The following is a 72,089-nucleotide window of genomic DNA, read 5'->3' on the forward strand; positions in this document are numbered from 1 at the left end:
ATGGCAGGAAGTATTCAAACCAGATGAAGACATGAGTCACATGGTGATTTTTCCAATTGTAATTTGCCTTGTATGGCAAAGGTATAGTTGGGACTAAAGCAAGGGTTTTCTCTTTCATACCCGATTTGGTAACGAAGACAAAGGCTCATGCATGCAAGTACTTCGAGCCAATAAAACGTCGACAACCACCATTGAGTCACTATCATTGTAAGGTTGTGTTGCCCTAATTCTCTTCTATAAAAGGCAACACAACCGCAACATAAAATGTGTGTTAGTCACCTAGAAAAAATGTGTGTCACTTTGTAATTGTTCAAGTTTGTAGTGTGTCTAGACTTAGCAATTACTTTGTTCAATTGTATTCTTGTAAATCAAGTTTGTAATATCAACCATGTATTCATCGTTTAATCAATGATACATATGATTATGCTTGCATAGATTTGTTACATTTGAACTTGTTACTGTTCTTATTGATTACTTTCTTATTTACATTCTTGTCTAGTTTAATTACAATACAAGTTGTGCTATCCGTGGACTATCAAATTTATCTTTTGTTGGTGTTATGAGTCAAATAAATATGAGATATTATATTGGTTAATGTAACCAACTTAAAACTTTTAAAACATTTTCCTATCAATGAACTTATAAAGATGAATCTGTACAACTAAATGATAAATAAAAACTACTAAAAGTGTAAAAAAAAAAAAAAAAAAATTATAACTCATAGAATTTACTTATTTGGTCAATGAATCCCTAACACCTAACTTATTTAGTAAGAAATAAAAACACTCAATAATACCTTAAAGTATCATTCTAATAAACTTATCTTTATTGATAGTGTTCATCTTCTTCCGTGAATGGACACTTAAACCTATTTAAAATGTTAAATATTTAGGTGACACAAACTTAATGAAGGCCTAATCGCTTTAGGTGAATTTAAGCACCATTTTTACAAATTTAACAAGTTGTGTAATGGCCTAATCGGTTTTTGGTATTTTCTATTAGGGTTTCACAATACTCACCATTTGCACGGCTTAAACAATATAATTATAGATTCAACTTTCAAGTTTAATAAATATTCATAAGTATCCCCGAAAATAACTATGCAATACCCAATTGTATATATCCCCATTTCCTATTACTTCAAAATGGGATACATAAAATGTGTCTGAGGGATAGAATGTAAAGTATGTGCATCCTTTACACTCGTGTTCATGATCTTATCATTAACCCATTTTTTATTTAAGCGACTTCCACAATTCAACATCATACAAAAAAAAAAAGAGTTTCAACGACAATGAATCCTATCAAATTGACTAACCATGATTCATAATTCAACCTACAAGAGAAATCACATTAAGTCAACAAATCTTTTATTCCAAACTATTTAGGTAAGGCTTAACAAGTTTTGGACTCGTATTTGGCATGACATTATTGGGTTTTTTGTTTTAATTGGTAAAAATTCATTGATCATAAAAATAAAAAACCTTTTGTAGGTTTTTAAAATGAATATATAAACCAAAACACAAGACGCGTTCGAAATCGGATGGGGCACGCGAATTAAGGGAGCAAAACGTCCCCGGGACTGAGGTGGGACATTCGAAAGGCGTTTCGGGATGTTCCGGGCAAAACTCAAGCACGGAACGGGCTACTCTTCACCGTCTTATGTAACTTTCTTTTAAAAGTAGCCAAAAGAATTTCTAAAAAATGGTTAAAAATCTCGAGAATTTAATCATTATTGTTGTTATCATTATCTTCTACCGATACAAAGTCAGTGAGAAAAAATTGTGCTACACGCTATTTTTAATTATGTTCTGATACAAAGTCAGTGGAAAAAAAAATTATGCCACACTGTCATTTTCAATTTTAATTTTGGTTCCACCCCTGTGATCGAGATTGCTATTTCGGTTCCAAGTCGGATTGAAACAGTCAAAACCCAAAAGAAAAGATCATCAATCAACCAAATAGATCGAAAGAGAGTTTTAGGATAATACAAAATAATAATAGATCTAATCGAGAGCTGCTGCTAATCGTCTTCCAAGTAAGTAAGATTTGGATTTGATTGCAATAGTTACTTTCTTATTATATTCATCGAGATCAGTTGGTAATTATATTCTATATATAAATAGATAGATATGTGGCCTATCTTCTTCCCACTACTCCACCTGCAACCTATATATATATATATATATATATATATATATATAAGTAAATATATGTATATATATGGCGGCTTAGTTAAAAAGAAAAGGAAAAAAAAAAAAGAAAAGTGAAAACAGAGCCAACGGTCGGTCACAAAATCGGCACCACAACCGGCACAACCCTCCCCAAAACGCTCCCCACCCTACCGGTCTCGGGGGTCAGCCCGGTGTGCCAACCGGTACCGGACCACCTCCCCTCCCCAGGGCGCTCCGTCCAACCTAAGCTGTTGTAATCAATATATCTATCTTTTTTAACAGATTGTAGGCACCATGGGTTATATTGATCCAATTTATATGGCAACCGGGGTATTGTCAAAAGAATCAGACGTGTATTCATTTGGTGTGGTGTTATTCGAAGTTCTTTGTGGAAGAATTTGCATACAAGATATCCAAGATAATCGTTTACTCAATAATCTGATTACATTGGTACGAATGCGGTATGAAAATAATAAACTAGATACTCTAGTAAAAACTAGTATAAAGGAACAAATCTCGCCAAATTGTTTGGAAAAATTCTCAAACATCGCATATCAATGTTTGGGGCCAGAGAGAGAAGATTGCCCATCAATGACTCAAGTTCTTTCCGAGCATGAAATTGCACTACGATATCAAGTAAGTTCATTGTTTTTAGTGTGACATATTTTTCAAGACTACAAGAGAAATTGTCTTACAACAATAATGTCTTTGTTTAGTATAAATATCATGTGTTAGAGTTACATATATTCATTTGATAGGAGACATGTGAGAAGAAAAAATTTGGGGTATTCGAGAAGGATGAATTTGACTCGGATGACGAAGGTGATTTCTGGGAGACAAGGCTACCTTCGGTGTGGAAAGTGTGGAAAGGGCTGATCATCAAGTTCAACATTCCACATGCCATCTACACTATCAAAAGGGAACTCTTCTCACTTATTCACAATGGAATTCTTTTTGATGAAGGCAACAAGGTTAATTCCATTTCCTTTTTTGATTTACATTTCATTTCACTAACATTTGCCACATCTAAAGAGAAGATATAACAATTTGGTTTTTAAGTATACGATGTTCTAAGTTTTTTAACATCTATAAAACTTCATCATCATTTATTGCCCGTTCATTGAATGCTTCTATTTGTACAAGATAATATCATCTTTAACAGTTCTATATATGTCATGACATGTTTTCTTTACATTCATGAATATTGTTTATGTCGAATATCTATTTTGCTTTATTTCTGAGCAGTTCTTATGGATAAACAATGATGGAACGAAATGTGTACCTATATCAACAAGAAGATTTGTAGAGCTCAACGAGGAGAAGGATCATTGTTGGGTGTTCCAACATTGCTCTTCGAGTCATTTTATTTCTAGGTTTCCCATTGTAGTGGAATATCTCTATGGGAAGTGGCATGAAATTAGATGTGAAATAAAAACTAGCATTTTATCACTTGATACCATGTATGCAGCTAATTTGGTGTTCAAATACTCTAGAAAACCCAATGAGGATCTAAAACATTTAAGGTTTATTACTCTTAGATGGAAGGTTGAAGAGTCGAGTGTGTATTCTGCAAATTATGCAGAACTGGTCCATGACAACTGGTATAAGATCAAAATGTGGACTTTCGTTAATCAAGGGCCGAATGCTGATTTTGAGATTGAGATAGAGGAGCTTCTGTATTACGACAATCCTCTAGAATCTGGTCTCTTGACACAAGGAATAGAATTTCAGCTTATAGAGATGGCAAGTTTTATAACTTTTATCTATCTGAACATTTAAGATTTAGTTTATTTTGTCTATTTGCAATTTAAAATCATACTATATTGCATTTTAATCTAAATTTGCAGCATAAAGAGATCAAAAGAATAAAGAGTGACTTGATACAAGATGAAGAAGATATAGACAATGATTTGGACTGGGAGAAAAAGTTGCCAAATGACTATCACCAATATATTGGGATATCAGATGTTTATTATCTGCATTACACCAGCAAAAAGGAACTTTATCTCCTTTGCTTGGGTTTCCTTGCATATGGTGGCAAATTGGTAATTCATACCTTCTTTAAATTGTGTTGAAACATAGAATAGTTAAGTACTACTGTATAATCTATAATCTACTAATATTTTTGAATTTATTTGGTTGTTAGTGGCTTTTACTGTGCAAATCAAATGGCGGGATATGTTCGATACTACCAGCAAAGCATATCTTATGCAAAGATACAAGCTATGGAAATCTGGAAACTCTGTCTCTATCCAAATCAAGGTAAGCTTTTATATGATACTACAGTTACTATCTTTGTTTCAAGAATTCCAACTAATAGGAACTTTATACCGCAACAGGTTGAGAGAGGTGAAAGAACTTGCAACTGATGATTGGTATCTTTTCGCATGTAGACTTCGGCCATTCATGTTTTTACCTAATTGTATCTATTCATGCTATCTTGTGTTCATATTTGGAGACAACCATGTTTTATCAACTTTGCAAATGCGGTCCTGGGAATTCTTTAAAGTAGAATACAAGTTGGGTGACATAATTGAAGGTACTGTTTTAGCTCATATGTATTCCACTCCACCGATTAATATACCAACAAGGCAACAATCAAATGTACCAAGTATTGAAGGATTTATGATGCCAAAAGGTCACATAGATCTTCAAAATAGTTGGATGGAGGAAAGAAATGATGGTTGGATGGAGGTTAGAGCGAGTAAGTCTTGAGTTTGTGACTGCTCATCTCCCCCTTTTCCAGGAGTCCTGCTATGATTACCAATGCTAGTGGAAGTCCTTGACACTTTCTAGCGATATGCTTCCCTGCATCAATCAAACTTTTGGGGCATTCATCTCCTCTAAAAATCTTCCTCCCAACTTACTTCTTCCTTAGATATCGTTGATGGTGAGTGAAACCGTTATGGCTAGCATGCAAAGCAACTTCTGTAAGACGAGTGGTTAGCACAATTCTACTAGCTCTTTTATCATCTGGAAAGTAGCATCTGAGATCGTCCCATGCCTCGGTACTCCATATATCATCAATGATGATTTAATACTTTCTGCCCTTTAGGCTCCGGTACAACATTTCAGAGAGTTTCTGTTTACTGAACTCTTTGTAATCTGATTTTCCTAGTGAAGTTAATAGTCCCATTAAGAAATCTCTTTCTGAATATGCTTAGAGAAACAGTTATCCACCCTCGCACATCAAAATAATATACAAATCAGAGAGTAGTCAAGAACATTAGGACCGCATTCCGAAAACTGTAAGACTTTCCTTACAGTTTTTGATATCCACCTGCTGATTGAGTTGTTCTTCATCTTTGAAACATGATTCAATCAGGTAGCCAGGTTCCTCATAAAACAGTATAGTTTAGGTGTTTTTGCTCGTACAAATGGATTAATATATACTATACTAGTCATAATATACGTACTATGTACGGCATTCATATAAAAAAAGAATATGCCTCATACATGTGTCGTGCATGTGTCGTGCGTATAAAATAAATTGTGGTTAAAGTAAACCAATTATTGAAACTAAATTATAATAAACACTAATTATAAATATAATATAGGTTTAGTTAAAGTTTGGATTTACATTAAATCTTTACAATCACATCAAAATCGGAACTTATAAGCATTTGATTCCGGATCATAAACTTAAATTTTTGAAAATTTTTGTTAGTAATTTATTATAATTAATATAACTAATAGGATTTAAAAATTGAGAAAGATTAAGAGACAATTTTATTAATGGGATCACGATCAATCAAATAAGGTTATAATGTGTATTCTATTCTTAAGCCAAAAGTTAGAGTTTAATTTCAAGTCTAATAAGGAAATTGAATCTATATACAACTGAAAAAACAAATTTAATAAAATACATAAATTAAAATGACACGTGTCGTTTCAAAAACATCCTCAATCCTATTTTAGTATATTGGTAGATTTTATAAAGCAAATAGTCTTTGTTTAACATTTTAAGTTTCAACATTTCATTAAAATCAAATTACATCGATAACCAGCTACTCGTCGCCTCCGCACCGACGCCACCACCACCCACCTCCGCCGCCACCACTGCCACAGCCACAACCACAGCCACAGCTGCTGCTCTCACCATACCACCCATCGCCGTCATCACCGTCATATCACCACCACCGTCGCAACGTGAGGGTACCATTCTCATTGTAATCAATTGACTATGTTTGCAGTCAATTAGACGTTTCAAGTAGTTCTCCATTAACATTCCCAAATCTGTGCTTGTCATTTCTGAGTGGAAATTGAAATTGAAATTTGTTGAGAAGGTATCAAAAATTAAGACAAGCTCAAAAAGACTTATCTTATCAATGATTATGAACACAAGTATCCAAGTTACTTATATTAACTAACCGGGTGCAAATACATATTTGTCGTTGTATTCGTTTTAGTTTTTATAAATAAAAAAATGTCATTGCTGTATGTCAAGTGGTTGTTAACTTCATGTTTACATATATCTAATATAAATAAAACATAAAAACTTAAAAGGGTAAAAAAAAACAAAACTAATAGTTTGTATAACCCTTTGTGTTAACTTTTTCACACATTTGTCGTATATATCTATCTATCAATTACTAAAATAGAATTGAGATGTTCTTGAAACGGCACGTGGCGTAATCCTCCATCCATGTGTCTTTTTAGTTTATTTATTTTTATTAAATTAGATTTTTTTAATTGTATATAGATTCAATTTTCTAGTTAATCTTAGAATTAAGCTCTAACTTTTGGCGTATAAATACAAAACACATTATGACCTTATTCGATTGATCATTTTCTCATTAATAAAATTGTCTCTTTTTCTTTCTCAATTCTTCAACTCTGATATGTCATGTTTTATACCCATTTCCCAAGGCTTAATTAGTTGTTTTTATATGGTTCAAGAGTCATTTTCGTATATATTTCGTACGTTTATGGTATTTGTTAGTGTTGCAGGGTGTTGACAGGTACTTAGGCGTTAATCGGGAGAAAACGATATTTCTGGAGTAAAACGAGTGCTTACAGACGTTTTACGAGGCACGAGACTGAATATCGGAAGCTGGTCAAAGCAAGTCAAAGATGGTCAACGAAAGTCAACAGATAGTTCGACGCATCAACGTACTGCGACGCAACCATATGTTTCGAGGAATAAACTGCTTCGCAGTGTTGTGAGACTGCGACGCAGTGGGACCAGACACAGCCAAGAGAAAGTCAACGATTGTTAAAGTCAAAGAAAGACTGCGACGCAGTCTGTAACTGCGACGCAATCTGTAACTGTGATGCAGTCTGGCTTCGATTTTGATATTATTTTTCGAAAATATAAATAGCTTGCAAGAACATTCATAAAAACCTACCTCACTTTCTCCAGTCGTTTTTTAGCATCTTTTAAGGGTTTTTCATCTAAAGAATCATATTGGAAGATTAAGATCGCGATTGGAGTAATTTCATCATTCCGTATTTGATTATTCATCTTTCTTGGAACGATTTCTACATTCGGTACAATATGTTTTCATATATTATTGTGTGTTTTATCTTTTCAATATGAGTGGCTAATCGTCCTTTCATCCATATTGATGGAGTAAAACGATATGTAAGGATTACATACTTTTTAATAATTCAAAGTTGATTATATTTAACGTTATATCGTGATCTTAGTATATTTATTCCTTTTCATTTATCTTGAATTGGTTGCTGATTTATATGTGTCTTTAATGGTAATTATTGTTCGCATATATATTATTTCAATTTTTTGGGTACAAACGTGTTGGATCTATGACGGGTACGGTAGATAACCATTCAATGATAATAGGAGTAAATGTGTTAACGGTTTGGTACAATCGGTAGATGTAATTGTTATCTTAATAACCAAAACCATTGTTGAACTAGCTAAGTTATAGAAGATGTTTTGGGGTACCGGTCTTTGTAATGGAACTAATTTACACAAGAGAGTCAAAGAAGTTATTAACTTGACGGGTACGAGGTTGTTGCTTAATTTGAGGCTCGGTTATTTAATCAACTAAATTGAGTTTGAACTTCATTTCATATGCAATCCGAACATGTTGTTGAGCAAAATCAAGATGAGTGACCTTTAAATTATCTACCAATATATATATAACAAGGTCCTAAATTATCTAATGAAGAAACAATGACCGTTAGATGAGCTCAAACTTTTAATCACAACCCTTAGATCAATATAATTGTACTATTACCAAATTGATTATTAGGTTAACACGATATTAGTCCTTATAATTTATAAATTTATACAAAATATAACCTTATGTGTTAAATTAAATATTAAATAAATAAAAACATGTGTGTGTTTTTGTTTTTCTCCCTACAATCTATTATAAGTTATGTTTCCTTTAATACTACCATAATATTTTATTAATCTAATATTATCAGTTAATTAATATTGTATACTACGTATAAAGTTTCTTCCAAAAACTTTTCTTATTCTAATTTATTGATAAAACTAAACTAATTTATGACTTATGAAAATACCAACAAAAAAGAAATTATTAGTTTATTGATAAAATTAGTTTATATATAACCTGATACATTTTCCGGTATTTTTAATGTTCATTACCGCCGGTATTTTCTGTTACTTACGGTATTGTAAAACCGATTTTTTCATGTTTTTGTTTCTAAACCTTTTTTATGATACTTCAATTTTTTTTGTTTATAAACTTTAAATTTTATATTTTATTATGTAATAGCTATTTGGTATTGTTTTTAATGGATTGTAATTATGTCTTAGTTATTTTCGTTGAATTGTAATAAGTTTTGTAGCATTTTTATAAAAAAATAAATTAGTTAAAATTAGTCTTGACGGTAACATCAAGTACTACACCAATATCTACCTATATATCTATATAATTATTAAAACAGTAAGAATCCGAACGATTCTAAGACATCTTCAACTAAAAGTTATCTTATAACATTGCCACATAGGATAAATCTTATGTGGCATCTCCATATATTTTTTGATAATATTTCTTTATTCTTAAAATAAATTTATTTTAAATATTAAAAAGTAATGACTTACCTAATTTCTAATGCCATATAGGTATTAAAATCTATTTATTTTAGCTAAAATTTGGTTTTTTTTCTAACCAAAATTGAAGATCACGTGTAATTAAATGCATCATCGATAGCTACTTTGATTATTGAAACATGGACCTACGTATAATACAGTGTATATTAGAATTAGAAATTTTATTTATCTAACTTTATAAAATAAGTATTGGGTTGTTTTTAGATTTTTATGTATGTAATTGGTTGTTTTTTTGTTGATTTATAATCATTTATAAAAATCGATTACCATTTTGACATACATACAATAAGACATATTGAGATATTTTTTGAGTTCATTGTTGCTATGTATTTTATTGAAAATATGTTATAATCTTTCTTTATAACGTATGTAGTCGAGTCCAGATTCAACTCATGTTGTTTAATGTTTGTATTGACCGGTTTTACGATATTTTAATTAACGCACATCGTGCGGGTAAAAGACCTAGTGTATATATATATATAATGACAAAGTCTTAAATTTTTTTGTGGATAAGCAAGAACCGATTTCAAGCTTTTATTTATAACCCTTGGATCAAAATAATGACATTACCAAATTTATTATTAAGTAAGCACAACATTAGTCTTTTTACTTTAAATAATTAAACTTTATATTCATATAAATATATCATAGAATTATAGATAGATGCTAACCGACTTAAAAAAAATTAGATTTATAGTCAATATGGTTTTGTGCGGTATAGCAAATCTAATTGAATTTATGTTTTGTAGATAAAAAAAATTCCTTTTGCTATAGGAATATTTGTGGCTAATGCAATTTATCTACCAATAAACTAAAACATGATTAAGGCTTTTATAAATCGACATGTGGCGTATTACGTGTATTTATTACTATTTTTGATACTCAAACGATGTACATAATGACTATACAGTAAAACCTCTATAAATTAATAATGTTGGGACTGTGGTTTTTTATTAATTTGTCGAGATATTATTATATCGATAAATTAATAAAAATTAATTTAAAGAGGTTCATGTATGACCATCAAAATTATTTTATTGATTGAGGTCTAATTTTGTACTGATCCCAAGTTAGGATCGAACAAATTATTAGTTTTATCAAGGTTATTAATTTATCAAATATTAACTTATAGAGGTTTTACTGTATATATTTTTTTGTAAAAAAAATACACTATGAACATTCTTTATCATATGCATTAAATTTTTCTAATGATATATAACTAATATTTAAAGTTATTTTGTGAACCCATATTTTACACGATATTAATTAATAAGAATCGTATAAAATATGGGCTAAAAAAAACTTTAAATATTAATTATATATCATTAGAAAAATTTAATGCATATGATAAAGAATATTCATAATGTATCTTTGTTGTATACTACGTATAAAGTTTCTTCCAAAAACTTTTCATATTCTAATTTATTGATAAAAATAAAACTAATTTATGACTTTTGAAAATACCAAAAAAAAAATTATTATTTTATTGATAAAATTAGTTTATATATAACCTGATACTTTTTTCGGTATTTTTACTGTTCATTACCCGCCGGTATTTTCCGTTACTTACGGTACTGTAAAACCGATTTTTTCATGTTTTTGTTTTAAAATTTTTTTTATGATACTTCAAATTTTTTTTATAAACTTTAAAATTTATATTTTATTATGTAATAGCTATTTTGTATTATTTTTCAATGGATTGTAATTATGTTTTAGTTATTTTCGTTGAATTGTAATAAGTTTTGTAGCACTTTTATAAAAGAATAAATTAGTTAAAATTAGTCTTGACGGTAACATCTGGTACCACACCAGTATCTATATATATATATATATATATCATAACAAGATCCTAAATTCTTTTGTGGAGAAGCAAGAACCGATTTCAAACTTTTATTTATAACACTTGGATCAAAATAATGACATTACCAAATTTATTATTAAATAAGCACAACATTAGTCCTTTTACTTTAAATAATTAAATTTTATATTCATATAAATATATCATAGAATTATAAAAAGATGTTCACCGACTTAAAAAAAATAGATTTATAGTAAAACATGGTTTTGTGTGGTATAGCAAATCTAATTTGAATTTATGTTTTGTTGGGCGAGTGAGGATGAACTGCTTGCTTTATCGTATAGGTCTTCTTTGCAAACTGTAACTGTTGCTAAGGATGCGATAAAAAAAATTCCTTTTGCTATAGGAATATTTGTGGCTAATGCAATCTATCTAACAATAAACTAAAACAGGATTAAAGCTTTTATAAATTGACATGTGCCGTATTACGTGTATTTATTACTATTTTTGATACTTAAACGATGTACGGAATGACTATATATATTATACCGTTGATTTTTTTTTTTTGTAAAAAAGATACACTATGAACATTCTTTATCATATGCATTAAAGTTTAAAGTTTTTTTGTAACGATTAATGTTGTAAAACTCACTGAGTGGAGTCGAGTACTCTCCGAGTACTCGCTACAAGGTACGGTGTCGAGTAGGCCGATTACTCCGAGTACTCCCCGACTTGGCCACTTTGACCCCGAGTACTTACCGTACCTCTCAAATCGCTTATCAACCGACCTAGGAACGATTAGAGACTTACTCAACCTTGGTAACGATATATAATTAATATTTAAAGTTTTTTTGTGAGCCTATATTTTATACGATTCTTATTAATATTAGTTTTTCTTTTTAATTTAGTTTGATTTATAAACTCTTACTATTATTATTATTTAAAGTTTAAAAAAGTAATAGGATGTAAGTTAGAAATTTGACATTTACAGGAAAAAAAAAATTGTTCGAATAATACAAAAGAACATATATCTTCAGTTCTTTATATAATAAATCAAACCTTTATGTAATTGATAGATAATTAAAAATTTTATTTTTTTCGATAACAAGCAGTCAACCCTGGTTCATATTTATTAAATATTAAATAATAAATATATATGAAAGTTTGTTTTAATATAGAAGTTGACAAGTTATTTTGATATATTGGTGATATACTGAGTAATATATTCTTTAAAATGTGAATATGAATTATTATATGGGTTAAATTAATATCATCAACTGAAACATTTAAAAGTTTTAAAAAAATTTTCCGTGAAGATTTATTTTAATAATCTACTTATTAATAATCATTAGAAGCTATAAAGCGTTAATTATATTTAAATGAAGTATGTAGTAATATTTATTTTTATATGAAAATTTAAAAAGCGTAATGTTAAATATATGGATTGTTTATGATATTTACAAAGTAAGATAAATTTTAAATATGTAAATTTAAATTATGGTTGTTGATATTCTTTTAAACAACATAAAATGTTTCAAATTTTAAAACACTCATAGAAACATTGTGTTTTATATATTTATTATATTTTTATCTATTGTGCTGATTGATTATATATTTAATTTTTATAACATTGAAGTTTGTATGAGTATCTAACATATTGATTTGAGTCACACTATTGCAAGTTTTAGTCTAACCAACTCGATGATTACTATGAAAGCGATTGAGGTGGTACACTTTCATTTAGTTTTTACTATTGTTTACAAACTAAGCTCATGAAGTTGAAAATGGAATGAACTTAAAAATTGAGAGTACTATGAAAGTAAATAATGGTAAGACTTTATAAAGGTTAATAATATTTTAAACCATTTTATGTAATAATAACGTAAATTTTATGGTGACTTACATAATTAACAAAAAAATTGTTGTTATCATAACGAGAGCAAGTACCCGCACGTTGCGGCGGTGAGATGGTGGAGTGATACCTAGGTCATAGAGTATGATAGGTTATAGGAGTTGATATGTCATAGAGTATGATAGTCAAATGTCTTAGCCGTACGGGCTCCGCCCTCGGATTTAAAAATTTGTCGAAAGTATATCGAATGACATATCTAATGAAAGAGTATGAAATTTTAAGAACACCCATACAATTTTTATAATTTATCGATGTACGGTTTTTGAGATAAAAGATTTTGAATGAATTGAAGGAATAAATGATTTATGGAGGAGAGAAAAAAAAAAGATGATTGGTTGCGATTTGAAGAGAGGGAAAGAGTATTATAGTTATTTTAGATAAATATAGAATAGATAGTAGAGACATTTTGGGAAAGTACTTAAAATCAATATTGAAAATTTCAAGTTCAATGTTGAAAATTTAGGGAAAATCTGCTTTATAATATAGTATAGATATACATTTTTTTTTACAACATGTAGTATATGAGTGTTAACGTATGTTTTTTTTTATAATGCAGTAATATTATATAAATTATATATATTCACTCGCGTATTACGCGAGACAATAATCTAAGTATTTAAATATTATCGTATATTTTGTTTAGTTAATTTAAGTATCGAGGACCATTGAATGAAAATGTATTATACTTTGGTGACAAATTTTAATAGTACAATGACTTAAACGACTAAAAATAAAGTAGATTATATAAAGTGACCATTTTTTGAAAGTAGGTTATACTTTATGTTAAATTTAAAATGTATAGTGACCTAAATGACCTAAAAAAATGTAGGTTACATTAAATGACTATTTTGTAAAAGTATGTTACACTTTGATGACTTTATCCCTTTTCATTTTTATTTTCCACCCTTAAATCATATTGCTTACATCATCTTTGGTTAAATTTTTAAAAAATTATGATATCAGTCCTGCAACTTCAGATAATTTGATTAAATTAAAACACAATATTAATTACACTTTTTTTTTATCTATCTAACTTTTTATTTATCAAACTTTTCTTCAGAATAATAATATCCAAAAATTTCTAAAAAAAATATATTCACATATGAGAATTTTTATAGTTTGGAGAATGATATTATAAAAGAATATATTTTTGTGTATGATGATATAATAGTTGTCACTAGAACCATGATTTCGTGTTATATACTATATTTGTTACTTGGTGTAATTTATCCCAAGAATTGACTAATATATATTTACTTTCTAACATAATAATACTAATATTCATAGATTTTTTTATAACTATGTTATATATATACTTAAAGGTGATCAAATAAAAAATAAAATGTCTGATTTATAGTTTCTTTTAAGCAAATAAAGATATAGAAAGGTATTTATGTTTTCATTGTTAGTTTGTGTAATTGTTTTTTTTGTTTTTTATTCTTCCGATTTTTTAAACCTTTAATGTTTTTTTCTATTATGTTAGCTTTAAATATGTATAAATATATTATTTCTTATATGATTTTTCCGCGTTTTACGCGGGTTATAATCTAGTTGTTTAATACAACAACTCCTCTTTTCGATTAATCCTGAGAGATTATTAACTCTTTTACTAACTATTTGCAACGTGGTAATTCGACCACAACCCCCCCCCCCTTTATTTGAATCATTTCATTTGAACAATTGCTTACAAAAGTCCTTGTGTTCGACTACGGGTTTACCGAATTTACTATACTGCATGCGATCAGGTTCATTTCCTGTAAGTGTGTTGTAGTCAGCCTTTTCGAAATTCGTGTTTATAAATTTTATTACTCGATTTAACACATCAAACTCCTATCACTATAACATGATGACTCCAAAAATCTGAGTTTACGATCCGAAATCATAAGGCTATGCTATCATCCACTATGTTTACAAGTTCCCATTTTGATGTTATTGTAATAAATTAAGGTAAATCCAAATTATAAACTAAACATATAACTTAGCTTTGATGATCAGTTTACTTCTACCACAATTTATTTCATACTCACGACTAATATATAAGACATATTTGAATTTATTTATGGTACAATATATATAAGTAACGTACATCGTACGAGTAGTAGGACTAGATTAGAAAATATACTGAATGTATTGACTTTATAATATCAATTATAATGTTTTAAAAACTGGTTTTTAGGCTGCATATGTTGTGGTTCAACCAGGAGAGACATTTCAGGAACCAAAATAAACGAGCATTTTTATAGATAACTTTTCTACGCTTGCTAAAAGAGCTTATTTGTTGAAGAATATTTCCTTTGAGTGACTAATCATATGCCTGTTGGAATAAACATGATTCGATTCGAGTGATAAAACATCCCCAATCGTCCTGTGGAACCTGTAAGAACATTAAAGCATAATTGCTATTGATTTCGGGTTCCCATAACAAGGTGATTGAGTTAGGATGAGATGGGTAATTCGGCTGGAACATGATGCACGAATTAGAGAGGAGTAAACACACGAATTTGTGGGGAATTATGTGTGTGATTAACCTTAACTTAGGGTTAATTACCCTCTATTTATAATGAGAGTAATTACACATTTAACCCTTTAGTATTTACACATTCAACCCTTCTGGTGTTTAATGTGTGTATCATTAGTCCTCTTAGTTACAATCACCTAATGGGAAACCCTATTCTACGTCTCTAAGAGTAAATACGCTCGTCATATATTTACCTAGACATAGGGATTTCATTTTCATCAATTATCATATCAAGAATGATACATGATCAGTGACGGTCACACTAACGTGGTTCCAACATTCTCCCACTTGACCGAGCGATCATTTATCTATGAGTATTTAAATAAGTTCCGGAATAATACTCATTTTGTTTTAAACCGAAATCATAGCCAATAAGTACAGTCGTAGAGAAGAACATCAACTCAGGACCCCCACTAGTCAAACTATGACTCAAATTTAAAACTAATAAGCAATGATCAATTGACTAAGACAAATTTTGTTACATAATGTCTTTACACTATTATGAGCTCGAAGTGTAACTAATAGACAAACAAAATCTGAATAAGGAGGAAAATTTTAATTAACATAATAATAATGACCAATAAGTACAACATGCTATCATAATATGTCTTTAAGTAAGCCTATCTTCGATACGTATCCTACGAAGATTTTAGGAGGAAGACCTTCGGTCATTGGATCCATTAGCATATTATGTGTACTTATGTACTCAATACAAATAACATTTTCCTCAATCTGTTCACAAACAGATACTTTGTATCAAGATACATCTCAGCGCCAGTTGAACTGTTATTGTTCAAAAATTATGGTAGCTGAGTTATCACAGTAAAACTTCAATGGTCTAATAATAAAGTTGACAACTTTCGAGTCCACTGACCAGGTTCTTTAACAACATCTCATGACATGAAATTATGAACGTTCAGACATCATTGTAGACGTTGCAGTCAGTTTCTACTTATGACTCCGTCAAAAGATAGGTTTGCCAGCTAACCATAAATATACATCCAGAAGTAGATTTCTTATTGGAATTAGAACATCCCACTACTTCTAAGTTGTCACCTCTTCTATAAGTTAATATGTAGTCTTTGGTCCTTTGCAGATATCTTAGAACCTTTTTAGCCATTTTTCAGTGTGCTATTATGGGATTGAATAGTTAACTCCCAAGCATACCGGTAATGTAAGCGATATCTGAACGAGTACAGACCTAAGCGTACGTAATGCTCTTAACTACTTACGAGTAAGGTATCATCCTCATTTACCCTTTCTTTAATCTCAATGTTCAAACTTTGGGAACAATCACATACGTTTCCTTTTTACTAATAGATCTATAGTGGGTGTGTAGTGTTGCAAGTTATTGTGTTCTAAGATGTGTTCAATATAAGTCTTTTGAGAAAAAACTAGAACATCATTACGCCTATCCCGATGTATTTCGATACCTTTGACATTAAAGGCATCACCGAGATCTTTTATGTCGACATTCTGCGAAAAGTAAATGCTTCGACTCATGCAACATATCCAAGTAGTTACTTGCAAGTCTAACATTCACATGCAAAACAAGGATTGTAAATTTACTCCCACTGATCTTGAGATAGGTGCATTAATCCACTTGATTTTCTTAGGAAGTCGTGTCTTCTTATGATTTCATTAAACTTAACGTACCATTTTAGTGATGCTTGCTTCAACCTATATATGGACTTATTCAACTTGCAGATCATGTGCTCTTTACTTTATGGAACTTCAGGTTCACATGTATACGTCCTATTACAAGTTTTCATTCAGGAAAGTGGTCTTGACATTCATCTAATGTAACTCTAAATCATAATGAGATACGAATGCCATGATGATCCTTAAGGAATCTTTATGAGACAGGAGATAAAGTCTCTTGGTAATCGATTCCTTCCTTTTGAGTAAAGCCCTTCGCAAATGGTTATGGCCTTATAGCGTGTGACGTTTCCATTCGGGTCTAATTCGGTTTTGAAGATCCACTTACAACTTATAGATTTGGATTCTTCAAGAAATTCAACCAAGTTCCAAACGTCATTATGCTATATGGAATTAAGCTCTCAAATTTTGGCTTCATTCCACTAAGCGGCATGATCGCTATTAATGGCTTCTTAATAAGAGTTAGGATCAGTAAGCTTTCCAATGTCCTCAACTTCAGTTAAATAATGAAATCATCAAAGTTATGGTCATGAGTGACCGAGATGATCTCCTGAGTTGATTTTCAGGTTCAATAAGGAAGATGCTTTAGCATTAGTAGTAAGATGCTTTGCTTTAGCATTATTAATAAGATGCTTTTACATTAGTAGTATTCTAAGTAGGAGGTTTAGAATTCTGATAGAGAAGGTGGATCAGTGATATTAGGAGCAGCGTTGGGTACAAGAGGAGTTATCGGAGGAGTAATAATAACCGACGAGTGGTTCCCCCCGCTTCTTGTACTTCCTGCAAATCTTAAGTTATGATTTGTCGTGCTCCCACTGATCTCTTAGTTCTCATGAAATGTGACATAGTGCGTGTCAATAATGCTAGTAGAGTAGGAAAGACAGTAAGATTAATAACCGATAAAGAAACAGGTAAGGGATTTAGGATCCAGTTTCTTTAAGTTAAGGTTATAGAGTTATGCTTTGGCAGTACAACCTCATACGTTCATATAACTCAGACTCAGTTTCCTTTCTATCCAGGAGTCTTAAGGACAGATTCTAACGGAACTCTTATTGAGTATATAAACAGTTGTGCGTAAGACCTCAGTCCAAAGGAAAGTAGGTAAGTTAGTGTTGACAAACATACTTTTCTCCATGTCCATTAAAGTTCTATTTCTCCTTTTAGCAACATAAATTCGTTGAGGAGAACCAAACATGGTATATTGGTTACTTATGTCTTATTCCTTTCAAAAGTTATGGAAAGGATTAAGAGCTTAACCAATATCAATATGTCAACCATAATACTCACCTCCTCTATCTGATCTCACAACTTTTATTTTATGATCAAGTTGGTTTAAAACCAAAATTTTAATATCAATAAAAGTCTCCAAAGGTTCAGATCAAATATAGGTGCATATAATGTGAATAATCGTTAATGATTCTAATAAATGATGCATGGATGCTGGATAAGGGACACTAACATCATAGTGAATTATTTCCAACAAGTTGGAACTTCTAGTGGCTCCTTTCTTAATCCCTTAAGCCATTGAATACATGTTTCAAAATCATAAAAGTCAAGAGAATGTAATATTCCATCCTTTATGAGTCGTATCATGCAAACTCGTGAAATGTGACCAATATGTTTATGCCACATTATGGAGGAATTCTCTAATTATTTAGGTGATTTTGTCTTTGTTTTAGTTATGTCATCAATATTAGGAGACAACAAAGACTGTGAGAAATTATGATCTAATTCTAACTTATACAACAATCCATTCAATAAACTAGGTTCAAGGAATTCATTATTATGAGTAATGGCAATCTCGTCGTAACCATGAATTAATACATAACTTTCAAGGTGTTAGACTAGAAAAAATAGACACAATGTTCCGATAAATTCTCGGTACACATAAAGTATCCACTTGTCTAATACACTTTCAAGTGTTTATATGTAAATAATAAGTCTCCATGGTTTCAACATATAAGAGATCAACGCTTCCAACTCTAAGCTTTCTTTGGTCATTTGATAGCTTCTAAATTGTGTGGAATGCTTATGTTGAGTTAATCACATGAACCATAGAACTAGAATCACTCACACATGTATTGGAAGATACATTAAACATACAGGAATCAAATATTACACGAAAGAAGTAACCTTTCTAGCTAGCAGTTCCTTGAAATTAAGGCAATCTAGGCACAATGAGAATTTGCAGTTAGGATTGCTAGTCAAGGACTTAAAGCTAGAGGCAATAGCACCATGATTATCCTTTTGAACTTTATTTGCAGTATTATTATTATCATATCTTTCCTCTTAATGTAATTAGCAGTGGTAGTAAGGTGAACACTTTAGGTTGGCCCAACTTAAGACGAACATTTTCTTGCACACACATTGCATTTAGTTCACTCATCGACCATTTATCCTTCATAGCGCTAAAGTTAATTTTGAAGATGTCAAAATGAGCATGCAATGAGGTCATTAAAAAATGCACAAGAAAGTTATCAAAGACTTTCAATTTTAAGACTCTTAAACTTATGAGTCATGTCAGTCATATTCATTATGTGTTCACAAATATTGGTATTTCCTTTGTATTTAAGCTACTTGCATACGCCTTATACATTCCCTCAGATACTATGATTGATGAAGTTCTTGACCATCATTAGTAACAAGTGATTCGCCCTATTCCACTTTCTTAAAATTCGCTTTCTGAGTTGCGAAAAAGTTAGCAGTAATAGCAGTGGGTTCATTATGCCGAATGACATAGTCAAGGTCTAGCATCTTTAAAGTTAGAGGTGATTAATCCTTTCATGAAGCAAAGTTTTCATCAATAAGTGGCTTAATGCCTAAGTTAGGTACTATAGTGGAAATAAGGAGGATATCAATTTATGATACAGGTAACAGAAGATTAATAAAGTAATGCCTAAAACTAAGGGCAATAAGATTATAGTGACATAATTAGCTATCTAAGGCAGACTAAGCAATATCTATAAAACTAATAGAACTAAAGTAATGCCTAAACTTAAGTAAGGGCTAATAATAATGTTCCTCATAATTAGATATCTAAGGCTTATTAAGCAATGTCTCTAAAAGTAATGGAACTAACGTAATGTCTAATTACGTAAGAGGCTATAGTAATGTTCCTAAAAGTAATGAGACTAAGACCATTATACTAATGAAGCCAGTGATAGGTAACCTACTGTAAACACCAAAACATAAAGTTGACATAAGGCTCTACTTAGATTTACATCACCTTTGGGCAGAAGTAACTAATATCTAAGTACACATGAGCATTAGGGTCATGCGGCACAACGCTTATCTTTTGACCTTTGGGCACAAAATTAAGAATCGTGTATCTTATGCATGAAAAAATATTCCTTTTAGCACACAAAGTATATTAAATCACCTTTGGGCAGAATCAATATACTTAGTGTTCATTATCCAAAAGGAAAAGAACGCACCATGAGAATCATATTTGACCTTTGGGCACAAATGATGAAACCATGTACATTAGTGCGAAGCCCCCACACATTACGGGGGTCCGGGGGCAGCGCTCCTGGGAGCGGGGTGGCGGCAGCCCCTGGCGGGGTCCAAGGGGCAGAGCCCCTGGCTGGGATCGAGTTGTGGTAAAAATGTCTCAGAAAAAATTATTTTTGAAAAATTAGAGACAAATTCAACCACAAAATTATAGGGTAAAATAGTAAGCACGAACACATTCATCAGCTAAGATCGTCTTTAGTATACACAAACTTAAGTAATAACTTGTGATCAAGTAAGCACAAAGTTAGGTAATAGTTCGTGATAACATAAGCACGAAGTCATCTAATAGTTCGTGATAATGTAAGCACGAAGACATCAGTAAGTCGTGATGATATAGGCACGAAAACATCATCTAAGTCGTGAACACGTAAGCACGAAGATATCATAGATTCATGATGATGTCGGCACGAAGGTGTCATTAACTCGTGATGACGTAAACACGAGGTTGTCATTAGTTCGTGTATGAAATTAAGCTGAAGTTCATGGTGACATAAGCATAAGTTCGCGATGACGTAGCGCGAGTTAGAGATGACGTAAGCGCGAAAAGGAGCAGAAGCCATGATGACGTCAGCACGGAGATGATGTCAGCGTGAAGATGACGTCAACGTGAAGTGGTCTTTAGTCCTTGATGACATCAGCACGAGATGACGTCAGCGCGAGGATGACGTCAGCACGAAGTGGGCTTTAGTTCGTGATGACGTCAGCACGAACTCGTGAAGACGTCAGCACGAAGTTCTTATTCTGCAGATTTTTAGTTCGCGAAATTCATCAAATTCGAACCGAATCACGACTTATTGTTCGTAACGAGGCTCTGATACCACATGTTGGAATAAACATGATTCGATTCGAGTGATAAAACATCCTCAATCGTCCTGTGGAACCTGTAAGAACATTAAAGCATAATTGCTATTGATTTCGGGTTCCCATAACAAGGTGATTGAGTTAGGATGAGATGGGTAATTCGGCTGGAACATGATGCACGAATTAGAGAGGAGTAAACACGCGAATTTGTGGGGAATTATGTGTGTGTGATTAACCTTAACTTAGGGTTAATTACCCTCTATTTATAATGAGAGTAATTACACATTCAACCCTTTAGTATTTACACATTCAACCTTTCTGGTGTTTAATGTGTGTATCATTAGTCCTCTTAGTTACAATCACCTAATGGGAAACCCTATTCTACGTCTCTAAGAGTAAATACGCTCATCATATATTTACCTAGACATAGGGATTTCATTATCGTCAATTATCATATCAGGAATGATACATGATCAGTGACGGTCACACTAACGTGGTTCCAACAATGGCCGTATGATGTGAACCAGTGATGGTGGCGGTGACAACAACAGCGACAATGATAGTATCGACATGACCATTAATGTAAATTTAATTGATGTAAAAAAGGGTAATGTAATTATTTAATAGTTAAGGTAAATGTTGTAAATTAAATTTGTTGAAGGTATATTATTACGTTATAACTTATAAGCACTTCATGCATAAATCTTCTAAATAATGAATAAAAAGGGAGATATTTACAAAGATATAGTTAACTAAATACTTTATAATATAGTTTAAATATTTTTATTTTTTTAAAATAATCTAATAATAATAGATAAATCCTACAAATATGACAGGAGAAAATTAAGCAATAATATATAATTAACAAATCAGATTTGTCATGAGTGGAGAGATTGTAATCTTAGAATGATTTATTAAATCAAAATATCACTTCATTTAAGAAGCTTTTCTTATGCTGCATCGTAAAATATATATATATATAAAACCGCATTTATAACCAATAATCCTTTCTTGATCATCCGAGTTTAAGCTGTTCACACTTTGTCGAAGAGAACATTCAAACAAATAAAATTTGAAACATCTCTCCTATGTAGCACCGAAACGGGTACGACAAAGGGGTACGAGAACGATACGGGAACAGAAAACAGTAAAACTAAAAAATCAAGGATACGAGTACGGCAATAAAAACATATACAAATATAAATTATATCAATTTTTATATAGAAATACTTGAGACTCGAGTGATTATGTATAATTGTATATATATAATTGTATAATACATGCTTGATCACTCATTAAATACTCATTGAATGTTTAGTGTTTAATAATTGGTTTTGAAATAGAAAAAAATTAATGTTGATCAAATTGTATATAATATTAACTTGTTTGAGTTTGGGGAATAGAAAAAATCCATTAAAACCTTGATATTAATTAAAAACCGTATAAAAACTTTAAAAAAACGTTTCGGTATCTATTGGAAAATTCAAGAAAACGTTTCATGTGTTTCATACGCGGAAACGTTTCCATGGAGTTTCTGAAACGGGTACGGCTACCTGTTTGGATTTTTGGTGCATCATAGCATCTCTCCACATCCAAAACAAACTTATATCCCCTCTTGGCGATCAACACACGATTTAAAGTAGGACTTCTAGAGTCTAGACATATTAGTTAGACTCACGGAAACTGGAGAATGATCTAACCCCTTAATCAGAACCGGCATATATTGCCTTAGCAAAAGTAACCAAAAACATGTGGTGTTGACGGCAGATAGAGATTTAACAATACGTGTTGCTAGTTATTTACAATTCAAAATCTGTAGAAAACGAGCCGTTTAGTAAGACCATCCTTTAGCATGGGCTGCGATCACAATTTAATCACCACATCACATTTAACTGAAAACAAAGAATCAAAGGAAGATGATCAAAATCACAAAAAAATAAATAAAATAAAGATTAATAAACAGAAAGGGGCACATCAAGCAGAAAATGACATTTAAACAACATTGACCATTTACCGAAAAGCATCCATATTTTTGTGTAACATGATTTTCTTAGATCAAGGCAATAGCTCTAACACTGACCAGAAAACTGGGTTGTACATAAATTTAGCTCAAAAGGAAAAGAGCCAAATGCAACAAGCAAGTGAAAACTCAAAGGACTCCCAAAGTTTTTTTAATAATGATCTCCTAGATAGTTTATCAACAAATTATATTATTATGGTGACATAGTTCTGTTATCACAATAGATAATAAACTAATAATTTATGGAACATAAAATTCAGGGGGAAAGTAAAAGGTCAACGCAATCTGGCCTAAACCCAGCAGCTCCCTTGGCTTCTATAATCTTAAAAAAAGTTTTGACCCACGAATAGCTCTCTCTTTAACATGTTACTCATCCTGCCTGACCCATCTATTTAGTCTATATATTAAATTCAATAAATACAAGCAACAAAAAGAATGCCTTCTAAAAGAAAGTTATCGAGCACAAACATAATGTTATTGAACAAAAGAACTCACCTTAACACTGAACAGTCATGAAAGGAGGCAGGAATGGAGCAGGTAGATGATATACAATGCAACCCCATTTACAGGAGAAGCTTCCAAAAGCATTTTGATATAATGTACAAATTCTGTTTGTTTGAGATCAAAACTCATGATAAATCAAAAGATCCTTGTCCTTCACTGATGGCATAAAGAATTTGCTTGTACATGATTTCCTGTTATAAAAAATATAATCAGTTAAATAACTAAATCGCCAAGGTTTAACAACTTATCCAAATCAAGCGTGAGATATAAATTTAATACTCCCTCCAGTAGATGGAAAAAAAGAGACTTTTCTACGAAGTAGCTTAATGCTTGTATCTGATACCATCTCCGTTGGCATTTGGATATTAACCAACAACAAAAAAAAGAAATGTAAGATTACCACTTATAGTGGTTGATACCCCATTCATATGAAATCTGTGACTCTGCCCATGTTGGGCCATAAATGACTAATTGACAATTGCAGCATCTTCATTTCTGGCAAGTTTTCAAACACGTTAACTTATTTGTACACTGCAAAAGCTTTAATGATCTGGGGGGAAGCCCAAAGTTTTGATTGTTGCTACTTTAAACATTTAAAACATTCCTATTGATCGGTTAACACTAAACCTATGCCAAGCAAATCACTTTAAAGTAAATTCTCAGAGTACTTTAATAAAAGAGGTTTTATTCAACACATAAGCTATTGATAAATATGGACAACTATTGTTGGTGGATTATCCAAACTGAACTATTTCATTTTGAAACTGTTTTGGCCCATTACCCAGCCTGCTCAATTAACCACCACTAGTTCTAGCACCGAGATCTTAAAGGGAAACTAAATTAAACATCGCTGAAACTTTACCAAACTGGATTAGGGCAGACCAACAAGAGATGTTTCTGATGTAATATGAAAGAAAGAACTAAAACGAACAGGAATACATGTTACTGATGGTTAGCCTATAATAGGTTACTCTACCTTGCTGGAGTAAGAAGGAAGCTTCAAGTAATTAGCACATGTCATCACACTTGGCAAGTCATCATCAGCAGGATCCAACAAACCATTCTTATTGGATGTCACACTACTGGCTTTTGAAGAATGCTGAATCAGGAAAATAAATTAAAATTATAAGCACCTTTACAGAAAAGCATTATCAAGACAATAAGACCATCAGTTACCTTTCTAACAATCGTCAACTTAGGATTCAGCACCGCCAAACCACCTGGTGGAAGCCGAGGAGCGCCAGTCACAAACTGACAGAACGCTCTCTGTTGTTCCGGGCTGAATTCTCCCATTATCTCGAGTAGCTAAATAGTAGTCAACAAACTTTAATTATAATTGGTTCTACTGAATGTGCCAATGCAATACTATATTTTTGGAAGAGAAAGAAAAGAGAACTATGTTTAAAAACATTGTCTTCTCGAGTTATTAAGAAAGAAAGGAAATGAAGTGAAAGGAAGGGAAGGCGGAGTTTGATAAAATTCCCTAAATAACTTTCATCCCCATTGTTGGGATACCAGAATGAGTATGATTTCCACCAGACATCATAAGACTTTAGCGACGGAAAAAAGAAAAAAATGTACGACCCATCTCTTCTTTTTCACCTTCATTCCTTACCTTTCCTTTCTTCTATTTTCAACAAAGAGAACTCGAGAACTAGTAAGTAAAGGTTCCAAATTGCATAAGAAATTTACATACATAGACTACTGCAGGGCTCTTTGAAGTATATCCATGATCAAATTTTATGTGTTCCACAAGTTTGTCAGCCTGCAGATTGTAGAAGAATTATAAGAATACATTCTTCCAAGGAACATTGACATTTACCCATTACAAATGAACAATATATACCTCCCAACACTCTTTGTGGCCACATAGTAAATAATCCAGTTCGTCTGGGGAGAATATTTGCAGAGCTGAAATGTCAAATACCTAGTAGTTGACAACATGCAGATTAGTTTAAGTGAACAAGCAAGAAATTTAATCCTTTTGGACTATCTAAGAAACGGGTAAAAGTATCATTTGTCTACAAAAAGATATGTTGCATCTACATTCTGCAGCAATAAGATCTTCAAATAGTATCACCAAACTACATAAACTGAATCATTTTCAGAAAGCAAAGCAAAGAAATCAGAGCATTTTAACAATCATCTTTCTTTTCCATATGAAAACCAACACTAATATAAGACTGATGGGCTAGAAGATAAAAAGTTGAATATGTGGAGATATCGTATACAGAAATTACTGTTCTAGGCATTCACAAGTATGCATTAATATAGGCAGTAGACAAGAAAGTGTAAAAAGTAAAATAAAATATACCATAGCTGAAATAAATAATAACATCTGTTAAACACTGAGCTATATGCATGGATTAAACCAGAGGCGGTGATTTTCAGTTCATTTATTTCTGAATGGGTCAATCGAGTTGCATATATATCTCTAACAGGTTAAATAGGTAAAAATTAAAAGTTACAAAACGGGACAAAACTACCTCAGTAGTCTAGTCCGAGTTTAACCGGGTACCAAAAATTACATGTTTTGACGCATTACAGGAGCTTTAAAACTGTAAGACTAACGATGTTGGTATTTATATAAGACTTGAAGAAGTAAGATAAAACAGAAACTTTACAAAAAAGAGAAACAAAGATGACCTGATTGAAACCGAATCTAAATGCTTCCATTTGGCGTGCAATACCAGTCTTGACAGTAGCAGAAACCACAAGGGAAATGTAATCTTCCAGATTGTCTATATTGACCTGTACTTACAAAAAAAAAAAAAAAAAAATGAAAATCTTCTCAAACAATAGCAAACAAACTTAAAGAAAGGACAGATAATATGCTATCAATCGAAAAAGTAATGTGGTAAACGGGTGCATAAGTACATCTTCGTTGCTTGATTTCAGAACAAAATCTGGATAACCAGGAAGTGTGAAGTCCAAACAAAGATCTTCAACTGAAGCCCCCCGAAATTTTAAGTCAAGAGCTTCATCATGATCATGCACAGGCGTCAACTCTAGGAATTTTTTCCGACAAACAAGAGCTTGCAGCTCTCGCAATGTCTTGCCAAGTTCAGCATCAAATGAAGCAACATCATATAAATCAAGTTCCTGCAAAAAATTGGTACATGTCAGCAAACATAGCAGTATTAATAAGGAATATAACATGATTTGTGATATGTACCCTTTTGGAAAGATAAGAGTGAGATATTAAGGTCGTAAAATGCCGGTGGCAGGCCAGCAGGTTGGGTTACCCAAGTTTTAAATTTTCTATCAGCAGCCATTGTGTCAATATATTTTGAAATACGATAACCATTCATCCAATAAGGAGATTTACGAAAGTTTTCTATAATAAAAAACCTACTTTCACTCCATTTGACCTGTTTCTTGTTGAACCAAGATTCTTTGTTGACTCGCTAGATATAAAACAACTTGAACTAACCAACTAATAATGGGTCGTAGTTTCCACCCATTGACTTACATTAAAAAAACTGTATCAAAAAAAAAAAAACTAAACGAGTAGCTCACCTGTCCAAGCACAAGCTTATAGAACGGTGTTGAAAGTGCCAGATCCAAAAGCCTCCCATCTTGAAGAGCTTTTGCCATCACAGAGCCAAGAAGTCTAAAATACTGGATTACTTTGGCAAATTGGCTACCATCAGAGGTATCAGCAGCAAGAGGCCAAGGACGTGGAAACAGCCCAAGGGGTGCGATGATAATGTCACTTGTTTTCCCCTCTTTCTTCTCTCCAGATTCAACTTCCATTGCTTTGCTTCCATCAAATGAGTTGGATCTCCACATTTTCAGGTCCGCCCTTTGAAGATCATGGCTTAAAAGGGTATAAAACTCCATTGTAGGACCCAGCCCAGTGCCAACTTCACCAAAATATTCTACTTCTAAAACAGCCTTTTGACTTGAATACATCTCCATGACTTTTGCAGCAGAATCCAAAACACGATTTCGAGAAACACGGACTTTCTGTCGACGTAATCGTCCAACTCTTAGCTCTCTCTCATTCATAGATCCATTTCCATCTGCCCCCTGTTGCTGCTGAAGCCGATACAAAGCACGAGACAACCCAAAAGCAGTTGAATAGAAATACTGACGCCTAGTTTCAAACGGAAACAAGAAGGGGCATGCTTTTGTCAGCTGATAACACCATGATGGAATACTACCACTAAATAGTGCAAGCACGTCCTGAATCTGCCTAGACAATTTTGGAGTTAATTTACTATTAATAAACTCATCAGCAGAAACCCTAGAACCAGTTACATTGAGGTCATTTAGACATGAGATTTTTCCTTCGGCAAAGTTATCAATAACTGATTGGACACGTAAACAAGGTGCAAGCTGATTTAGACCCTCTAACAAACGTAGTAGAGCTAAAATATTATAAGTAGGATTAGTCTTCTCCAAATCACAAGGAAGTTCTCCTTGTAAAAGGCTATCAAAAAATGACATTTGGTGCTCGAGTGTATCAGTGTTAGACTGCAAGGTAGACCCCGCTTTTGAAGATTTAGGGCTTGTCGAATCCATATTCATATGATCTTGGCTATCTGCTTTCTGGTAAGTCAGAGTGTAGATATCACTCCATTTGCTACCATCACTAGATATGAAGTCACTGGTCCTTTCGTCATCAGCCTCGTCTAGAGCAATATGTTGATGAATAGCTTGAAAGATGGTTAAATTTCGGCTAAGTTGCTTACCACCTGAAGTAAACATGAGCTTGGGAGAACCACTAGAGTCAGGGATGGGCTGCCCATGACGATCTCCACCTCCTTTGATGCCCCTACTGTTTGCGGATGCAAGCCCAGACATGGCTGCAGCAGCAAATGACATTGCACCCTTACACTCTGTAGACTCTGAGCCCATAGATGGAGTTCCTCTACCGCTTGAATCACCCACCTTTTCATCATGAGCATCTGGCAATGAAACTGGAAGTGCATCATCCCTTAACATCTATTAACACAGAAAAAGATTCATACATTAGAACTCATGAACATGACAGGGGGAATTACTAATTAAGATAATCAAAAGATATCAAATGATGCTATACGGGCCACTAAGAAAAAATTTACTTGCTACATGTGTCATATCATTGAATTTGTAAGAGTTAAAGGCCCGAAATGTCAATGTACTTTTCAGTATGTACACGGTTGCACCATGTACTTTTTAATTGGCCTATATCCCCAATGAACTTTCAAAACTTTTCAGATGTTTCAGGTGTTTAATCCATTATGTAATCATATGATCCCATAAATCACCATCCATTTAAAGATAAAATTATCATTTCGAACCACTTGACAAACACCCTTTGGTTGAGTTATGTGATCAACATACTACAATGGTTGTGGTTCACCTTACCTACGTTCAAGAGAATTACATATATTTTGTTGCACCAACTTCAAACTACAAAAGTCGGTGTAAAATAAAGAAAAGGGCATAACAAGAAGGATATGCAACATACATCATCACGGTCATCACCATCACCATCTTCGGATATATTGTCATCTTCGATCACCAACGCATCATCGATTTCGACAGGCGATATCCCTACATCCTCATCCTGCAGTATACAAATAAATAAACTGAGAACATGAGCAGAAAAAAATGATAGCTGGGGGTGGCAAAAAAAAAGAAGATAAGTACACAGCACGGCAAAGAAAAATTATCTACAGCTACTATGTAATAGACTAACAACACTGGTGCATGTAGAGAGGCATACCTCAGATGTCGTTTCATTGTCCACAGACTTCATCGAAGTGTCCTTATCTGTAGCAGCCTTTCTTCTTGAAGCAATTCTCCCCTCAGCTTGAGTTGGCTTCAAGACGGCCTTTCCCTTCCCCTTTGAAGAACTTGCTTTTTTCTCAGGTTTTGTTTCCTTTTCCAAAGAATTCCCTGTATTAATTGATGACCTGGACCTTGTGGATTGACGACAGGTAGCGGAAGCAAGAGTAGAAGAAGATGTTGGAGCACTACCAGCTACCGGCAAGTTTCCAGATTCTGGGTTCTGAACAGAAGTAGATGTCTTCCGACTAGACTCGCTACGTTGAACCCGTGGCCAAAGAAAGTTTTCAACAGCTGTCAAACTTGCTAGCGGATCAATGAGAATAATATTTGTAGAATAATCAAGAAGAGTTTTTTCACCATCTGCTCTGCAAAGTCGCAGTTTAATTGGCTGAAATGAAGCACCCAAACCAGAAGAGGCACGTCCACTTCCTGTAGATCCAAAGTTGTGACTCAGAACTGTTGCAAAACGTTCTGCTGTAGTCAATGCATTTTGAAGCTTCTGAACTAAAACACTCATAGGGGCTAAATTTGAATCATTAAATCCATAAGGAAGGGCAACTTCTACAAATGACTTGTATCTTTTAATGGCTTGTTCACGTAACTTAGGCAAATTCACCTCTGACACTCTTTCCTCTGAGTAGCACCCACAAGATAAGTAATTGAGCAAAGTATCGACAACACCACTTCCGATAAACTCAAAGGTGGAGACGCCATCCCCTTTGCTTAGCTCTGCCATTATCTCTGCTATCACTCTTAACAAGTTATCTTCTTTGATAGGTGAAAACTCCACAAACTGTTGGGCACAGGCTTTTGATTTTCCCTTTGACTTTAACTTATTAGCATCTGTAGAAGAATTTAGCTTTGAGCAAAGCTTCTTCAAATGTAAAAGATCATCTGTAAACCCAACTTCAGCAGCTCCAGGAACTGAAGGGAAGTATTTATCTCTAAAAGCCTTTGCACGTGTACTCACTGCTACCTGAAGACTGGAATTAACAGCATGACCCTCAACAGAAGTAGCAGGGGAACCAACAGCAGTGGTGCTTTTAGGATCCTCAGTAGGCACATCTACATTTGAGGTGCCATCAAGGTGGCGTCCAGAGTGTCTGGATCGTGAGGATGATCCGCTTGTGGATTCAGCATCCTTCTCAGCCACAATGAGTGTATCCACAGCATGAACGACACCTTCTCTGACAAACAGCTTGGAGAAAGTTTCTGGAAGTTTTTCCATTAGGATCTCTGCAATTTGAAGAGAAGGCAAGAGTACTTGTGGATCTTTCCATGCCATCACACCTGCCAAGAAACTACAAGAATATTGAAGCATGTAAAATTAGAATATCTACTTAATCCGATTAATCCAGTATAAAACAGGCAAAGGACCCATTAGTGATATACCTTGATATATTTGTAGCACCGAATAGACATTGGATCATATCTGGCGAGCTGAAGTATGTCAGCTTCGCAATAACTGAGAGACATTTATGACGCACAGGTGCATTCACACTTGACCCGTACATCTGCAAGACAACAATTGGCTATTTGTCAAGGACTCCAGCAGCTCAATGTTAATTTCCACCTTATCATAAATTTGTCTAAAGTTCATTTCCCTATCTAGAAAGATTAGATAAATTCAATTAAGTTTACCATATTACCCCAGCTATAATTAGTATTACAAATATCAAAGGGAGCATTAACTAGTTGTATGGAGTATAAAAAGGGTAGAAGTCATTTTACAAAAAGGGGACTGCATTAATTACAGTCTTCTTAAACAGTGTATTATCTAAAGGGAAATAATTTGGGGGTGAGAGACTAAAAGCTTGTATGGGACAAGCTACCAGTGTTCTCTAGACTTCTAACCTGAATGAGAACAGGAAGAAGGTCCATCCCGAACTGCTGTAGAATCTCAGGCTGATCAGTCAATAGCTTCTCTCGATTTGAGATTTCCAGTGCACCGCCACTTGTTTCTTCTCGTTTGTCAGAGCTGCCAGCAGATGACTTCTTTGAAAGATGCCCTTTCATAAGTGAATGAGTGCTGGCAGGAAGAGAGATGGTTCCATGAGGCAGTGGAGGAAGCAGCTCGTTTGTCAGATTCACAATCTCAAATATCTGCATAAACAAAGCAAATATTTAGTGTTAAAGTTACTTGTTTGAGTGTTTCTAACATGATTGCAGCTGAATCTTAAACAATTTCAAATCAAAAAAGATTTTAACCGCTTAGAAGTCAATATTGTTCAATCTGTATACCAAGAACGTATTGGTAAATGGATCATATATATACCATCAAAAAAATAGTGCTATAATATGAAGTTCTTGCAAATACATTATTAACCGTGATAAGATCAAAAAAGGAAGAATGTTTTTTAAGATACAGTTATATGTTTAATATAAGATATAAGCTATTAAGAAGCTGCAATCAAGGAAAACAGGGATATTTGCAAATTTTGCCAAATTTATATCTAGTGCAACTTTGCAACCTTCAAAAAACTAAACCAACACCAAAACCAGGGACACTAATGAGATAAACACTACAGATCAGACTCTACCAACCAATCATGATAATGATGGATTAGGATGCTTCGATTAAGTAAATAAGATGAAACACATGATGAAAGGATAAAAAATTATGATTCAGAAGCTAGGCAAGTAGTAGAATAATAGAAAACAAAATTAGCTCATTGACTACCTCAAACTGTATCTGAATGTCTTCCGACATTTAAATTATTTTTCTTTGAACAGCCAATAAACTGATACGAACCAATGGCTTGTATCAAATGATAAGAACAATAAGAAAGATAGGCTGGTATTCGAGAACCAGTAAACTGCCAAATTAAACTAAACAAGAACAATAAACTTCTGATTAATATTCCACACTCCTCATAATACAATCATAAAGCCGTATATATAGATAACCTATAATGTGTTCCCTAAGATTTACCCAATTACATAAGATCATAATAATACTTTCCTAAATAATAATACCCTAATAATAATAAATTTATATTATCTAATTATAAATAATATTGATCTTATCATTACTCCCCGCCGCAAAACACACCTTGTCCTCAAGGTGTGGCTTCAAAGAATGCTTCAAACAATTCCTGGATCCCATACCATTCTGGAACACCCAAAAACATGTCCAACAACAAACAGACCATATTGACTAATAACACTAGGTAAGTTAAGTGCTATAGAGTTGTCTCGACTATCTCCCTGGTCTCCACCACCGAGTTGCTTATTGAAGCTATACAAAATTCTGGTCTTTATGGTCCTGTTTGTTCTATGTTGGCTTTTGCAGCCATCAACGATTATCTCACCTCCCTGCTGCACCCAACTGTTGATTCGTCCATATGGGTCATGTTTACCTACAACTGAATCTGAAACATATTCAATCTCCTTACTAACTGTAACTTGACGAGTATCATTCAGATCTATTACTGCCTTATTCTCTGGTACCTTAGTGGTTCCATCCTCGGGCTCCTTGCTTCTATCTTCATGGTGTGATTGTGTTGTACCAATGTATTCCACGATGTTGATTTTATGATCGGTTTGCTAGGTGGAATGTTGCTCACTAATAACACTTGTCTTCTCAACCACTTTGGTTTCACAACCATTAACAGATTGAGTACCTTCAACACCAGCTGATGAGGGCCAGTCAGACACATCGCAGCCCCTCGAAATCGCAAGCCCCCTTAATAATGTCATGAACTCATTGTGTTTGCCTTGCACGTCGTTCCATATATTCATCGTGTTTCCTACTAAATTCCCCCGTCTTTGCCTTGAATTCCTCCATCTTTGCTCCGAAATCCTCCATCATTGCCATAAAAAAAATAATTTTTGTGTTTCCAGTTGAGCAGCACCGGATGAAAAGTGCATGTAATGAACAGTAAACGATGAACAGTACCGAGTGAACAGTGTTTTCGAAAAGTTTTTTTTTTTTTTCCTTCTGAATATCACAGGTTCAAGATCGATGCTCTAATACCAATTGATACGAACCAATGGCTTGTTGTATCAAATGATAAGAACAATAAGAAAGATAGGCTGGTATTCGAGAACCAGTAAACTCCCAAATTAAACTAAACAAGAACAATAAACTTCTGATTAATATTCCACACTCCTCATAATACAATCATAAAGCCGTATATATAGATAACCTATAACGTGTTCCCTAAGATTTACCTAATTAAATAAGATCAAAATAATACTTTCCTAAATAATAATACGCTAATAATAATAAATTTATATTATCTAATTATAAATAATATTGATCGTATCATAAACCTTTATTATTTCACTAAGAGAGTGCTAGAAAAACGTCAAGTACAACAAATATAGCAATTCTTATAAGAACCAAACTAAGGCATGACAGATACCATGAAAGCTCCTTCAGACATTTATATGAATACCCAGCAGAGGTACTAAGAAAACCAGCATAATACAAATAAACTGCAAATATTAAATTAGCATTACCTGTTCTGGGGGCCTGCTCAGGGCAGGTGATACAGACATCGTTGCAACAAGACCAGAACCTGATAATATATCTTTGAGAATGCCACTGATTCCAAGCACCAGCAATGTTGTTGATCCTAAAGGAGAGCCTCTTGCACATGTGGAAAGCAATCTTATTAAGCCCTGGAAAACTTTGAGTTAAGCAACATGGACACCCAACATCAATTGTATTTAACCAAGCACAGCTATTCCAATACCGTATATGTAGATGGGCTGAGAGATGCCTGTCCACCACCAGAACCACTGATTGAAATAAGTGAGGCTGCTTGTGTAACTAGCCCATAGTTACAAAGCTCATCAAGCTTATCGGGAGATGCTGCAAATGCCTCTACAATTCGAGTCAAACAAACTGATGCATTTTCTGTCACCTAAAAACAGAACATTGTATGCAAAATAAACAATCAGAAGCTGATAGATAAGCAATTAGTTAACAAATCTCATCTTCTTAGACTTTTGTGCTCACATTGGCATCATGATACTGAAGAAGGTTTGTTAACAAAGGAACGGCTTCCATGACAAAATCAGCTGCATCAGATGGAAGTTTCTTGCACATATTTGCAGCAGTAGATAATGCTACACGCTGACAGATAAAATTGTGATAATAATTAGATAAAATTGAGCTATATTCAATTCTTCCATTTGGTTTTTGGTAAGCATGATAAGCAATAGAAGGTACCTGGACCCCGGTAGAGAAGAAGTCCAAATACGAGAGCACTGCCATTAGTGCACCTGCCCGTAAGCATGCAGTAGGGTGCTCTTGAGATATCTTCTTGAGAGCTTGCAAGGACTGTTGCGAGACCAATAAGTATTACTAAAATCACTATTTACTAAGTCACTAAAATCATAAATACATTAAAATTTATAACAAAGATTCTAATTTCCACAATTATAGGGCATTCACACAGTTATACTTAGCACTTAATTTCCACATAGATCAACAGTTCTATTAAGGATGTACACTTCAACTACTTCCTACCATTAATTCACTCATAACTTCTAACATAGACATTATAATTTTGTTACAATGGAGCTCGATCCAACCTCACATAATATTTTTCCATTACCAGCATTCAACACTGGAAACAAGATCTTTCGAGAACCAGGTAGATAGGCCACACAAAATTAAATGTGAGTACCTAATTAGTTAGGTTTTAAGGTTCTGCGAATATACCTCTACTTCACTCCTGATATATCCTTTTTCAATGTGTCCTATTACTAGTTTTAGCATTCAGTCATATAGCTCCTAGATGCACCATCGAAATAAATCACAATAAAATTACTTAAGTATACCAAACAATCTACCAGGATTATATACGAACATAAGTACATAAACATATATATATTCACAAATATATATTTAACTTCAGCTTGAACACATAGCTACAAAGTTACCACACCTGTTCAGCCAAGTCCATATACTCAATGGTAAGCAACCTAGCAACCAAGCAAGGAATCGCTCCATGATCCACAGCCGACATACACGAAGACGGCAACGCATCACACAAATGCGTTATCGCTCTAGTCGCAAGCAACATCATATCAGGGTTAATTTCATAATTCATCAACCCAACAAGCACAGGCACAAAAGACTCAACCGAAAAACCACTCAAAGTATCCTCAGTCCCAACAGCAAGAATATTACACAGCTGTGACAATGCCTCAATCTGCTTCCCCTGTTCCCCATACGCCCGTAAATCCGATAATATATTTTTCAACTGACTATTTCGGGAAGACGACGATGAAGAACCCGACGCCGCCTTCTTAGCGGATGGCGGCATTAACTCGTCTAAACCGGAACCTATTTTTCGCAACAAACCTTGAAGTGCATTTGTAGCAGAAGTTATATTCTGATTTAATGTCCTTACATCTTCACTATCACTATCATCATCCTCATTATATCTATCTGTATCTCTATTATCTATATCCATATCACTAACCCTAACATTAGTTTCAGTTTCTATTTCTTTACCTTTATCTAAACTATTATCCGTGTTCGGGTTAGCGTTAGGGTTAGAGTTAGGGTTTGGGTTGTTACCGCCGCGAGTGGCGGAGGCGGAGGTTGAGGCGGAAGGTTCAGGGGGGTTAGTATTCATGTTAGAAGAAGAAGTGGCGCGTGAGGGAGTGGGGAGGGATGAAACGGCGACGTTTGAAGAAGAAGAAAGACGAGAGCGTTTAGTGGAACGAGTAGCGGTGGTGGGGGTGGTGGTGCCGGAAGTGGAATTCGAGGTGGCTAATGCTCTTTTCCGACTACGAGTTTCCATACAAAAACCCTAACGCCCTATTTTATTATGATGTGTTGTTGCTATCATCGTTTTTATTTTTTATTTTTATATTTATACGTATCCATAATAATATATCGGTTTGGAAAATGGGATGAAAACGGTCCGAATATGGACCGGTTTAGGTAATCCTAGACCCAATCCCAATTAGAAAACCCATCTTAAACTTGGACCAAGCCTGACGGGTCCGCATTTACTTACCATGAGTGGATACGTTATTATTATAGTTTTCTAAATCCATTTACTATTTTTGTTAAAAGAATGGATCATTTGCTCGTGACTAGAAATCCAGCTTACGTTGTCTTAATCGGGTCCGTGCTAGATAGCCCCCTCACCTTCAATACCTAGTAGGAGGAGAAAAATCCCTAACTAAACCGTCCGAATGCACGACATTTAATTGGGATAAAACAATATCCCTAAACATGTTTCACTGGATGACTTTATTTGTGAAATTTCTTGAAATGTCTTTTCCATGTCTCGAACTTAATACCTCTAACATATAAAACTAGTGCTCAACCACTGAGTTAAAATGAGAAGTACTCTAAATCCATCTACAACTATAAATTTTTAAAATAAGGTACATAAGAATTTTATTTATAGCATCTTTCTTTTAATTTTTTCAATATGAATAAATGTAACATAATTTAATTTGTAACACCATGTATTAAAGAAAATAGAGACCTTTTTTTACCATGGTATTAAGGTTAATAAATCGGTTGCGACGGTTTGGAAACATAAGACAAAAAAATTTCAGTGAGCTTGGTTTTGTGAATGCGGCGTTGTATTACTGTTAGTTCCCTATTTTAAACATTTACATCAAGTAGACAATAAGTTTTAAATCTTAATGCAGTAAAGAAAACTATTTGTGTTTTCTGGTAGAGTATAATATTGTACTAGCTAGTATATGTTCAAACTATATTTGTGGGTTCGGGGAGGGTTTTGTGTATAAGGGCTGGGTATGCGGGTTTTCATCTAAAACCATACCGAGACCCGTACCCACACAAAGAACTAAAATCATCCCCATATTCAGGCCTAAACCCGCATCACCCGAACCCAGTCCGCTAAAGTCGAATATCGGGTTTTCCATTGAGTACGGGTTTTTTTGTCATCCCTATTTTGGAACGAAGTTTGTGGCTTTATTTATTTTTATATATTTATTTATTTTATTTATTATTATACGATAGTGATTATAAATCTGAATTTTTCATAGATTTTTATGAATTGTCAAATTTATTAATGGCTAAACCAATTTTAATTGCCAAATTTGTCTATGTTTTTATGATTCTTCACATTGACTTGCTATTGACGATGATTCTTTATCTGTAAACCGTTTAATTAACGTGTCTTCAATTACGTTGAAAATGACTTCTAAAGGTATTTTTCATACATATCTCTATTTGAAAATGATGATGATCTTGTTGATGGGAAAGCAATACTTACAACTATCATCTGTCTAGTTCCTTCTTGTACAATTATGGGCCCTTTTGAATCTTTAGATTGGCCACCTCTGCTAGAGTAGGCTAATCTCGAATATGGAATCATCGAGACATTATCTGTGAATACTCGCGAGTTGAATAATCAGCGAGGGTATTATGTTTCCCTTCTTATATATGATTTCAAAATCAAAAGGAGCTGACTCGTCATATTTGCTTTGCCTGCTTAATATTTTTTTTCCCTATATTTTAGTTAACGTGATGTGTAGATGTCAGTTTGTCTTTTTGAGTTTTTTTTTTATTATTATCTTGATTTATTTCATTATATTTACTATCTAGGGTGGTAACTCGTAACGTTTTAGTGTTTTAGACTTTAATTAGGGGTGTAAACGAGACGATATAGTTTGCGAGCTAACCGAAATCGACTGGTAGATTACTCGAAATCGACTAAGTCTTAGTTGAGCCGAGCTTGATCGAGTTCGAGCTACTCGAGTAAACTTTCGAGTCAAACTCGAGCCTCAATATATCCTACTCGAAAAGCTCGCGAGCTTAATCGAGCTTGTGCTTATTTACACTTTTACCCTTGAATATTATATATTTTTACATAAATACTTTCCTACCGAGTCGAGGTTAATAGAGTCGAGTTTGAAATTATCGAGCTTATTGGACTTATTTGATTTCAAACTTAATTTAATTCTTAATCAAGTCGAGCCGAGTCGAACTCGAAAGTGTCGACACATAAGGCGAGCTCGAGCTTGAAAATAAAGGCTCGGTCGAGCTTTGAGTTTTACAATCGAGTCGAGCTCAAACTTGGCACTGTGTTGGCTCGACTCGGTTCGATTACAACCCTAACTTTAACCACTAAATCCTTAAAAACTAACAATTAGTATGTTAAGGTATCTATGTCTAAGATTATATGACAAACACATACTCGCTTTTTTCTTTCTCCCTCTCTATATACATAGAAAATAATCCACCCAAAAAAAAATTGTATACCTTGCTAACAAAATAGCCTGGAAGTGTCATTCCAATTTTTAATCCACTTGATGAAACCAAATACCATGTATCAAAGAAAAAACTAAAGATTTCATAAATCTAAGAATTTCAAGAAATCAATAATAAAATTTACAATACCCAATAAACAATTTAAAAAATTCAATAAAATACGTACAGATCACAGTGGATGGTTTGTGGAAGAGGAGAAATTGTGGAGAGGTTAACTATGTGGCGATTGTCGATTGGAGAGGAAAATAATATGAAAAGGATATTGTAGTAAATGAGAAGAGATATTAAGGAGATTATGTAGTGGTTAGTGGAAGAGGGATAGATAATAATGTGTGATAGGTGAGTAGATTAATCATTTTCTGACGGGCTACAAATTCTTTCTTCACAATCAGATCATTTTTGACAAGAAAGTTTTGAATAAAAAAAACCTCAATTTTTCTCTTCTTCCATTTCTATTTTTTACAAAAGAAAACTCAAAATAAAAAAATAAATATTTTCTTATCTTTTTTATTCCTATCGTTTTAAAATAAGGTCGTTCTAACTATGGATATGAAATGGACGTCAATAAATAAACTGTGCCACTTTAACCTTTTGTGAATTGTAGTAAAGATTAAATTCGTAAGAAAAAGTGCTTCAACTTTGACCTTTTGTTTTTGTGTGGCTTCAACAAAAAAATAGTTCTATTTTAGAGATTGAAACCGGTTAAAATTACTTTTGTAGGGTTCCTTGTAAGTAGTCGGTTAAAAAAAATTAAAACTCATTTTTTGTTTTTTTTTTTTTAAATCTATTGATTATATGATATTACATATCATTTATATTAACAAATACCTATTCCACATGGATATTCCACCAAGTCAACATCTTCTCCTTTCCCATGATATTTTCCGATGACCCTTTTTCCCGGTAATACACGTCGTTTTCCGGCAAAAAATTTAAATTTCACTTGGCGATATCTTTCTTTCCAAAATTTTGAACGTACAAAAATATTGAAAAAATCTATATCTGTACGTAGAGTTTAGAGATCCGGTCAAAAATTCAAAGATTAAAAAAAAAACAAAAAACATTGGTGTTAAAATCATAAAATTGATTTGAACCAATAGCCAGATCCAGCAAAAAACAATACAAATATTTTTCCATTTTGTCCAATTATAGAACTTCATGTTTGTTTGTGAAATTCTCTCTGTCATGGAAATAGTACCACAACCATGGTTTTGCAATCATAAAACTCCAATTTTTTCCAATTCGTGTAGCCTTCGTAGTCGCCGCCATTTAATTGCAATTATGCCAACGAAATTAAATCCACCTCCACCCATCATAATTTTGATCCGATAATAGCACTATAAATCTATGACCATAAAGCTTAAATTTATATATATGGATCTACAACAACATCAGCAAGGAAAGTGGATTTTATCGACATCAAAACTCATCCATTAAGATCTAGAATATATATATATATATATATATATATACTATATTTTGCAGGGAAAGGGAAGAAATTAGATGATTTGATTAAAAATAAAATTGATGTTTGGTTTGTGCGTAGATGATGATTTTGGGATATGGTGGTGGTATTTGGGGTTGGGTTTAACTAATAATTCATCATCATATATTCATATTATATAAATTGTATAATAATTAAAATATATACATGACTCCAAGGTGGCAGAAGTAGATTAAAAATAAAAAAAGATGTAACCGGTTAATTAGAGTTCATGTTATCAGCAACATGTCATGACCCCACAAAAGTTATTTTAACCGGTTTCAATTCTTAAAATAGAACCTTTTTTTTGTTGGAGTCCCACAAAAACAAAAGTGACAAAGTTGAAGCACTTTTCAAATAATTAGCCCTTTAAAATAGTAACACTAACACACACATCCATTTATGTGAATCAGCAAATAACTCAGCACACATCCATATATGGGTTCGATCCTCATTGATGTAAAAGTTTGAAGGTCTTTTCACCATTTAGGTAAAAAATGAAAGCAGCCGCTCTACTTTGGTAGTGGTAAGGTTTACGTATATTTTAACCTCTCTCATATACCATCGAGGTATTCGGGCTCAAAACTCATGAAAGACGACACTGAACATTTTTTTTTTTACTTTAAAATTATGTGCACATTTATGGACTTCAACTTACGATACCACATTATAAACCATACATATTAAATGTTGAGCATCATAATTCTTTTTGGATAACAATTAATCCAAAAGAACAGCAAGTTGGGCGATCGAGTCTTACCGTGCAAAAATTAAGCGAAAACCATTACTTGGCTTGTCAGTACGTAGCTCTTTGGTCCTTAAGAAACTTCAGAAGTATGTGACAATTAACTTGACCTGACCGACCCGATACAATGTTTCAATGTCGACCTGCATCAACAATCTAAATTCTCATTGAAATATTCAATGTTCCATTTTCATATGATTCGATAATAACAAACCACACAGAGAGAAGATGTCGTATCAACGAACCATTTTCATCAGATTTCTCATCTTCATGCGACAAAATCAACATCATTCAACAAAATGCAAATCACAACCTGTTCCATGAATTACATATGAGACTAGATATTTAACGTCATCAAACAGTAGCTTCTTTACAGTGTTAGCATTGCCAGCCATGAGGTTTCATTCAAGCCACAGTTTCAACCAATTCCCTTGTGCCACATCACTTTTACCTTTTTCAACCCATAAACCTTCATTTTGTTGGCATTGCAAGCTACACTACTTCACTCAACGCTCACCACACACACACACATATATATATATATGTATATATATATGTATATATGTATATCTACAATAAACACACACATACACATACACATACACACCCATACAAAGAATGCAGTATGTAACATCGCTTGTGAAACCACAAAACATCAAATCACACCCAAGCCATGACCGCAGCGGCGGTGTATGCCTTGGAGCTATGGGCAATGCCAACACCCTTAGGTTTTAGAGTTGGACAAGCTCGACTGAGAAGCTGCAGCTTTTGCTGAGGTGGTAGATTCAATGACACCCATTGGGAACATAGCTTTCATCTGTATCTTGAACACCGCTCAGGCCTTCCCTACCGCAACTCCTGCTGAATCCATAGCTGCATCTTTACCAAGCCTGCCATCAACAACAAGCAAGCAATTAACAACCCCATTGATTCACCATTTACAAATCCTATAATACCTCTTGAAATGTTATACATTTAATACCTATCTAAGTAGAAGTTTCTGAGACATCCAGTTCTAAAAGATCATTCAAGTCAATAAGTCATAATTTTAATATCTGACGGGTCAAAATATAAAGATAGAAAATGAAAGTGCCAGTCAATCGGGTTAAAAGTTTCCCAAAGTGCGTTATTCTAAGCTCCTAAATAACTCAATAGAAAAAACAAATCGGGCAGGTGTATGATGTAATATAAATTTGATACAACATTTGATAAACAGACAGCTAAAAAAAGGCACTTTTATGAACACGGAATCTTACAATCCAAGCCAACCTAGCCCACATTGGCACTTCATTTTTACATTCTGACTCATCGTGCAAGAAGCCTGACTCGTTAACTTTTTACCTCAAACCCAACTAAAGAATTATACGAGTAGAATAATTTACTTGTGTGATACGAGAACGGTAGTGACGGTTGATGCTGTTGACATAACGTTCCTTTCTGTCTCTTCAACGGCATCAAACAACTTATCTATAACCAAAGGGTAGTAAACCGCAAGAGTCATTTCACCATTCCAAATCACATGATTAAAGTAGGAGCGACTCATGAATTTAATCTCAATTAAATTTCATAAGTAATTCAACTACAATATGGACAAGAAAGATTTGAGAAACAAAGACATACTCAACCTGATACGTACAGAATTCACAATTGAGCCAGTAAAAAATCGTGATACCTTCACAGCCCCGGAAAGCAGCCCTATTGCAAGATTCTGTGACATTCCGGTCATTTTTTTCATCCTGTACAATAGAAAAACAAAACTCTGAATTTAACAAGAATACTCTTCATTTCAATAGTACTTGAAACTGTTGGGTTATATAAATATTATCAAATCAAATCGCAAAGCACGCAGCGGAATATAAAATCTATATAGTTAATTAATTAACCAAGATAAAAAACGTGTACCTTAAATTGGAGAGAATAAAGCAAGAAACCTTTATAATAAGGTTTAAATTAAACCTCTCTACGATTGCATACACAACGTTGGAATGTATGTATGCTAGTACTTGATCACGAACCGAACAACTGTTGTTGCTACCTCCTTAATTCGAACCAAACAAAAACCCCGGAACCCTTTGTTTTGTTGATGTCGATCGAACCAAGAGAGAGAGAGAGAGAAGAAGAAGAGATTTTTAGGGTTTTAGAAAACCTAATGAACTGTGTGTTGAAAACAATTAGATTAGGCCTCTATTTATAGTGTTTAGGAAACTTAATGACCAAGTTTAGGGTTTTGGAACCCCTTGGTCGACCGTCCCCCCTAGAACATTCTAGAGGGGTTTTCCTAATTGTTTCATAATTCCAACTCTTCTTCGTTAAGTCCATTAGTTAAGTACCATTAACTATTAACTCTTTTAACGGACTATCGTTAGTTTTTCGTGATCAAATTAATCAATAAATTACATTTAATATATTAATTAATTATAGTTACATTCACGTTGAGGTGTGACCCCGTAGGCTTAAATACTTTCCGGACATACGTTCATTTTACGTGATCATATTCTAACAGCTCCCACTTGAGCTCGTAATGAATGAAGGTAATAACATTGGTTAACGTCTAGCAACACGCCAATGCTCCCGAAAAAATTTAAGTATAGTTTCTTAAAGTATATTTAAACGGTTAAGGCATTTATTATCCCTTTGTTCAGATATCTTGTTAAATATGAATATGGATCGAAGTCATTTCATAATTTAACGATTATGTTTCTCATCCAATAACTAATTAATGATTACCAAATATAATCGAGAACCATCTGGATTTATTTGGGCACGGCCATGCAAACATCTTAATTAGTCAAATGAGGGCGCCAATGGTATCATGCTTCAACTTTTAAATTGAAGGAACAAATCCTGTATTGACTACATGTGCCAGTTTTCATACTTCACGACACTTTATGAAAATAGCCCTTTATGTACCCCCTTATTCAGGTGAGCTAGAACTACATCTAGTAAGTGCGATTCATACATGCTGACCTACTTGCATCTCAAGTCAAAGGATCAATAAAAGTAACCATTTACGAATTTCACTTGATGACGTCGATCCATAAAGTGATAGTTCGTTAGTGGGGTAGTCCAATATGCATCAACTATGGATATTATGTGAGTTTGGTGGGACCATCCATTATATATTCTAAGAATATAACAAATCACTCAGATTTGTCTTAGTTTAATTATATTCCCATATAATTAATCGACAATGGACAATTTAGAATATTTGATAAAATATTAAAATATTAAATAAAATATTCAAGGATTAAACATGCAAATATAGGACACAATTTAATATTGAATGAAATCAAACATATCAAGTACTTTATTTCATTATAGAAAATATAAATTGTTTAACATCCCTTATCCAAATACCGAACAAAATATTTACATGAAATAACTAGCTAATTTAAGTCCTATGCCCTCGGCATGCCTTTCAAGCACAAAGCTTTTGTGAAAGGATCAGCTAAGTTAAAATCTGTGTGAACTTTGAGTAAATTGATCTTCCCTAGTTCGATCTGCTCACGAACATAGTGATATCGTCTAGCATAATGTCTGGCACCTTTCTGAACTCCGGGTTCATTGGCAATGATTAATGCACCAGTATTATCACAGTACAAATTAGTGGGTAAGTCATTTGAAAGGACCACGTTTAGCCCGCTAATGAACTTCCTTATCCAGGCTGCTTCCATCGCGGCTTCTGAGGCGACAATGTACTCAGACTCTATTGCAGACATGGCGACTGTGGTTGCTTCTTGCTTTTCCAGTCCACAGCTCCTCCGTTAAGAACGAAGACGAATCTTGATTGAGACTTCGTGTCATCTTTATCATTTTGAAATCCAACATCACAGTATCCGGTCACTTTGAGCTCTAAATCTGGATTTCCTCCATACACCAAAAATATATCTTTAGTAGCTCGTAGGTACTTCAGAATATTTTTAACAGCAATCCAATGGCTTTCACCAGGATTCTGTTGATATCGGCTAACGATGTTTTGCGCGAACGCCACATCGGGTCTAGTGCATCTAACCGCATACATAATAGATCCCACAGCTGAAGCATAAGGAATTCTACTCATACGCTCCACCTCACTAGGCGTAGTAGCACCTTGTTTGACTGATAAACTAAGTCCTTCTTGCATAGGTATAGACCCACGCTTAGAATTCTCCATCTTGAATCGCTTCAAGATCTTATCAATATAAGCACTTTGACTTAGTCCAATTAATCGCCTTGATCTATCTCTGTAGATCTTGATTCCAAGAATAAATGCTGCTTCACCTAAATCTTTCATGGCAAAACATTTTCCAAGATGGGATTTAACATCTTGCAACATTGGAATGTGTTTTCCTATGATTAATATGTCATCGACATATAAGACAAGGAAAGTAACATTACTCCCACTAGCTTTGCGATATACATATGGCTCATCGGGATTTTGAACAAAACCAAACTTTTTGATTTCTTCATCAAACCGTTTATTCCAACTTCTTGATGCTTGCTTTAGTCCATAAATGGACCTTTGCATACTTTGTTGGGATGTTTTGGATTAATAAAACCTTCCGGTTGATCCATATAGACTTCTTCATCCAAGTAACCATTTAAGAAGGCAGTCTTAACATCCATTTGCCATATCTCAAAGTCATAGTACGCTGCTATGGCTAAGAGAATCCTAATAGCTCTAATGTTCGCGAGTGGAGAAAAAGGTTTCATCATAATCAACATCGAAACGTTGAGTATAACCTTTCGCCATGAGACGAGCTTTATAGGTGTGTACATTTCCATCCATGTCCATCTCCTTTTTGAAGATCCACTTACACCCAACAGTTTAGGCATTTTGTGGAAGATCAACCAAGCTCCAGACTTGATTGTCTTTCATGGATTTCATTTCAACCTTCGTAGCTTCAAGCCATTTGTCAGATTCCGGATCTGATAATGCAGCTTTGAAATTCGGAGGCTCATCGAGATCTCCAACAACGTCTTCTTCTACCATCAGACATAGTCTTTCGGTAGGACGTCTTGTCCTTTCGGACCTACGAAGTGGAATCTCTTCATTATCATCAATTTGAGGTTCATCACTTTGAACATTCCCCCCCCCCCCCAGTTGATGATTGCTAGGAGTTTCAGAAGGTGACATATCTTCCTTTTGAGTCTCATCAAGTTCTACAACCCTCCCACTGTTCTCTTGAACTAATTTCTTTTCAAAGAATTCAGCATATCGAGCAACACGAACAGTGTTTTTGGCGGGATCATAGAAGTCGTAACCCATCGTTTCCTTAGGGTATCCAACAAAGATGCACTTAGTAGTTCTGGGTTCAAGTTTGTCAGGCGTATCATGATTCACAAGTGCCTCACATCCCTAGACTCTTAAGTAAGACAATTTAAGGACATCACCATGCCATAATTCGTACGGTGTCTTGTCAACCTTCTTGGTTGGAACCATATTGAGAATGCGTACAGCAGTCTCTAGAGCATAATCCCAAAACGAAAATGGGAGAGTTGTACAGGTCATCATTGATCTTACCATGTCTAGCAAGGTTCAATTTCTCCTTTTAGACACTCCATTATGTTGAGGAGTATATGGAGGAGTAAGCTGTTGGACAATTCCACATGCTTTAAGATAATCCTTAAACTCTTGGCTTAAGTATTCACCACCTTGATCCGAACGAAGAATCTTGATGGTTTTACCGAGTTGATTTTCTACTTCATTTTTAAACTCTTTGAATGTTTCAAAGACTTCATGTTTATGTTTAAGCAAGTAAACATAACCATAACGACTGAAATCATCCGTAAAGGTTATGAAGTAGCTAGCACCTTTCCTTCACACATGTCTAAATGGGCCGTAAGAATCGGTATGAATGAGTCCAAGAAGATCTTTGGCCCTTTCTGGCGTATACTTAAAGGGTTTTCGTGTCGTCTTACCGGAAACATATGACTCGCATTTATCAAATGATTCATCATTTAATTGTAAATTTCCTTCACGTTGAAGTCTTTCAATGCGATTTTTGCCAATGTGTGCAAGACGACGGTGCCAAAGATAGGTAGAGTCCAAGTCAGTATTGGCTCTTTTGCTAACATTATACATTGAATTATTTGAAACACAATCACGCATATCAAATTCATAAATACCATCATAAGCAATAGCATCAAAATAATGAACATTATTTTTAGAAAATGAAATACCAATATCATTAAAAACATTAATGAATCAGTTGTCTTTGAACAAAGAAACTGAAATAACACCTCTAGTAATAGAAGGTGCATAATGACAATTGTCTAAAACAATGATTAAACCGAAAGGAAAAACTAAATGAAATTCTCCAATTGCTTCAACAGGTGCTGGTAGACCATTGCCCACGATCAACTGCAAAGCTCCGGGCTTCAGTTTCCTCCTTTTCCTAAGCCCATGTAGTTCATTACAGATATGAGTTCCACAACCAGTGTCATAAACCCACGATTTACGCTTAGTTAAGGAAAATAATTCAGTAGTGAAGATACCTGAAGTACTAGCGCCGCTAGTATTCTTCTTCTTCGCATTCAACTCGGCAAGATACTTAGGACAGTTCCTCTTCCAGTGCCTGACTTCATTACATTGATGACAACTCTGGTCTTTAGCCGGATGCTCTTTCTTAGCCGGAGGAGTCTTCTTTGGTTTGGAAGGATTCGCAACTTGCTTACCCTTGTCTTTACCATCAAACTTCCCTTTAGCTTGGTGCGATCTTTTAGCTTTCTGGATTCGACCCCCTTTGATCATAAGAACGTTTGAGTCATTGGCCTTCTTCGGAATCGTTTTCTCAAATTCATTGAGCATAGCATGGAGTTCATTTACAGTCTTTTTCATAGAGTGCATGTTATAGTTTTGCACAAAACTCTCAAACTCATTAGGAAGGGATTTGAGAATCATGCCAACTTTAATATCTTTATGATAAGCATACTCCATTGATTCCATTTTGTCAAAAATGCTCTTCATCTTGAGCACATGACTACTAACCGACTTTCTGGATTCAAGTTTCATGTCATGGAGTTCCACAACAAGGTCGAAAAGTTCCACTCCAGATTGTTTTTCATACAAGGATTTTAGCTCTCTGATCATATCATATGGAGTGTAAAGGTTGAATTGTTTTTGCAGCTCGGGAGACATGCTCGCAAGCATCGAACAACAAACTTCATTGAATCTAGTGTACTGAACTCTATAGTCAGCTTTTTCAGCTGCTGAAGCTATAGCAGTCGGTTCATTAGGCCATTGTCTTTCAATGACATCCATGCGTTCCTCAACTCATAGAATAATTCGTAGTTGACGGTACCAATCGTTGAAATTCGATCCATTAAGCTTTTCTCTTTCAAACATTTGCCGAAAAGCATTGGTGTTTGTGGAGGGATTCATTGCTATCTACAAAACATATTAAGTTCAAAAATCAGTATTTTCAATAATAAATCCTTAAGAAATTAATTACCCAATGTTTATAAAATAAACAATTAATTTCATTAAGGCTAGGATCCAATTGACATACAACCATTTCATCAGTTGATCTGCTAGAAATAATTGCACTCAAAAGGTAAGTGACGAGCAATAATTGCATTACAAGTGCAATTCCTAGAAAGTCTGGGACCTACGTAAGACACTCGATTCATCAAGTGATCTTTTGTAGTCATGTTTTGTCCCATCTTTTACCACGAGTCAAGGTCTCACCGCTTAACTCGCTTTAAGTCGTCAAACTAAGAACACGCAAAATTGACCACCACTGTGTACCAGTGAATGGGTTTCGCCATGCAACCGCCATTTAACTACTGTGTACCAGTGAATAAAACAACGACCCCATGTTTCCTTGACAAATTGGATGGCAAATGACTTAAGTTTATTGGGTCATTCAATTTGATATGTGATCAAAAAGTTATGTTTCGAAGATTCATGCATATCTTCTAAACACAACATTTAATAAAATCATTTTTATAGTCTTAGCAACACAAGAGAGCTCGGTAGCTCCATTTGAATGCACAAAGAAGCGCAAGGGCAAAGGTTTGCGATGAACGCAATTAAAAACCCGTCCTTTTAGAAGGCTAGCGCACTCCGACTTATACCTCTCTTAGAGTTTGTTCAAATGGGTGAGCCGGTGTATCTCAAGGTTGTAAGACTCCAATTTTATTAAAAAATCTCTATTTTGATATTGCTTAGTCAAGTTTATTTTTCTCAAAAACAATTTTACATCACAATTTATATCACAATAAATATGCAAAATCATAAACTATTAACTATTAAGCATGCAACGAGTTATGGTAGGCCACCTAAACATGTCACTATGGTTTTATTATGTCTAACTTGGCTCCCCCTTCAAAGAAGAGGACCACATACATCAAGTTTCCTTGATTGCGTAAGCCTTAAACATATACAAAACAAACAATTATCATATAAGCATATAGTTGCTCACTGGAAATTCCAGTAGCTTCACGACCTGTTTAGACCTGTTTCTGGTCCGATTCAGACTTCTACCAGAACTACAAAGTTTTAGCCCTATGTGTTGAGCATCTAAAGTTCAAAGCACAACCTCTAACTCATTACGGATTAAAGGATATGAGTTTTTTAGTAACCTATCGCAAAGCAGAAAATTTACACAAAAAATTCACAGTCACACAATTAATTATCCAATTATCTAGCATAATTAACCCTAATGATCAAGATTTCATATCAATATATCTAAGTAAGAATCATGAATGATTTGCATGAAAAATTCATGATTTTTACTTCTTTTTAACCATTAAAAAATAAAGGTACACATATAAACACATGCAATTTATCACATAAACATGCAATTAATCAAAACTTGGATTAGGAACCTAAAAAGACAAAAAAAATTTTTTATTTTTCTGGAAAAATTTTCGAACCATATATATATATATATATATATATTAAATAAAACCTTTTTCTTATTTAAATAATGTAATTAAATTACAAAATCAATTTAAATATATATATATATATATATGTATAGCCAAAAATTTTGAAGATCAAGAACCCTAACCCCCCTTCAAGTTTTGATTTATTGGTAATAAAAAACATACATAGTAGGCTCGTGATACCACTGTTGGGTTATATAACTATTATCAAATCAAATCACAAAGCACGCAGCGGAATATAAAATCTATGTAGTTAATTAATTAACCAAGATAAAAAACGTGTACCTTAAATTAGAGAGAATAAAGCAAGAAACCTTTATAATAAGGTTTAAATTAAACCTCTCTACGATTGCACACACAACGTTGGAATGTATGTATGCTAGTACTTGATCACGAACCGAACAATCCTTGTTGCTACCTCCTTAATTCGAACCAAACAAAAACCCCGGAACCCTTTGTTTTGTTGATGTCGATCGAACCAAGAGAGAGAGAGAGAGAGGGAGAAGAAGAGATTTTTAGGGTTTTAGAAAACCTAATGAATTGTGTGTTGAAAACAATTAGATTAGGCCTCTATTTATAGTGTTTAGGAAACTTAATGACCAAGTTTAGGGTTTTGGAACCCCTTGGTCGACCGTCCCTACCTAGAACATTCTAGAGGGGTTTTCCTAATTGTTTCCTAGTTCCAACTCTTCTTCGTTAAGTCTGATAGTTAAGTACCGTTAACTATTTACTCTTTTAACGGACCATTATTAGTTTTTCGTGATCAAATTAATCAATAAATTACATTTAATATATTAATTAATTATAGTTACATTCACGTTGAGGTGTGACCCCGTAGGCTTAAATACTTTCCGGACATACGTTCATTTTACGTGATCATATTCATTTTACGTGATCATATTCTAACAGAAACACTATAGCAAGTATACAAACATTAAGTTAACACTAACTATTAGATTTGAAATATCATAGAGTTAGCACTTGAGTTTCAACTATATTGTGGTCACAAAGATCTTAGACTTGACTTGTTAAGTCAAACTTAATACTTTATTTTTGCCAAGGCTAAGGCTAAGGCTAAGGCTAAGGCTAAGGCTGCAAGATTAGCATACTAGGGGAACTCGGTATGATCCGGGCATAGTCACATGGGTCGCGCTACGTCTCAGTATGTGGAACAAAATCCGTTATGCGGTTCGTGCATTTCTATCCGGTATGCAGGATGGTAGGTTCATTTCGGAACACCAATTCGGTACGCAGTACTGCGTACCATAATCGGTATGTCAATTCAGTACAAAACATTTTAATAATCAAAATTTACATGCATAAAAATAATCTACATATAAAAAAAATAACATAACAAATTCATTATATAAAAACTGTTCATGTGCTCGCGCGATGTGGCAGTGTTATGGTGGTGTAGGCGACGGGTGGTGGCGGCGGTGTATGTTATTTTAAGGGTCGAGGGGTGTATGTTGTAGATAATTTCATTAAGGGTATTACACGCTATACTAGGTGGAGATTTTCAAATTAGTGAATAAGTGAGCTGAGTAGTTTGGGTAGATCAAGTTCTTTTTTGAGAAAGTGAGAGAGGTCAAATGCTTTATAAGATAGTATAGGTAAAGACCTCGTTAATGTCTCCAAACATTAGGGTGGCCGGCCTTGGTTTTCAAAGGGGAGAATATTGCTTTACTTACAAATGGCGTTGGCAGCTAAAACATGAAACTGATAAATTATAGAGACGGGTGGTAATTCCTAAACATGAGAACCGAGATGTGAATTCTGAGCTGCCCTTAAATACGAAAATTGGGAAAATTTGGAAATTTATATTTAAAGCTAAAACTACATCTATAAAAATAAAGACCTGGTTATTGTCTTCAAATATCAGGGTGGCCTTGGTTAGGATCTTTGAAAGAGGGGAATATTGCTGTACTTACAAATGGTGGTGGCGGCTAAAACATGAAACTGATAGATTATAGAGACGGGTGGTGATTGCTTAATATGGGAACCGAGTTGTGAATTCTGAATTGTCCTTAAATACCAGTAATTTGGAAATCTATATTTAAAGCTAAAACTACATTGGTAAACAAAGGAATTATGACTAGGTCGGCTATCAAGGCTAACGAGTTCAACGTCACGGACTTTATGGGTAAAGTTTGATGATGGTCGGGTAGCAAAAAGGTTAACATAAGCAATTGGAGGGCGAGTCAGGACAAATTAGTAACACTTTAATCACCTATATACTCACTCACTCAGATTAACAAGAAGGGGATCGCCCCTTCCTACCTGTTGCTTGCCTTTGCTATGAAGAGGGGCGGATGTAGGCTTTGAAGAATGGAGGGTAGTGCCCTCTATGATTGTTCAAGTAAAAAAACCCGTCGTCCGGCTCAAGCCGTATTTTTAAACAGTAACACACATCCAAATACGTCAATCAACAAAGAACTCAACACACTTAAACATTTATGTGCACATCTAAGCAGCTTTTCTTACGGGATGTGTAGATGCTGACCAACATCAACAATTTAGATTCTCACTATAGTATTAGTATACTAGATAATTGCTCATTTGAATATTTAAATAACAAGCCACACAGATATATGCTGTCCGCAACGACAAATGAACCTGTTTAACTACAACGCCAACAAAGGATATGATCTTCATTACAATTCATTAGTTTCTCTGGTTTTCATGCAAAACAATCAAACACATTAACAAGATGCATATCACAATCTGTTCCACAAATTACATACTAGACTAGATATATCTAACGTCATCAAACACATTAAAGCAAGCTTCTTTAGGTTTTAGACTTGGATAAGCTGGACTGAGAAGCTGCAACTTTTACCAAGTTGGTAGGTTTGATGACACTCTTTGGGTTCAAAGCTTTCCGTATCTTGAACACTGCCCAGGCCGTCCCTATTGCATGTCCTGCTGCGTCCATCCCTTCACTCGTTACCTTTGCTGCGTCTTCACCATGCCTGCCATCAACAACAAGCAACCAATTAACGACCCCATTTGTCACTGTTTAAAGATCCTAAAAAGACTCTTGGAATGTTCTATATCGTATACGCCATCTAGGTAGAACTTTCAGACACATCCACTAAGAAACGATCACTCAAGTCATGCTATAAATATCTAATGGGTGAAAAGAGAAAAAATAGAAGATTGAAGGGCCAGTCAATTGGTAACCAATCGGGCAGGTGTATGATGTAATTCTACATTGATATGGCATTTGACAAACGGACAGCCAACATAAAGTCAATTTTATGAACAAGAATCTTCCAATCTAAACCCAACCCACTTTTGCACTGCATCCAATAGCAAAATTTCATCCTGACTCATCATGCAGGAGGCCTTACCCGGTTAAATTTTCTACCTCTAGCCCAAGTAAAATATTATGAAATAACTTACTTGTGTGATACAAGATCGGTCGTGACGGTTGATGTTGTTGACATAACATTCCTTCCTGCTACTTCAACCGCATCAAACACCTTATCTATAACCAAATAGTAAAAAATGCCAAAAGTCATTTCATAAAACCAAAATACAAGATTAAAACGAGAGCAATGGATTAATTTAATCTCATAAAAATATATATAAGTAATTCAACTACAATGTGGACAAAAAAGATTTGAGAACCAGAGACATACTGAATCCATCCAAGGAAGCGAGAATGATCTCCCCGGGAAGAAGTTTGAAGAACTTCTTTCCTGGTACGGAGTTCACAATAGCGCCAGTGAAGAATCCAGATACCTTCACAACCCCAGAAAGCAGCCCCGTTGCCAGATTCTCCGACATTTTGGTCATCTTTTTCACCCTGTCCAATAGAAAAGCATAAATCTGAACTTAACAAGAAAACTCTTCACTTCAATAGTACTTTAAATACAATTAGAAGTATACAAACATCAAGTTCGCAGTAATAATTAGATTTAAAAGTTCTTGTAGTTGGCGTTTAAGTTTTCACTATGGTGGTCGCAAAGATCTTAGATTCTTAAAGTTGACTTTTTAAGTCAAACTTTCTACTTTCTCATTTTGCCAAAGGCCCAAGGCTGCAAATCTTGCATCATAAGGTCATTGGGTAAGGTTGGGTTTCAAGAGTCACTGATGTGTCAGGTTGGCTCCAAACCCCTCCCCAACCCCCTTTTGCTCCCAATATTCGACCAATCAGTGGTTCAACGGAGTTGACCGCCATCGTTTTCTTTCCTTTTTGCTATTTTGTATTGTGTATGTGCTTGCGGCTCAAAATGTTGGATATATTAGTGTAATTAGATTAATTTGACAATCTAGTCATAATAATACATTATATAAGTTTGGTGGTGCGGAATGCACGCTTATATAAATTTATTATGATCTTAGGGGCGACGGGGGACAAAGGCAGCACCCCTGGGAGCGGAGTCCAAGGGGCGGCAGCCCCTGGCGGGGTCCAAGAGGCAAAACCCCTGGCTTAGAAAATTTATTTTCGAAACTTGAGGTGCTGAATTTGGCAATTTGAAAACCTTAAGAAAACTATCTACAAATATATTTACAAGTTACAATTGATCCCATTCATTCTCTTACATACGAATTCTTATAGATATCTCTCTTATAAATATCTCTCTGATTCATCATACGCTCTCAAACACAAAAACATACAGAAAATTCTCGAATCTCTGATTGTATCCGAATATTTTAAGGTAAATTACCGAATTGATTCAATCCGAAAGTGTTACACGCCTTCGGTGATTGAATTTATATATCCTGTTTTGTTGGTTTTTCTGTATATCCCCAACACAAAAATGATTTGAAATGGTAAAGCTAATTTGAGAATGAGGTTGCTTTTTTTGAATCCCATGCCTCATGTTTAACTAATATTAACTAATTTAAGTTGTATAGGAAAGTAGTATATCGAAGAAAAAAATTTACTATTGCCACTCAAGAGAACTCGTATATAATTAATGGATTTTGCTAATCATAGCGGCCTATAATTAAATACGTAACAAAGTGTTACACATAAACACAATCACCCTAAATACCATTTTTAACCGCCAACAACAACAAAGTTAACCATAGCTTTAAAGGTATTTTGACTAGCAAACTCAAAAGTTTTTAAAAAATAATCTTCTTTAATCCCCAAAAGCTTAGAACACAAATATACAAGCATAAACAGATAAAAGAACAAAAATTTGACATTCAAAGTCAAAGTCAGAGTAAAACATTTTTTACCTTTTCATCCTCTTCAAAGCTTGAGGACTAACATCAGATTTCCCACCAGATTTCATCCTCAATTTCAAAAACTCATTCCCCCATTTCAACCTATCCACAGTCACATCCCCACACCACAATATCCCTTTTATCAACTGACCCGACCCGGATGCAATCAACCTCGCAACACTACCACTATAATCCTCCACATTAGGCGCCAAAGTCGTCCAATACGTCGCCGCCTTATCCTCCGCCGTCCCACCACCACCCTCAACCACCGCCTTCACTTCCCCATCAACCCCTTTAACTGTAAAAGCACTGTATTCCCCCAAAACCCTGTCCAACTCATCACTAAATTTTTCAACAATAGTCAAGCCATAATTTATTATATCTTCTTCCGGGTTTATTACACCCGTGTCCCGTGTGTTATCAGACGGAACACGGAGTGTAAAAAAATAATGGGTGTCATCAAGTTTATTGGCCGCTTCGTCTATTGCAAGCGGCCATTGAATTTGGTCACCGACACGGGCTAAGACAGCGACAACGTTGTCCCCTTGTCGGAGACGGATGATCTCGAAGGTTCCTTTAGCTAGTTCGATACTTTGTTGTTTGTCTATTAAATGAACTATTGAATCTGGGATTTTGATCACGGTTTCTTCTGATGATTTCAATGAAAGTTGTTGTTGTTGGGTATCATTGTCTGGAAATAGTTTTTCTGCCATATCTTTGGTTTCTAGAGATGGGTATAGAGTTGAAGATGATGAAGAAAATGATGGGTTTTGTGAATCTGGGTTTGATTGATCGATTTTTGGGTATAGGTTTTTTTGGGATGATGATGATGATGATGACATTTTTATGATATGGTGTTTTTCTTTTTTTTTGGTCGAACAGATTTTGATATGGTTTGTTTACAGAGAAGATTTTGTTTGGGTTGGTTGGTTGGGTTGGGGATATTTATGGAAGAGTGAAACTTGAAAATGAAGAAAGTGTGGGAGTGAAGATGACGTGTTATTAGTGATACGTGTATACGCGCAAATACCTATGTTTTCTTAATTTGTAATAACCCACCCGAATAAGGAATATTATATCTCTCCCGAGTTACTCGATCGACATAGAACATTTAATTTTGACATGGCCTAATTCGAGTTAGCCGTTTCCATTTTTACTTATTATATTAACAATTTAATGCATCGAATTAAATTATATATTTTTTTCACTTTAATAAACAAAAACGAGCATCGTACTCGTATAATGCGGCGGTGAGTTGGTGATGACGGTGGTGGTGACATCTATTGGTGTAAGTAAAAGTATTTGATTTTAAAGAGTTAGTAGATATATTTTCTAATATAATGAACTAATGGTGTAATTTAATATTAAGGGTTGATGGTGATTAAATTCATTAAAGACATTTTAGTCAATTCACATGTCCCATTTATGTAAACTTTCAACATAGAGGTTATAATTTTTATATAGTAATATAGAAGTATAGATAACCATTAATTACCTACTAGCATGGTACCAGCGTATTGTGGCGGATATTATTAATAGGATGTTTCATGTTTACGAAACACAATATAAGTGGATAATTAATTAAGAAAGATACTACGATGAATAACATAGCCTAAGATGTGGAAAATAATATGATGTTATATGAAATATAAATACATGCCTCGAAAAAAGCATTTCATTGAGTAGAAAAATAAGCATTTTGTTGATTAGAAAAAATGTGTAGTACCAATTTCGAATTCATGGGAGAGATGAGTTATAAAGAATAAGCATCTTGTTGAGTAGAAAAAAGAAAGAGACTTGGTTTACTTTTGATTTTGAAATCTTGATTAAAGTTAAGTGTATATTATTAAAGGTTCTTTTTTATTAGGAGTATGAAAGACAAATTAAGTTGATAGACAAATGAAGGACATTTAAGTAATTTTATAACTCTTTTTTCAACAATGGATTATTTTCATCATAAGAGTTAAGAGAGTATATATATATTTTACTTAATAAACATAAACATTATTTATACATTCAACTACTTACTACATTCAACATTTAATGACAAAAAAAAAGACCCTCGGCCTTTTTTTTTATTTTATAAAAAAACGGAAGTTAAGCTTCATTTATCTGAAAGCTATTTGAGTCAAGAGCTAATCCGGTAGTTATTTGATACAAGTTCGATATATAAAGCTCGTAAATGTCGTTAGCATTATCGAGTTTTTATTAATTTTTGTGTATAAACTTATAGACTTTTTTACTCACATGATGCAACGACTTTTGAATAAACTATTCACTGTGTTTAAAAGTTCGATATTAATAATAAAGGTCGTTATTTGGTTAATAACGTTGATCTAAAATACGATATTAGAGTACTTCTATATACATACGAAAATAAATAAATTCAAATTATAACTATTATTATTTAATTGTCGGTCAACTTAATAATAAATTAGTTATAATTATTCTTTAATATATCATAAAACACACACATACATATACACATACATATATATATTTGTATCTAAATTTAACTATAATATAAGATTTAGTTTTTGATTTCATGACATGCATCCATTTGAAAAATGTTAAGTTGACCTCAAAATGATCAAGTTCAACAAAATGCTATTGTTAGATTAACTTAGTCGAGCTCGAAACCCCAATTGAGCTTGAAAATGAAGGCTCAGTCGAATTAGATTATGATTTCACCTAAAGGGTATCAAAGCAACTTCTCTTTACTAAAATCTACTACATTTTAACGCATTAAGTCCTTGACTTAATAAGAGAATTAGTGGGTATGAGCCCCGTGTTGCAGCACCTTAATCATCCTGGTTGCGTTTGTTATTAATAATAATATGGTTTCACAATTGAAAAGAATTTCAAGAACAATACTATGTATAATGTTCACCCGCGTGTAGCTTTGGGTATCTATTTCACTTTTAAGAATCACAAAGACACAACACATGATTGTAAAAAGTTTAAAAAATGACTATTCATTTTTGTTATTAAGATCTTATAAGTTACATATCTGAAAGTAACTATATTCATGATTCACTTTAGATTAATATATGATATAGAGAATGTGGTTTATCAAATGATATTGACAATGAAGGATTAAATGTAGAAGAAGTTGAGGATGTAGGACATTGTTTTGGAGTTGATGGTATTTAGCCCCGGAAAGTAAATAATGCTTGGAGAGTTCTTATAGATACGGTTGAACTTGTCTAAAATAGAAATTGATGAGTTTCCACCCTATGACCAATGTGCTTAGAGGATGAGAAAACCGAGAACCATTTGTTGACTTTTTGCTCGCCCGCAAGTAGCTTATGGGATGCGATCTCAAAATGGCTAGAATTGGAGTTGTTGCGATACTTGACTCCAAGGGATATGGTAGAGAGGGTCGCAGGTAGAATCAAAAAACAAAAGGAAAACTAGCTTTAAAGATGATAATTTGGTGTGGTTTTTGGATTACTCGAAAGACAAGTACCGAAAAGGTCTTCGGTTGACATCAACAACAAAATGATCTTTTATTTGATGTCGTTCAAAGTTACTCTTTTTCTTAGTTTCTTTTACAAGTAAAAAGTTCAATTGTAACTGAATTGAATGGTTTAAAACTCCGTTTTGAGCGATGTAATGTTTTTCTCAGTTTCGAGTATTGGTTAGTCTTCTCAACTGCTTACTTTAGTATAAAATTGTTCAGCAAAAGAAATATCATTTCTATTCAACGTAGAGGTGGTTATATACTCTTTCAGTCTTTTGTATATAGTCGTTGAAGACGCTTGAAAAAACTAGTCTTTTTGGCGATATGAATCATATTTATATATACTAGACACGGAATTTAGAGTGAACTTTTGCATTTACAATAAAGGCATAATTTTAAGGTCCTCATGTCTTTTTTGAGAAGTCATACACGTCTTGGTTTTCATTTAGTATATTTTTTATGTGTGTGTTTTTTATTTCTTTCCTAATTTCAATTTCTGTTTGTAGTCGATTTCCATTAAGTTTTATTGTGGTTTTTGTTAGTTTTGGTATTTAATTTCCATATACAAAATTTTTATTTATGCTTTTTTATTGGATTAATATAACTTCTTGATTGTGTAAAAATTATGGGTGCTGATTTTCACACTTAAATATTTTATTCATCCACGGAAATATTATTAGATAGACAATTTAACCCTCATTTTATTTACAAGTACTAATATATCTTTATTTGGGTTTATCATATGCCACACTCTGAAAAGAACGAACAAAACTTTATATAAATAAGGGAAGATCTATTTACACACCGGCAACTGTTCATTTACTGAAACGCTGGTAAATTTTTCGCATTTTATTTCTAAATTTGGCAAAACTATTTAAGCTTTTAACAAGTGTTAGAAAGTTCAAACTATAATGACCATGTTACATTGTTTGCGACACAATGTAATTTAGACTTGAGAACCAACAAACTAGATTTAACTAGACTTTACATAACTCGATTTGTTTCTAATTTCAAGAATGATAATATACACGTAATCTTTATTTTGAAACTTTATAACTTGTGCAAAAGGGCGAACATGGATATCAAAGAATGGTTCAAGAAATGCCCATTACCCATTCAACGAGCTACACCATTAGCCATATGAGATACTCTTTTCATGCTCCTTATTAGAGCCACTTTATATACCTAAAAAAAATAAAATATATAACGGTAAGTACAACTACTTAGCGAGTAAACGGTACCTATATTGTAAAATGAATGCATATTCTAATATCTATTCTAGACATAATCTGAAACATATTTAGATATGTATTCTAAGTATAGTCTGAAACATGTTCAGACACATGTTCTAACATATTAGGAATTCATTTTCTAATAATTTTATAAATGTACTCTAACAGGAATATAACATGTGGCCTACTCCATAAGAGGGATATCTAGATCGATCCCATATGAGGTTACCTTCTTAAATATAATAGGTACGTACTCTCATACATGTCTATATGCATTCCGAGTACTACCCATTAGGAGGAGAGGAGTGGCAGCTGTATGGGTGGCGGGTTGGCCATGCCGCCGAAGGAACACCGCCGCCATCACTGTGGCATGTCAACGGCTTGGAGGTGAACGAGCTAAAAGCCCTGCGTGGCTTGGAAGAAAAATAGACGTTGGGAGATGGGGCCAGGTTGATTTTGAAAGTTTGAGGACTAAAAAACAAAAATTTTAATACCCCTCTCCCCTTGCTTGCTACCTGCTACGCATGTTTGTATATATATATGCAGTGTATGTATTCTTCATGTGAGGAAAATGATCACTAGTGAATTAATTTTTTTCATTTTAGGCCCCTAAACTTTTCTTTGCTTATATAATACTTCTTCTAGTTTTGTATAGTTTAAGTTTATACCCTATTCTTTAGTAAAAAAAATACATTTTGTTTAAATTATAATGTTTGTTGTTATTATGAATAAAGTTTTATAATTATTTGATTAAATTATGTATATATAATGTTTAGTTTATTTTAATGAAATATTTAAGTTTTTATTAAAAAAATTTTTTTGAGAGGGTTGAGAAGGTGACGAATGCCATTAAAAATGGTTAGGAGGGTTGGTTGGGAGGGTTGAAAAGGAAAAATGAATTGGAGGTATGTGATTGGTAGAATTTGGGAGGGTTGAGAATTTCAACCACATGACTCCCTTCCCCCTTATTTTTATTCTATAACTTCTAGAAATTTTATGCATTCAAATATATGACATATGGCATACCCATACGAGAAAGATCTAGATCGATCCCGTATGAAGTAACCTTCTAATAATGCGATAAGTACATACCCTCATGCATATCTAGATACATTCTGGATATTACCTATCATTCTATTCTATTCGTTACTCACTTTTGAAGCCCGCTAAGCAGTTACTTGAATCAAGATACGCTTCGGCACCTGATAACTATAAACACATAGATACACGGATATCACATATATGAACATAAACTTTGATGTCAATATGGTTCTAATCTGATAACTACATTCCCTAACCTTAGAATTGTCCACGAACGACATTTAACTAGTTGTGACACATTCATTTCATACTTGATTTCCTTTAATTATTTCTTATAAAATTGACATGTATTGTTAGCACAACAATTTATTATATATCATATAAAAGTTGATTAATAACTACAAGATTTTGACTTAAACTTTCACCTGGGCATTATCACAAACATCTTGTCTACACAACTTGCTCATGAATAAATATTCTTCTTTTTGTATTGAAATTGCCCATGTTTTGAAAGCTATTAGTTTTAGAGCACAACTTCATAGTCTAGCCTTTAAAATCACTTTCAAAGCATAAATATAATGAACTAATGATATCAATTATTAATTAATTATTCATTTAGTAAAAACCTATCTCTTGTAATACTAACTAAATTGACCAAAGAAAGTAGGGTATACCTATACTGCTTGAGATTAAGTGAAGTTAAGGCTTAATTGGAGCTTAATATTACTTGATTCTTGAATTACTCCAACTAATAATTCTCTTTTTCTTGATTTTGAATTTCGGCTCTATCACCCACATACGCCAAAACCATCTCCTTTTTGTTAGAGATCTCGATCATTATTTGCTGCTGCTTTTCTTTTTCTCATGATTATTATTTATCAAGTTTTTATGTATATATATAATAGCACACATACACATACACATACACATACACGTCACACGTGTATGTTTTAAAATGGCCAAGAGGTGTTTTAGCTAGCTTAGTAATAACTTACTTTAATATGTACATATTTAGTTTTCTAATAAAAATTATATGTTGACACTTTGACTTCATTTGATTATTAGAGAATAAATATATACATACATACAATTACATAAAACACTGATAACTAAAAGGTGATATTTATTATTATTTTTTTCTTTAATTAAATATTGGAGATGTTACATTTACACACTGCTTATATGCCCCATTTTATGTAGTACTCCCTATTTTAGTGTTGAAAACGACTCGTATGAAATAAAACGGGATAAAAACGGTGTGTAAATACGCCACAATGATTGCACTGATATGTCAGAGAATGACACCCCAGATTCAAGATATATTATAAAAGTAATACGGACCGTCACATATTTAAAACGGTGGATATTTGATATTTATTACTCGTGACAAACAAAGGAGTAAAAAACAAAAAGTGTCCATATGTTTTCACTATTTATCACTTATGGTCCCTCTTTCTTAATATTTTGCAATATCAATCACTTACCATCCCCACGTTAACCCCATCAATAGGTGTCCCATAATTATCCATATACTATAAAACGGGGAGTATTTTACCTGGCTAATATAATACGGTTCGTATTAGATACATGACATAAAAAGCAAATCAGTTGTTGTCCCATAATTATCTGTATATTATAAAACGGAGAGTATTTTATGGCTGCTAGTCCATATTATATAAAACGACACAAAAAGTAACATTTTCTATAAAAAAAAATCATATAAACTTGATATGCTACGGGTCAATATGCTTCTCAAATGGGCCTATTGAGCCTTATGGGCCAAATTATGTTCATCATTGGTATAAATGGGTCAAATGAGTTGTATATGCACGTCTTTCACTCGAATGGACCTATTGGGCCTTCACACTCGTTTGATATCTCATGGGCCAAACGGGTTGTATATGCTCGTTTTTCACTCGAATGGGCCTAGTGGGCCAAATTATGTTCATCATTTGTATAAATAGGTCAAATGGATTATATGTGCTCATCTTTCAATCGAATAGGCCTATTGGGCCTACATACTCTTTTCATATCTCATGTGAGTCGTGTGTATGTATATATGGATATATGTATGTAAATTCAAAAGATCCATATCGTTTGATATCTCATGGGCCAAATGGGTTGTATATGCTCGTCTTTTACTCGAATGGGCCTAGTGGGCCAAATTATGTTCATCATTTGTATAAACGGGTCAAACGGATTATATGTGCTCGTCTTTCAATCGAATGGGCCTATTGGGCCTACATACTTGTTTCATATCTCATGTGAGTCGTGTGTATGCATATATGGATATAAGTATGTAAATTCAAAAGATCCGTATCGTTTAATATCTCATGGGCCAAATGGGTTGTATGTGCTCGTCTTTCACTCGAATGGGCCTAGTGGGCCAAATTATGTTCATCATTTGTATAAATGGGTCAAATGGATTATATGTGCTCGTCTTTCAATCGAATGGGCCTATTGGGCCTACATACTCGTTTCACGTGAACATGTGCTTATGTTATATGTTTGTATGCATGGCTTGAACACCTAGTCACTAGACTTATGATTAGGATTGCCATGTTCATGTGCATGTTAAGGGCCCTAAAGTAAAAGATGATTTATGTGATTAGTATAGGTGAAAGTGTAGCCTAAGCTAATATGATTAAGAAGTCTCGAGCATAATCAATAATTGAGTTTGATTTAAAAGTTTCCTAAAGATTCATGTAATTTTGGTGTAAAGTCTTGTGTTAAGCTTAACCCGTGTTAACTCCATGGAGCTAGTGCGTACGTGGTCACGTGGTGTTAGGTCCAGATCTACTGGACTTACTCCAGACGTGAAGACTAGAGTCCTTTGAAGATTTGTCCAGAAATTATGAGAAGACCAGTGAACCATTTACTTGTACAGGAATCTGGATTCCACCAAATTGGTTCACTGGACTTCACTCCAGTCAAGATCTTTCAACTGAAGACACTCTCACTGAAGTTGAAGACTAAAGTCTGAAGAAAGAAGACTGACAAATGGTGAGGCCCACTGGCAGTCTTACCAGATCTTCTGACTGGTGTCCTTGTCAGTGTTCTAGACCTTACAAGTCTGAACACTGATTACGAGGAATTGACTTATTTGCCTTTGCACGCTTTTATCCGGACAATCCATTTGTCCTTTGTTAAGAGTTCTTACACGCGTGTAAAGGTGGTTGGTTAAAGTATTACAAGTCACATCATATTGACTTTATTCATGTACTTTAACCAATGCTTTTAAGGAATAAATATTATATTCCTTAATTGCATGAAACCTTATTTGTACGGCAAAAAGAATTAAATACTAATTCTTTTTGCCTATAAATACCAAGCCATTTACCTCGTCCAAATTACTTTTGCAATTTGGTGAACCTGCACAAATACTCTCGATCACTACAAGGAATACTTCACAATTTTAAGTGTTTCGATCTTAAGTTTATTTGGCAAGTATATATCACTTGTAATTCATAGATTGTTAGGTTATTTACATTATTTGTAATATTCTTGGTTCCGCAACAATCTTGTATTTTATTTAACATCAATAAATAAAATACACTTGAAAATTACATTTGTGTTCCACCATTTACATACTTGTTTACTTTATTTATTGCTTAAGTCTTTATTGCTTTATTTATATTCTTGCATTTATATTCAAAGCAATACTACTCCAATCTAGTGCATACTTGACTTGTTATTCTACACTTGTAGGTTAAACCATCGAGTGAGGGACTTCACAATTAGAGCGGAAGGCTAACATACTTGCCTAGATCCGTTTTTATTGATGGCCAACCTAGAGAATACACAAGGAAACCCTTTAAATGTTGAACCTCCTCCTATTAATACTGAAACTAATGAGCCCCCTCCTCTTAACAATAATCCACCACCACCTCCTCCTATTCTTGCTTCTCCACACGTACATGTGCACTACTCAAACACTCATGTTCCCAAATTCAGTGGGAATGGTGACGAATTTGAGACTTGGAAAGCTAGGATGATTTTACATGTTACTTGTATTGCTCTACCCAATGAATCTCTAAATGGTACTTACACTAGATTTATGAGCATTATAAACCAGTTAAGTGGACTGAGAGTAGAAAAAGACAAGGATATACTTTTGGAGAAATTTTGTGATATTCTTCCATCAAGATAGTCTCACATGATCGTGGTCTTGAGGTAAGGCAAAACCTTGCATTCCCATACTTTGTCAACATTGTATGGAGCCTTCAGATTCACCGAAGAAAATCAAGCCTAGAGAATTGAGGCTGAAAAAGATGCTTTAAATCATGCTTCCAGTAGTTCCCCTGTGGTTAGTCATACTGAACCACCTTGTGTGGCATTGATGTCTTCCGAGAAAGTATTTTTTATGAAAAAGATGATGTCTGAATTAATGGAATCTGGAGTCACTAACAATATCTCTCCAAACTGTGATGAAACTGATAGTGATGACCTGGTGGCTATGATTGCAAAAACGTTCAACCGTTTTAAAGCAAGAGCCAACAGACCCACTGGACAACATGCACCCAGTTCCTCTACTGACAAGGCCAATCTGACATGCTTTAAGTATGGCAGAAAAGTTCATTTCATGAAGGAGTGCAAGTCCAATCAGTTTGTCTCCCAGTCTGGTCCATCTACATCTTATAACAAGCTTGATGTTAGCTACAAGTTAAAATACAAAAAGCTTAAGGCTCAAGTTGCTCTCATGTTTGCAGAAAAAGATAATAATCAATGCATGGTTGCTGAAGAGAAGTGGGTTCCCTCTGATGACTCATCAGATGATGATGAAGAGGAAAAAGATTGTTGTTACATGGCTCTGGCTGATCAGGAGCATCTGATGAAAGAAGATGTCACATCTGGAAGATAGGTGGACATTGTCAACAAAAAGGTAATTGATTATGATAAGGAGGTTGATCTTGAATTAAAATTGGACATTGCTGAAGCTTTAAACTTTGATTTAATCTTTGTTGAAACTGTTCGATCCGAAATGACAAATAATTTTGAAACAAATTTCTCTGAAATGTCAAATTTACAATCAAAGTTAAAAGAACTTCAAGATATCGAACTGGCTTTTAAAGCACAAGTTTTGGTCACTGAACAATTGGTACAGGGAAAACAAGACCTGGAAATAATTTTGGAAAAAGAAAAATGGGTAATTAAATCTTGGCTTGAAACAAGAAGCCATATGATGCTGGAGTTAATCGATATCCATCTAAAAAACATGCCTATTTAGATGGAAATACCTATGTTGCAGCTTTAATTCCAGTAATTGACCGTTTACCAGAAGAAGTTAAACCCAGTACCATTTATGATGAACCCAAGACCCCCAAAGCTAGTGTTATTCCACCAGTTAAATTGTCTGAGGTTAAGACTAGAGCACCCCATATGACTGCTCCAGTCAAAAAGGTTAAGCAGAATAAACAATCGGCTTCTAAAGAACCCTAGGTTCAGAAAAAGAAGAATATTGCCATACCTAAGCCTAAAGTCCATTCATCTAGAAAGGCTCACGTCTTATCTGAAGAAACAATTTTGTTGAGGTTAGAGAGCCAGTTTCAACTACTGGCTCGTCAAGTCCAAAGCTGTAATGCAAGATTAAATAACTTTGAGGGTACTTCATCTGGCCCAAAACAAAATTCAAAACCTTTTTCAAAGAAAGATAAAAAGATAGCTCCCATTGAGAAAAAGAAAAAGGTTTCTAAACTGTCAACTCCAGTAGTCTTTTTAACTAAGACTACTATTGAAGAAAGTGAACTCAACCAGATACCCTCAGGGATCCATATGGCAGTATCCAAGGAACCCATCTGTGGATGGGTTCCCAAAACTAACTGATTAATCTGGTGGATGTGCAGGGAAATCAAAAGAAATATATTTGGTATCTTGACAGTGCTGCTGGCAGGACAATAACCGGATGTAAGACCCTGCTGGAGGAGTTCATAGTTTCTGATGGACCCTCCACCACTTTTGGAAACGATGGTTGTGGAAAAACTGAGGGGTATGGTGTCCTGAACAATGGACAAGTCAAATTCAGATGGGTGGCTTATGTGAATGGTTTGAAATATAACTTGATCAGTGTGAGCCAACTATGTGATGATGGCTACCAGGTTCTGTTGAATGTTTCTCATGTCATTGTATTCAATAAGGACTGGAAGGTAGTATTGATTGCTCCCAGAAAAGGGAATGTGTATGTGATGGATATGGAAAGCTCTCATTCTATATGGAAAGCAGCGTTTCTATACCAAGGCTGATGAAGACACAAACTGGTTATGTCATAAAAGGTTATTCCATTTAAATTTCAAAAATATTAATAAGTTGTCCAGAAAACAACTAGTAGATGGGACACCTTCAGTTTCCTTCAAAAAGGAAAGGCCATGTCCAGGATGTGAGATGGGAAAGCAGAAACGTGCCAGTTTCAAGACCAAGCAGAATTTTAGCATATCTGAACCACTCCATATGCTTCATATGGATCTCTTTGGTCCAGTGAATGTTCAAACTCGTGCTGGCAAGAGATATACCCTGGTGATTGTTGATGAATACTCCAGATTTTGTTGGGTAATCTTTCTAAGGTCTAAAAATGAAGCTGCTGCTGAAATCATCGCTCTTATCAAGCAGATTGAACTCAAGTACAAGCGAAAAATGTGACAGTTAAGAAGTGACAATGGAACAGAATTTCCATATGCAACTCTGGAGAAATTCTGTACTGACATTGGCATCTCTCAGAACTTCTCATCAGCACGCACTCCAAAGCAGATCAGAGTGGTAGAAAGGAAGAACAGAACGCTGATAGAAGCTGCCAGAGGTATGCTTGCTGAATCTGGTTTTCCTACCAGTTTCTGGGCTGAGGCAATTGCAACTGCTTGCCACACCCAGAATCGATCAGTATATGTGAAGCGACACAAGAAGACATCCTATGAAATATTTAGAAATAGAAAACCAAATATTGGTAATTTTCATGTTTTTGGATGTCCAGTTTACATCCTAAACGACTCCAGTAAGTTAGGCAAATTTGATGCCAAAGCTGATGAGGGAAATTTCGTAGGATATTCAGCCATTCATAAATCCTTCAAAGTCTACAACAAGAGACTGGAAAGGTTCAAGAGTCAATACATGTCACATTTGATGAATCAAATAATGCAATCAATAAAAAGCCAACCCTTAATTCTCCCCCAGAAAGTCCAATTATCTTCTGTGAATTAGATCCTATCAACTACAATAAAGAATCATCTGAAGAAGTTTCCAGTCATCTTGATCTTGAACCTGTTTTATCTGAAAACCCTAGTAGTACTCCTTTTTATTCTTTAATAAGTTTCAAACTACCATGTGAACTTGTTATTGGATCAGATGTCTGTACCACTCCTCCAGTATCAGTTTCAGTTGATGCTGAACCAGTACTTCAAGAAATACCCCCAACTGAAGAATTTCAGGATGCAAATCGTGATCATACTGATTCAGATGAAGATGTTGAAATCGTCTGGCAAGACCCTTTTCCCGAAGCAAATTTAGAGGGAAATCAACTGAACACTTGCACTGATTTTGTTTTTCGAAACAATCCTGGTCATTACTCCAAGTGGACAAAAGCTCATCCTATTGATCAGATTATAGGTGACTCCAGTAGAGGGGTTCAGAACAGAAGAGCCTCCAGTGAACAATGTTTATACATAGCTTCTTATCACTGACAGAACCGAAAAAGATTGACGAGGCTATGGAAGATCCAAAATGGGTGATAGCTATGCAAGAAGAGCTACACCAGTTTGAAAGGAATAAGGTAAGGTACCTGGTCTCTTTTCCAGTTGGCAAGAAAGAACCAATTGGAACAAGATGGGCCTTCAGGAACAAGGTGGATGAACATGGCCACGTCATCAAAAATAAGGCCAGACTGGTAGCACAAGGGTACTGCCAGTCAGATGTTGATTTTGATGAATCATTTGCTCTAGTGGCTAGACTTGAAGCAATCAGAATTTTCTTAGAATTTGTTGCTCATCTTCAATTCAAGGTCTACCAGATGGACGTAAAGAGTGCATTTTTGAATGAAAAATTGGAAGAAGAAGTTTATGTGAAGCAACCACCAGGCTTCATTGATGAAAAGCATCCTCACTGGGTGTATCGTCTGGACAAAGCACTTTATGGTCTCAGACAAGCCCCACGTGCCTGGTATGATACTCTGACTAAACATTTGTTGAAACATGGTTTCAAAAGAGGTGCAATTGACAATACCTTATTTATTCTTCGTGAAAAAGGTAATCTTTTGCTGGTACAAATTTATGTAGATGTTTTTTATTTTGGGTCTACTGATGAAAACATGTGCAAGAAATTTTCAAAAATTATGTCCTCTGAATTTGAAATGAGTTTAATGGGTGAATTAACATATTTTCTAGGACTCCAGATTAAACAAACAAATGATGGCATTTTTATTAATCAGGAAAAATATTTTTGAGATCTTTTAAAGAAATATGATATGAACTCTTCACCATCTAAACCTACTCCAATTTCTGCACTACTCACTCTGGACTCAGATCCAGATGGAAAACCAGTGAACTCCACTGTCTATAGAGGTATGGTAGGTTCAGTGATGTATTTAACTGCCTGTAGACCAGACATAATGTTTGCAACATGTCTATGTGCCAGATATCAGTCTAATCCAAAAGAATCTCATATGCTTGCTGTAAAGTGCATACTGAAATACCTTAAGGGTGTCCCCAGTTTTGGTCTTTGGTATCCCAAAGGCTCAGGCATGGATTTAATGGGTTATTCAGATTCAGATCATGCAGCTTGTAAGATAGATAGGAATTCCACTACTGGTGGATGTCATTTCCTTGGTAGCAAATTGGTCAGCTGGACCAGTAAGAAGCAAACTTCAGTTTCATTGTCAACTGCTGAAGCTGAGTATGTATCTGAAGCTGAGTATCTATCTTCAGTTTCATTGTCAACTGCTAAAGCTGAGTATGTATCTGCTGAAGCAAACTTCAGTTTCATTGTCAACTTCAGTTTCCTTGGTAGCTAGTTGCTTGATTATGGTATTAAATATTCGAAAACTCCAATATTTTGTGATAATACCAGTGCCATTGCTATCTCCACCAATCCAGTTATGCACTTCAAGACGAAACACATTGATGTCAGGTATCATTTTATTCGCGATCATGTTATGAAAAATGACATTGAAATCCATTTTATTCCTACTGACAAACAACTCGCTGACATTTTTACTAAACCTCTGGATGTAAAAACTTTTGAACATCTTGTTGGTGAGTTGGGAATGTTGAACCCTTAAACCTGGAACCTTGCTATGAACGCCTTTGTGACACTGACATGGTTCTTTGATTTCCAGATTTGTAAATCTATACCAGTAAAGCTATCGAACGCCTTTGTGATACTATCTTTGCACTGATAGATTTATGGATCACCATTCCAAGGGGAAGACTCAGACCACATATTTTTGTCCTTAGAATGTCTAAATTTCTGGGAGAATTTATTAATTTATTTTCTCACTGGATAAATTTTCTGGAAAATGTTTCTGGTACCTTGTAAATGTGTCCCTCTCACTGGTATTGGATAGGTTGAAGTGCATGTTTGAGGTGACTTCAGTCGCTTTGTAAATGTGTCCCTCTTATTTATTTATATTAGTTGATGTGCGTATTTATGGTTATCAGTATGGTTTATGTAAGGTGCCCTATTGTTGCGTGGATCGTAATAAGACGTGATTCGTTATGTCAAGAGTGCGGAATCCTATTGAGATAACTAGATTGCTATTGCCTTTTGTTGATTAATGAGCAATTAACCAACCCAAGGAGATGCACAAGGCTTGTGGTTCGTGTAAGATGCTACACGAAGGAACAATTAACCTTAGCTCGTAAATTCGTAAATTATCAACGAAGATTAACCTAATTCCGTAGATTAGGTCTTGTATTTATACTAGTTACGTATTGGATCGTGTGGGCTTAGGCCTTAATTACGTATTAGGCCCGAAACAATTAACAACCGATTTGCCTCGTGCTGACGTCAGCACGAGGTTCATCCTACATGCTGATGACGTCAGCACGAGGGACGATCCTTTGTTCTTTGTTTGACTTTGTTTGACTCGTACATAACATCCAATCACCGTTTAAGTGTTCTACGACACTTATAAACCTTGATTCTATGTTCTTCTACCTGCAAAACAATATATAACACACAAACATAATACAAAACATAAACAGATATAATATAGAAGTCCAAACATAATCATTAAATATCAACACAAGTTCTTATCTAAGTGATTACAAACAAGTTCATAAAAACGTAAACAATAATCAAATCTATGTTGCGATTGTCACACCGAATTTGCATCTAGAGTTTAATCTGGGTACTTTACTGGAATGTCCCTCCAATGTACCATCAATGTATGCTTCACTGGCTTAATCCACCAGTGATACTGGAGTATCCAGTCAACCTCCAAATGCATTGAAATGAGTCATGGTGTGTCAGTCATAATATTTTAATACTTGATGTTAGTGCATGCCATGTATGTAAACTCTTAAAATGGACAGTTACTATTCATCTTACGTGGCATGACTTTTTCAACTTAAAATGATGATTTTGTTGTTACCTTGGGAAGACAAAAAGTGCAAGTTGGTAATTTTGTGGGTTGTCAACTGTTATAAATTTATGTGTGATGGGAAACATTAAATGCGGATGTCCAAATCGATCAAAATTATTTTGAAAATTTTCAAATTAACCGTTTTGAATTCCACTTTCTCTCTCACCTATAAATACCCACATTTACTTTCACTTTTTCTTTATGTCGAAAATCATTTACTCCCAAATCTTCAAATTCTTTCATTTACTCCTTACTTTATTCAATTTTAATCATCAATTTCTCTCATATTTACTGCATCTCATCATCAAATCTTCATAAACCCTAATCTTAATTTTCAATTTCATACTCTAAATGGCTCCTAGACAATCAAACTCAGACAAAAACCTTCTCACTAACAATTATACTCCTCCTGCCACTGTTGTTAAAGCCCATGATATCATTATTGATTCTGACAAAATAAGAATCAATATGCACAACTGGACGACAAAACTGGCCGGAAATCATGGTGCCCAAACCATCATCGGACGATTAAATTCTTTTTTTCTAAGTTGTCCATTA

The 72,089-nt window shown here is 34.2% G+C and overlaps 3 protein-coding genes across 5 annotated transcripts; 1 reads left to right on the forward strand and 2 right to left on the reverse strand.

The window, feature by feature from the left end:
• The first annotated feature begins 1,541 nt into the window (after nt 1-1,541).
• Nucleotides 1,542-5,309, forward strand: LOC122607439. Of its 3 annotated transcripts, none has more exons than XM_043780415.1 (7): nt 1,542-2,038; nt 2,457-2,810; nt 2,933-3,145; nt 3,420-3,917; nt 4,022-4,219; nt 4,321-4,436; nt 4,514-5,309. In XM_043780415.1, the coding sequence occupies exons 2-7, from the start codon at nt 2,469-2,471 to the stop codon at nt 4,887-4,889; spliced, it is 1,743 nt and encodes a 580-aa protein (XP_043636350.1). In that variant the 5' UTR covers nt 1,542-2,038; nt 2,457-2,468; the 3' UTR covers nt 4,890-5,309. The 3 variants fall into 3 exon arrangements, with proteins under 3 accessions (XP_043636350.1, XP_043636364.1, XP_043636357.1); XM_043780429.1 differs by having other exon boundaries at nt 2,936-3,145; XM_043780422.1 differs by lacking the exon at nt 1,542-2,038 and having other exon boundaries at nt 2,243-2,810.
• A 17,810-nt stretch (nt 5,310-23,119) lies between these two features.
• On the reverse strand, nt 23,120-36,521 carry LOC122603263 (E3 ubiquitin-protein ligase UPL3-like). Its single transcript, XM_043775930.1, has 18 exons — nt 35,629-36,521; nt 34,908-35,018; nt 34,695-34,811; nt 34,429-34,599; nt 34,193-34,354; nt 31,583-31,831; nt 31,121-31,242; nt 29,664-31,029; nt 29,406-29,504; nt 27,467-28,897; nt 26,825-27,049; nt 26,594-26,698; nt 25,794-25,874; nt 25,644-25,712; nt 25,124-25,252; nt 24,924-25,046; nt 23,939-24,138; nt 23,120-23,315 (listed from the first exon to the last, which is right to left on the reverse strand). The coding sequence occupies exons 1-17, from the start codon at nt 36,490-36,492 to the stop codon at nt 24,073-24,075; spliced, it is 5,490 nt and encodes a 1,829-aa protein (XP_043631865.1). The 5' UTR covers nt 36,493-36,521; the 3' UTR covers nt 23,120-23,315; nt 23,939-24,072.
• A 16,145-nt stretch (nt 36,522-52,666) lies between these two features.
• LOC122585794 (protein EARLY-RESPONSIVE TO DEHYDRATION 7, chloroplastic-like) lies at nt 52,667-56,188 on the reverse strand. Its single transcript, XM_043757919.1, has 4 exons — nt 55,244-56,188; nt 53,692-53,858; nt 53,453-53,537; nt 52,667-53,019 (listed from the first exon to the last, which is right to left on the reverse strand). The coding sequence occupies exons 1-4, from the start codon at nt 56,071-56,073 to the stop codon at nt 52,839-52,841; spliced, it is 1,263 nt and encodes a 420-aa protein (XP_043613854.1). The 5' UTR covers nt 56,074-56,188; the 3' UTR covers nt 52,667-52,838.
• Nucleotides 56,189-72,089: the final 15,901 nt, after the last annotated feature.

This window comes from Erigeron canadensis, chromosome 1, assembly GCF_010389155.1.
Source record: "Erigeron canadensis isolate Cc75 chromosome 1, C_canadensis_v1, whole genome shotgun sequence".
Lineage (NCBI taxonomy): Eukaryota > Viridiplantae > Streptophyta > Magnoliopsida > Asterales > Asteraceae > Erigeron > Erigeron canadensis.

Coding starts and splice junctions, on each gene's coding strand:
- LOC122585794 (XM_043757919.1), bottom strand. CDS start 56,073: ATGTCATCATCATCATCATCATCCCAAAAAAACCTATACCCAAAAATC. Junction 53,859..55,243: donor GCTTTGAAGAGGATGAAAAG/GTAAAAAATGTT, acceptor TCTATTGGACAG/GGTGAAAAAGATGACCAAAA. Junction 53,020..53,452: donor ACCGATCTTGTATCACACAA/GTAAGTTATTTC, acceptor TGTTGATGGCAG/GCATGGTGAAGACGCAGCAA.
- LOC122607439 (XM_043780415.1), top strand. CDS start 2,469: ATGGGTTATATTGATCCAATTTATATGGCAACCGGGGTATTGTCAAAA. Junction 2,811..2,932: donor AAATTGCACTACGATATCAA/GTAAGTTCATTG, acceptor TTCATTTGATAG/GAGACATGTGAGAAGAAAAA. Junction 3,146..3,419: donor TTTTTGATGAAGGCAACAAG/GTTAATTCCATT, acceptor ATTTCTGAGCAG/TTCTTATGGATAAACAATGA.
- LOC122603263 (XM_043775930.1), bottom strand. CDS start 36,492: ATGGAAACTCGTAGTCGGAAAAGAGCATTAGCCACCTCGAATTCCACT. Junction 31,832..34,192: donor TGAGCAGGCCCCCAGAACAG/GTAATGCTAATT, acceptor TTGTTTATGCAG/ATATTTGAGATTGTGAATCT. Junction 31,243..31,582: donor TTCTTCCTGTTCTCATTCAG/GTTAGAAGTCTA, acceptor GTTGTCTTGCAG/ATGTACGGGTCAAGTGTGAA.